This window comes from Moschus berezovskii, chromosome 3 (genome assembly GCF_049115385.1).
Source record: "Moschus berezovskii isolate FMDL1 chromosome 3, NW_MosBer_1.0, whole genome shotgun sequence".
Lineage (NCBI taxonomy): Eukaryota > Metazoa > Chordata > Mammalia > Artiodactyla > Moschidae > Moschus > Moschus berezovskii.
In genome coordinates this window covers 111,627,068-111,699,156 of record NC_142462.1, presented here as the reverse complement: position 1 = coordinate 111,699,156, position 72,089 = coordinate 111,627,068, and the positions used below count along the sequence as shown (strand labels likewise).

The 72,089-nt window shown below is 40.2% G+C and overlaps 1 protein-coding gene across 3 annotated transcripts; it reads right to left on the bottom strand.

Annotated features, from left to right (window-relative positions):
- Positions 1-15,178: 15,178 nt before the first annotated feature.
- On the bottom strand, positions 15,179-68,145 carry AKR1D1 (aldo-keto reductase family 1 member D1). 3 transcript variants are annotated; one of them, XM_055420283.2, is made up of 9 exons: positions 68,053-68,145; positions 46,586-46,753; positions 43,413-43,529; positions 38,537-38,614; positions 35,123-35,245; positions 25,703-25,812; positions 23,454-23,619; positions 17,180-17,262; positions 15,179-15,221 (listed from the first exon to the last, which is right to left on the bottom strand). In XM_055420283.2, the coding sequence occupies exons 1-9, from the start codon at positions 68,143-68,145 to the stop codon at positions 15,179-15,181; spliced, it is 981 nt and encodes a 326-aa protein (XP_055276258.1). The 3 variants fall into 3 exon arrangements, with proteins under 3 accessions (XP_055276258.1, XP_088688786.1, XP_088688788.1); XM_088832660.1 differs by lacking the exon at positions 35,123-35,245; XM_088832662.1 differs by lacking the exon at positions 46,586-46,753.
- Positions 68,146-72,089: the final 3,944 nt, after the last annotated feature.

Sequence of the window (72,089 nt, the reverse complement as noted above, 5' to 3'; positions counted from 1 at the left end):
TAAAAAGCCTGTGAATGGGGGTGATGGAAATTGATGGTATAACAGTTAGGTGCAGTGTGACTGATGACACCCCTGCATAGGGCCGTCCTTTTCATGCCACACACTCTTGAAGAATGTTCCTGGAATTTTGAACGTCAGCAGTGCATTTGGAGCCTTGTAGTTATCTGGTTCTACCTCCTGGACTATTGATTGCTCAAGGTCTTTTTAGCAAAGGCCTGTGGCTATCTTCTTTGCTGATGTAAACTATGCTCTGCTTTTATTTTTCAACTTTTCATGGTTTACCTTGGTGTTTCTCTGTCAGAGGCTTCTTGCCTAGAAGGCAGGTGGAGTTGGCCAGAGGAGACAACTGGTCTGTTCTTGCCTTTGGCTTCTTTACCTCTCTTATTAAAAGGATGCCACCAACTACTACCTGACATAGTCTTATTGTTGTTGTTCAGTTGCTGCTCCGCTGTGTCCGACTCTTTGTGATCCCACTGACTGCAGCACGCCAGGCTTCCCTGTCCTTGACCATCTCCCAAAGTTTGCTCAAACTAATGTCCATTGAGTTGATGATGCCATCCAACCATCTCGTCCTCTGTCATCCCCCTTTCCCTCTGTCTTCAATCTTTCCGAGCATCAGTGTCTTTTCCAATGAGTTGGCTCTTTGTAGGTGACCGAAGGATTGAAGCTTCAACTTCAGTATCAGTCCGTCTAATGAATATTCAGGGTTGATTTCATTTAGGACAGACTGGTTGGACCTCCTCACAGTCCATGGGACTTTCAACAGTCTTCTCCAGCACCACAGTTCAACAGTCTTATAGGCAACGGCAGATTTCTTCCTCTACCCATCTTAGATTCTCCAGCTGGAGTCCTGTAGATTGGACTGACAAGAAGAGAGATTAACAAGAGAAAAACAAACAAGTTTACAAACATGTGTATTTATGCATGTTATACAAGGGAAATGAGTAACTCAAAGGCTTAGTTAGAATTTGGTGTTACCTAACCTCTTTTTTTTCCCCTTGTTGTTCAATCGCTCAGTTGTATCCAACTCTTTGCAACCCCATGGACTGCAGCACACCAGGCCTCCCTGTCCTTCACTATCTCCCAGAGTTTGATTTTTTTTTCCCCTGTTCATTTTTTAAAAATAATTAATTAATTTGGCTGCTGCTGCTGCTACTGCTAAGTCACTTCAGTCGTGTCCGACTCTGTGCGACCCCATAGAGGGCAGCCCACCAGGTTCCCCTGTCCCTGGGATTCTCCAGGCAAGAACACTGGAGTGGGTTTGGCTGCATTAGGTCTTATTGTGGCAGGAGGTGACTTCATTGCAGCACATGGACTCTAGTTGCAGCGTCCATGGGCTCAGTAGTTGCAGCAAGTGGGCTTAATTGCCTGGCCAGGGATCGAATCCATGTCCCCTGCTTTGCAAGGTGTCCTTAACCACTGAACTACCAGAGAAGTCCCCTTACATAGTTTCTTAACCAAGGAATAAGACATTATTAGAGAACTGTCAAGACAAAAGGATTTTGAGTCTCTCAGTTCAGTTCAGTCGTTCAGTCATGTCCGACTCTTTGAGACCCCATGAATCACAGCACGCCAGGCCTCCCTGTCCATCACCAACTCCCGGAGTTCACTCAGATTCACGTCCATCGAGTCGGTGAAACCATCCAGCCATCTCATTCTCTGTCATCCCCGTCTCCTCCCACCCCCAATCCTTCCCAGCATCAGAGTCTTTTCCGGTGAGTCAACTCTTCCCTTGAGTTGGCCAAAATATTGGAGTTTCAGCTTTAGCATCAGTCCTTCCAATGAACACCCAGGATTGATCTCCTTTAGAATGGACTGGTTGGATCTCCTTGCAGTCCAAGGGACTCTCAAGAGTCTTCTCCATCACCACAGTTCAAAAGCATCAATTCTTCGGTGATCAGCTTTCTTCACAGTCCAACTTTCACATCCACAGGTACAGCAAATTGTGGGAAGATAAATATGTGGGAGACTAACAGAAGATAAAGTGTAGTTAGCTAAGTTTGTTGTGTAGATTCCTCTGGTGCCATTTGTTAGTCCCTCAGTCATGTCCAACTCTTTGTGACTCCATGTCTGTAGCCCTGCAGGATCCTTGTCCATGGGATTTTCCAGGCAAGAATATTAGAGTGGGTTGCCATTTCCTATCTCAGGAGATCTTCTAGACCCAGGGCTTGAACCTGGGTCTCCTGCATTCCAGGCAAATTCTTTACCATTTGAGCTACTAAAGAAGCCCTCTGGTGCCATATTCGGATTGATAAAGATTTGGTTTTCCCTAGTGATTAACTTTCATTCTTCCTGGTGGAAGGGGTGGAGGGACACCTTTGTAAGTTCATGTCCTCCTTTTAGGCAAATAAGAGGAGGACAGGACGTTTTTCTTAAGTCTATTGCTTCTCAGTTTCTTTCAGCACAAAATAATTCTTATGACAAAGTGGAATATTTTTGAGGTCCAAGATCTGTTCTGCTTCAGTTATAATACACTGATTCTCATGTAGCCTAAGGTAGCCTTTAATCCTCCCTCTATTGTCACTTCTTTTCCCCATCCCCCATTCCATAGCTTTATCCTAAAAGTAAATGCCAAGATCAGCTTTGCTCTTTTCTTTTTTTAATCCTACCTTTTGTGTGATTTTTGAAGTTTTTCAGGCTGTGATCTGTTTCTCCAGTCTCCATGTTGTGATACCTGCTCTATACTGGAATAGTATTCACTTTTGAGAGTCCCTTGGACTGCAAGGACATCCAACCAGTCCATTCTAGAGGAGATCAATCCTGGGTGTTCATTGGAAGGACTGATGCTAAACCTAAAACTCCAATACTTTGGCCACCTCATGCGACGAGTTGACTCACTGGAAAAGAGTCTGATGCTGGGAGGGATAGGGGGTGGGAGGAGACGGGGATGACAGAGAATGAGATGGCTGGATGGCATCACTGACTCGATGGACATGAGTTTGAGTGAACTCCGGGAGCTGGTGATGGACAGGGAGGCCTGGCGTGCTGTGATTCATGGGGTCGCAAAGAGTCGGACACGACTGAGTGACTGAACTGAACTGATAAAAAGAAGTAGGTTTCTGCCCGAGGAGCACACAAGGCTATTGGGAGTCTCTCAGCACTGTTTATAAGGATGGGAGAGCCCTGTCAGGTGTGAAGTCATGGGAACTTCTATTATTTCTATTTTACTCTAAATTTGAAGCATGTCTAAAATTGCTATTATCTTTGAAGCACTTGTTTCCTGCAAGTACATCCAGCTACAGTTATGTACTCTTACTTCTTTGTCAATCCAATAATCTCAACTTTCTAATCTTAAGGATTTGAGGTTCAGTGATGGCACCCTTTCTTTAGTTTAGAGGTGCTATAGATGTGCCCTATTTAATTGGTTCTCTGCCTAGCTATTTCAAGAAACTTGGGACAAGAAGGAGAGTAGATTACCACCTTAATTTAATCTTTTGGATTACTTCTATCTTTCTCTTTTTTTTTTTAATTTTATTCATTTGTTCCTTTATTAGTTGCAGTACACAGGATTTTTTTTTCCTGATATAAAGCATGTTCTACATTTTATTTTGAAAATTACCATTAGCATCAATTTTTTTTTCTATTTTTTTTGGTAATTAATTTATTTTTTATTGGAGGCAAATTATTTTACAATATTATATTGGTTGGTTTTGCCATATATTGACATGAATTCGCCCCAGGTTTACATAAGTTCCCCCTCCTGAACCCCTCTCCCACCTCCCTCCTCCCTTTATCCTCCCTCTGGGTCATCCCCCCATGCCAGCCCCGAGCATCCTATAACATGCATCGGCCCTGAACTAGTGATTCGTTTCACATATGACAACATACGTGTTTCAATGCCATTCTCCCAAATCATCCCACCCTCACCCTCTCCCACAGAGTCCCAAAGACTGTTCTATACACCTGTGTCTCTTTTGCTGTCTCGTATACAGGGCTATCATTTGCATCTTTTTAAATTCCATATATATGCGTTAGTATACTGTATTGGTGTTTTTCTTTCTGGCTTACTTCACTCTGTATAATAGGCTCCAGTTTCATCCACCTCATTAGAACTGATTCAAATGTATTCTTTTTAATGGCTGAATAATACTCCATTGTGTATATGTACCAAAGCTTTCTTATCCATTCGTCTGCAGATGGACATCTAGGTTGCTTCCATGTCCTGGCTATTATAAACAGTGCTGCGATGAACATTGGAGTACATGTGTCTCTTTCAATTCTGGTTTCCTTGGTGTGTATGCCCAGGAGTGCGATTGCTGGATCATATGGCAGTTCTATTTCCAGTTTTTTGAGGAATCTCCACACTGTTCTCCATAGTGGCTGTACTAATTTGCATTCCCACCAACAGTGTAAGAGGGTTCCCTTTTCTCCACACCCTCTCCAGCATTTATTGCTTGTAGACTTTTGGATAGCAGCCATTCTGACAGGTGTGAAATGGTATCTCATTGTGGTTTTGATTTGCATCTCTCTGATTATGAGGGATGTTGAGCATTTTTTCATGTGTTTGTTAGCCATCTTTATGTCTTCTTTGGAGAAATGTCTGTTTAGTTCTTTGGCCCATTTTTTGATTGGGTCATTTATTTTCCTGGAATTGAGCTGCAGGAGCTGCTTGTATATTTTGGAGATTAATCCTTTATCTGTTGCTTCATTTGCTATTATTTTCTCCCATTCTGAAGGCTGTCTTTTCACCTTACTTATAGTTTCCTTTGCTGTGCAGAAGCTTTTGATTTTAATTAGGTCCCATTTGTTTATTTTTGCTTTTATTTCCAATATTCTGGGAGGTGGGTCATGGAGGATCCTGCTGTGATTTATGCCGGAGAGTGTTTTGCTTACGTTCTCCTCTAGGAGTTTTATAGTTTCTGGTCTTACATTTAGCTCTCTAGTCCATTTTGAGTTTATTTTTGTGTATGGTGTTAGGAAGTATTCTAGTTTCATTCTTTTACAAGTGGCTGACCAGTTTTCCCAGCACCACTTGTTAAAGAGACTGTCTTTTCTCCATTTTATTTTCTTCCCTCCTTTGTCAAAGATAAGGTGTCCATAGGTGCGTGGATTTATCTCTGGGCTTTCTATTTTGTTCCATTGATCTATATTTCTGTCTTTATGCCAATACCATACTGTCCTGATGACTGTGGCTTTGTAGTAGAGCCTGAAGTCTGGCAGGTTAATTCCCCCAGTTCCATTCTTCTTCCTCAAGATTGCTTTCGCTATTCGAGGTTTTTTGTATTTCCATACAAATTGTGAGATTATTTGTTCTAGTTCTGTGAAAAATATCGTTGGTAGCTTGATAGGGATTGCATTGAATGTATAAATTACTTTGGGAAGTATACTCATTTTTACAATATTTATTCTTCCAATCCATGAGCATGGTATATTTCTCCATCTATTAGTGTCCTCTTTGATTACTTTCAGTAGTGTTTTATAGTTTTCTACGTACAAGTCTTTTGTTTCCTTAGGTAGATATATTCTTAAGTATTTAATTCTTTTCGTTCCAACAGTGAATGGAATAGTTTCCTTAATTTCTCTTTCTATTTTCTCATTATTAGTGTATAGGAATGCAAGGGATTTCTGTGTGTTGGTTTTATATCCTGCAACGTTACTGTAATCATTGATTAGCTCTAGTAGTTTTCTGGTAGAGTCTCTAGGGTTTTCTGTGTAGAGGATCATGTCATCAGCGAACAGTGAAACTTTTACTTCTTCTTTTCCAATTTGTATTCCTTTTATGTCTTTTTCTGCTCTGATTGCTGTGGCCAAAACTTCCAGAACTATGTTGAATAGTAGTGGGGAGAGTGGGCACCCTTGTCTTGTTCCTGACTTTAGGGGAAATGCTTTCAGTTTTTCACCATTGAGGATAATGTTTGCTGTGGGTTTGTCATATATAGCTTTTATTATGTTGAGGTATGTCCCTTCTATTCCCACTTTCTGGAGGGTTTTTATCATAAATGGATGTTGAATTTTGTCAAAGGCTTTCTCTGCATCTATTGAGATAATCATATGATTTTTATTTTTCAGTTTGTTAATGTGGTGTATTACGTTGATTGATTTGCGGATATTGAAGAATCCTTGCATTCCTGGGATGAAGCCCACTTGGTCATGATGTATGATCTTCTTAATATATTGTTGGATTCTGATTGCTAGAATTTTGTTAAGGATTTTTGCATCTATGTTCATCAGTGATATTGGCGTGTAGTTTTCTTTTTTTGTGGGGTCTTTACCAGGTTTTGCGATTAGGGTGATGGTGGACTCATAGAATGAGTTTGGAAGTTTCCCTTCCTCAGCAATTTTCTGGAAGAGTTTGAGTAGAATAGGTGTTAGCTCTTCTCTAAATTTTTGGTAGAATTCGGCTGTGAAGCCATCTGGACCTGGGCTTTTGTTTGCTGGAAGATTCCTAATTACAGCCTCTAGTTCCGTGCTTGTGATGGGTCTGTTCAGATTTTCTATTTCTTCTTGGTTCAGTTTTGGAAAGTTGCACTTTTCTAGGAATTTGTCCATTTCTTCCAGGTTATTCATTTTATTGCCGTATATCCTTTGTATTTCTGTGTTGTCGGTTGTGATCTCTCCATTTTCATTTCTAATTTTATTGATTTGGTTCTTCTCCCTTTGTTTCTTGATAAGTCTGGCTAGTGGTTTGTCAATTTTACTTACCTTCTCAAAGAACCAGCTTTTGGCTTTGTTGATTTTTGCTATGGTCTCTTTTGTTTCTTTTGCATTTATCTCTGCCCTAATTTTTACAATTTCTTTCCTTCTACTGACCCTGGGGTTCTTCATTTTTTCCTTTTCTAGTTGCTTTAGATGTAGAGTAAGGTTATTTAGTTGACTTTTTTCTTGTTTCTTGATGTGTGCCTGTATTGCTATGAACTTCCCTCTTAGCACTGCTTTTACAGTGTCCCAGAGGTTTTGGGTTGTTGTGTTTTCATTTTCATTCATTTCTATGCATATTTTGATTTCTCTTTTTATTTCTTCTATGATTTGTTCATTATTCAGCAGCGTGTTGTTCAGCCTCCATATGTTGGCATTTTTAATAGTTTTTCTCCCGTAATTGAGAGCTAATCTTACTGCATTGTGGTCAGAAAAAATGCTTGGAATGATTTCAACTTTATTGAATTTACCAAGGCTAGATTTATGGCCCAGGATGTGATCTATCCTGGAAAAGGTTCCATGTGCGCTTGAGAAAAAGGTGAAATTCATTGTTTTGGGGTGAAATGTTCTATAGATATCTATTAGGTCTAACTGGTCTATTGTATCATTTAAAGTTTGTGTTTCCTTGCTAATTTTCTGTTTAGTTGATCTATCCATAGGTTTGAGTGGGGTATTAAAGTCTCCCACTATTATTGCATTGTTGTTAATTTCCCCTTTCATACTTGTTAGTAATTGTCTTACATATTGTGGTGCTTCTGCATTAACTCATTTTCATTAGAGGCTCCATACTGTTCCCAGTTATGGCTGTACAAATTTACATTCTCACCAACAATGTAGGAGGGTTCCCTTTTCTCCACACCCTCTCCAGAGATTGTTCTTTGTGGATTTTTTGATGATCATTTTGACTGGTATCAAAAGTGATATCTCATTGTAGTTTTGATTTGCATTTCTCTAATAATTAATGATGTTGAACATCTTTTCATGTACTTGTTGGCCTTCTGTGTATCTTCTTTGGAGAAATATCTATTTAGGTCTTCCACTCATTTTCTGATTAGGTTGTTTTGATGATAATAATCCACATGAGCAGTTTATAAATTTTGGAGACAAGTCATTTGTTGGTCATATCATTTGCAAATATTTTCTCCCATTCTGTGGATTGTCTTTTCATTTTTTAAATAGTTTTCTTTGCTGTTCAAGAACTGTTGAGTTTAATTAGCTCCCATTTGTTTATTTTTGTTTTTATGTCCGTTACTTTGAGAGATGGATTGAAAAAGATCTTGTTGGGGTTTATATCAGAGTATTCTGCCTATATTCTCCTCTATGATTTTGTAGTGTTCAGTCTCATATTTAGGTCTTTAGTCCATTTTGGGTTTATTTTTGTGAATGGTATTAAAGAATCTTCTTCTTCTTCTTCTTTTTTTTTTTTTTTTGCATGTAGCTGTCCAGTATTCCCAGTATCATTTATTAAAGAGACTGTCTTTCCTCCTTTGTATAGTTTTGCCTGCTTCATCATAGATTAATTGACCATAAGTGTGTGGGTTTATTTCTGGACTTTCTGTCCTGCCTCAACGATCTATATTTCTATTTTTGTGCTGGTACCATACTGTTTTGATGACTATACCTTTGTATTATGGTCTGAAGTCATGGAGCCTGACTCCTCCAGCTCTGTTTCTCTTTCTCAAGATTGTTTTGATTATTTGGGGTCTCTGGTGTCTCCATACAGAGTTAAAGATTTTTTTGGTTTAGTTCTGAGAAAAATGCCATTGGTAATTTGATAGGGATTGCACTGAATCTGTAGATGGCCTTGGGTAATACAGTCATTTTGACAATATCGTTCTTTCAACCCATGAACATGGTATATCTCTTTATCTGTTTGTGTCATCTTCAATTTCTTTTATCAGCGTCATACAGTTTTTGCAGTACAGATCTTTTGTGTCCTTAGGTAGGTTTATTCCTAGGCATTTTATTCTTTTTGATGCAATGGTAAATGTAATTGCTTTTTGATTTTCTATTTCTGATCTTTCATTGTTAGCATATAGAAATGCAACAGATTTCTGTGTATTAATTTCATAACCTTCAACTTTACCAAATTCATTGATGAGCTCTAGTAGTTTTCTTGAAGTATCTTCAGGATTTTCTTTGTATAGTATCATGTCATCTGCAAACAATGACAGCTTAACTTCTTTTCCAATTTGGATTCCTTTTATTTCTTTCTCTTCTCTAATTGTCATCGCTAAGAATTCCAAAACTATGTTGAATAAAAGGGGCAAGAGTGGATATCCTTGTCTTGTTCCTAATCTTAGCAGAAATGCTTTCAGCTTTTCACCATTGAATATGCTGTAGGTTTGTTGTATATGAGCTTTATTATGTTGAGATAAATTCCTCTATCCCAACTTTCTGGAGAGTTTCTTTTTTTAATCATAAATGGGTGTTGAATTTTGTCTAAAGCTTTTTCTGAATCTATTGTGATAATCATATGGTTTTTATTCTTCAGTTGTTGTTTGTTGATATGATGTATCACACTGATTGGTTTGTGGATATTGAAAAATTCTTGCATCCCCTGGATAAATCCCACTTGATCATGGTGTACGATCTTTTTAATGTATTGTTGGATTCAGACTGCTAGCATTTTGTTGAGGATTTTTGCATCTGTGTCACCGTGATATTGGACTGTTATTTTCTTTTTTTGTGATATCTTTTTTTGTAGTCTGGTTTTGGTATCAGGGTGATGGTGACCTCATAGAATGAGTTTGGGAGCTTTTCTTCCTCTGAAATTTTTTGGATCGGTTTTGGAAGAGTAGATGTTAGCTCTTCTCTAAATGTTAGATAGAATTTACCTGTGACGCGATCAGATCCTGGGCAACTGTTTGTTTGGAGTTTTTAAATCAGTTTCAATTTCAGTGCTTGTGATTGGTCTGTTCATATTTTCTTTTTATTCCTGGTTCAGTCTTGGGAACTTTCCAAGAATTTGACCATTTCTTCCAGGTTGTCCATTTTATTGACATACAGTGGTTTATATTGACATACAGTGGTTTATATTGACATACAGTGGTCTCATACAATCCTTTGTGTTTCTGTGGTGTCAGTTATAGCGTTTCCATTTCTAATTTTATTGATTTGAGTCCTCTCCTCTTTTTTTCTTGATAAGCCTGGTTAAAGGTTTATCAATTTTGTTTATCTTTTCAAAGAACCAGGTTTTAATATCATTGATCTTTGCTATTGTTTCATTTGTCTCTATTTAATTTATTTGTTCTCTGATCCTTATGATTTCTTTCCTTTTGCTAATTTTAAGTTTTGTTTGTTCTTCTTTCTCTAGTTGTTTTAGATGTGAGGTTAGGTTATTTATTTGAGACTTTTCTTGTTTCCTGAGGTAAGATTGTATTGCTATAAACTTCCCTCTTAGGACTGGTTTTGCTGCATCCTATAGGTTTTGGAACATTGTGCTTTCATTCTCATTTGTTTCTAGGTGTTTTTTTAATTTCCTCTTTGATTTCTTCAGTGATCCATTGGTTGTTTAGTGGCATATTGTTTAGCCTCCATGTGTTTGTGTTTTTTACAGTTTCTTATGGTTTATTTCTAATCTCATAGCATTGTGGTCAGGAAAGATGCTTGATATGATTTCAGTTTTCTTAAATTTGCCGAGGCTTAATTTACGACCCAAGATGTGATCTGGCTTGGAGAATGTTCTGTGTGCACTTGGGAAGAAAGTGTATTCTGCTGCTGATTCTATCACAGTGTGCCCCTCCTACCATCTGGTCATGGCTTCCCCTTTGTCCTTGGATGTAGAGTATCTTTTTTGGTAGGTTCCAGTGTTTCTTTGTCAATGGTTGTTCAGTAGTTAATCATGACTCCAGGGTTCTCATAAGAACAGGTGAGCACACATCCTTCTACTCTGCTATCTTGCTATGTAGATCTCTTAGGGACTTTTGTTTACTGAAATATCCCAACTGCCTAGGACAGAGCCTACCAGAGTAGCACACAAAAATAACTTGTTGACTAATTGAACAAATATATCTCCATTTGCTAAATATATGGCATTGATAAATTTTAGTAGAATATAAATTTGCAGACTTGATTTGAGATGATACAGAAAATGTACAGGTTCCCTATTGACAGAGATGCAATTCTCAAGTAAATTCTACCTATACTTTAAGAAACAAATAATTTAAATTTAATTTGTTCTAGAGTGGAGTGCATGAAAGAAAACTCATTCTCTTTTTGACAATGAAAGCAGCCCAATTTGATAATTGTGCTGATTAAAAAGAAACTAATTTTTAAAAGTTATAAAACTAATTAAAAAGTATACACAAAGAAAACTACGAAATAGTCTTATATATGAATGTCAAGACAAAAATGCTCAATAGTACATGTCAAATAGCAACACAGTTTAAAAACATATGTTCAGTTATTTCCACTAGTTGCTCCCCTGTGACCAACATGTGACCAACCTCAGCAGGACTCAAAGTGAGGATTACCCAGCTCCAACTCCTTTGGCAATTTTGTTTCTTCCTGACAACCCCCAAGACAGGATTAAATGGGCCCTCATGCTCTTAAGAATGCCACACGGTATTTGTAGAAAAATTTATCAATAGCCAGATTTAATGGGTGCCCTACAAAGTTCATGTACTTTTGTCAAGACCATGTCTACTCCCTTCTACCATATTCTGCATCTCAGCTCTCAAACCAGCTAAAATGCCTGTGTCCAGAAGAGATAACCAATCACTCCCCAGCCCCCCTTACCCCTTCAAGAGAAGTGAAAACTTGGGGATTTGGTATCTGGAAGTAGAAACATGATGGGTACAGTTCAGATTCAGGAAGGGTTCACATTCAAGACCAGAGATCTACACGGTATTGTGATTTAGTTACTAGTCTGCAATGGTCAGAAATTGAAGTACCCAGGGAGAGCTGAAAATTTTGAGGGAGTTTCAAGGAAATTTGGAATCTGAAAAATATAATGTAGCTCAACCTTCGAATTCCCGTAACTGTGGTCATGAATTGTGCAACACGTCACAGTATTGAAACCTGCAGACTTGGATTTGGTGCCTATGTGCCTCTCGTGTGTTCTTCCACTAACCTCTGTATCATTATCTATGGAAGATAGTGCCTGGGAGAGATGCTCCAGGGAGAACTGTTCAGTTCAGTTCTGTCGCTCAGTCGTGTCCAACTCTTTGCAATCCATGAATCACAGCACTCCAGGCCTCCCTGTCCATCACCAACTCCCAGAGTTCACTCAAACTCAGGTCTGTCGAGTCGGTGATGCCATCCAGCCATCTCATTCTCCGTCGTCCCCTTCTCCTCCTGCCCCCAATCCCTCCCAGCATCAGAGTCTTTTCCAGTGAGTCAACTCGTCGCATGAGGTGGCCAAAGTATTGCAGTTTCAGCTTTAGCATCTGTCCTTCCAATGAACACCCAGGACTGATCTCCTTTAGAATGGACTGGTTGGATCTCCTTGCAGTCCAAGGGACTCTCAAGAGTCTTCTCCAGCACCACAGTTCAAAAGCATCAATTCTTCGGCACTCAGCTTTCTTCACAGTCCAACTCTCACATCCATACATGACCAAGGGAAAAACCATAGCCTTGACTAGATGGACCTTTGTTGGCAAAGTAATGTCTCTGCTTTTTAATATACTGTCTAGGTTGGTCATAACCTTCCTTCCAAGGAGTAAGCGTCTTTTAATTTCATGGCTGCAATCAGCATCTGCAGTGATTTTGGAGCCCCCAAAAATAAAGTCTGACACTGTTTCCACTGTTTCCCCATCTATTTCCCATGGAGAACAGTTAGTCATGGGCAAACAAAAAACTATTAGCAGGCTGGGGCAGAGTGTCCTTGCTGTTCCCGTCCATGTGTTTTTATGAATCAGTGGACATGGTCTTGGCCTCCTTTCCTTTTCCAGTCAGGTTATATAGCTACTGATTTATCTTACTCCAGACTCCATTAGAGACCTCTGATTAGTAAAGAGATTGATTTGGATTAACAAACATCACTGGGGTTGCAAAGGTCCCCAAGAAGGTAAAAAGCATTGGTCATCAATATTTGAGCTCAGTTAAGCATTGACTAAGGTCATTTTTATTGCTGCTGTCAGCTTGAGAGGTTGGAAAACTTGATAGAGGGATGGTATATTTGTTTGCTATGGCTGCTTGAACAAAGTGCCACTAACCAGAGACATTTAATACAAATGTATTGTCTCACAGTTCTAGAGGCCAGAACTTCACCTTCAAGATCAAGGTGTTGGCAGTGCTGGTTCCTTCCGAGGGCTCTGAGGGAGAATCTGGCCCAAGCGTCTCACCTAGCTTCTGGTGGTTTTCTGGACATCTTTGTGAAAACATCACGCTGATCCCTGCCTCTTGTCTGTAGATGGTGCTCTCCCTGTGTGTTGTCTGTTTCCAAATTTCCCCTTTTTATAGGACACCAGTCATATTGGATTAGGGACTTCCCTACTCCAGTATGACCTCATCTTACCTAATCACATATGTAATGATCCTATTTCCAAATAAGGTCACATTCTGAGGTACTGAAGGCTAGGACTTCATATAAATTCTTGGGGGGATGCAATTTATTCCAAAATAGATGGGAAGGATTCAAGTGAATGGAAAAGTGACATGCAGAAACTCATGTAGACCATCACTCTTTCCTGATCTGTTTTCTGTCTCCAACTCTTTTTTCCTCTATTTCTATTTAGACTAAGAGGGGATTCCCTCTTTCAATCTAGAAACATTGGGTTGTCCAAAAAGTTCATTTGGACTTTTCAATTAGATGTTATGGAAAAATATTAACAAAAATTTTGGAAAACCCAATACATTTTCCCAGACAAATAGTGGGGCTCTTTTCCAATACCTATCTTTAAAAATTGGTGTGATAGGTGTGGTTCTTCTTCCACACCAGTCCTCTAAAGTATTTTGAAGAAATTTGACAATAAGGATCAGGAATTGAGTTTCTGTTCTTTCTTTATAGTATTCCCTTTTCTTGCCTATCTTCCCAGTGCTAAATGTAGAGTAGGAATTCAGTCAAAGTCTTTAATTTAAATGAATTTAGATGATCCCCCCCACTTAAAGCAACAAAATAGAGATTCATGTGCTGAATAAATCATCATTTTTATTATTTCTTATTAACAAGCTATTTCCCACAGAACAGCATTGTAAGTATTAATTTTAGAATTAGTGGAAACAGTAAGTAAAGATCATTTTTTAAGTGATAATTCTTCAGAAATGTATGCCTTCAGGTCATAGAAAATTACCTATAAGCAATTGGTCTTGGACAAACATGAGTTTGTCTTGAAGTTTTATTTTATTTTTTTTACAAAGCCTGTGTTTTTGTTTTCTTTTCCTTTCTCTTCAGTAAAATCCTGTAGCTGCTTTTTAAAACAAAAAGCCTCAAACTAAAATAGCCCTGCTTCCAGACCACGGTGCCCTGTCTTGAAGTTTTAAAGAGCTCTTTTGCCCTATGATAATGACTTAATATGAATAAAATACATTGCTCTGGGTGGATTGAAAATAGGTACATCTCTACTATGGAATTCTAATAATCTTTTTATTCACTTAAAAATTTACATACAATAAAATTATCAGTATTCTTTTGAACTTGCTACTTTCTCAAAATTAAGTTTTCCCAATAACTTTCAAAGTCTTAAGTCTAATGAATTTAAAAAGCCTCTTCTTTCAATATGTTTCCTAGCACTTTCTTTTTATATGTCCTATTTTGAAATAATAGTCTATGGACTATTTTATAAAATAGAGTTTTATTTCTTTTGGTTGTCTCAAGTCACTTTGCACAGTGGTGGTTGTATCATGAAAGGGGGCAAGAGGGATAGCCAGTGGTATCATGGATCACTAGCTTGTTGAAACTCAGGTCCTTTAAAGCATACAAGAGAGAACCACCTATTATTCATCTCTCAAGTTGGATGAAGGCTACACAAACACACTGGATGAAAACAGACAACAGCCAAATCAGTATGGCTTTGTTAACTGCTCTGGTGTTAAGTTAGCTCTTTTAATATTTTACTGTGCTTAGCCCTCTCTCTCAGCTCAAGATGAGGTGAATCACTTCCTTGTCAACAGTGCAGGTGTGGATCTTAACTTGACTGGGTCTTTATTAAAGTCAGTGGTCCAAATCATCAGGCCCACTGCCAGCACACTGCCATGGTCTAGCTCTCTATCCTCTTCTTGCCCCATTAACAGCTGAAGAACTCAGACTATCCACGACAGCAGGATCCAAATTCATGAGTTAGTATCCTCATATGTTACTCCTGAAGTCTTTTCTAAAGCCTAATGTTTTCCTGTCTGAAACCCAGAAGACACTGATTTAATAAAACATTAGCTGGTAATTTCCAACAGTTATTTCAATAGATTTAAACCTCTCCCCGCTAGTCGCCCCCCGCCCAGTCCCACATAGTTCAATCAAAGTCACTAACACTACACACAAGTTAAATATCTCTATCACCACTTGATCTGAGGATAGTAAGCCATTTCCATGGCTGGAGCAACCACCAACCCAAAGTCCTAGCACACGCAGAAGGGCAAATATCTGTTGCGGAGTTCTCCGAAGTCAGTATTCATCATGGAATGGGTATTCAGGATGGTCACACCACCTGCCAAAACAATTCCCCCAAAGGGAAAAAGTTCACTTCTAATGTTGCACATCTGTGTGTATTACTAGCATCCTTTGGTAACTTCACCAACCACTCCCTCTTTTCTCTTACTCATTCCATTTTGATTTTGTGCCCAGCTTCTGCCCATGGTTCCTCTCAAGCCAGCACCTTTTACTGAAGCCCCAGATAGCACTCTGGTGTAGGTGTGTGTGTGGAGTGGGTTTGGGTAGAGGAAGGCTGTGTGTGTATGTGTGCTCAGTCATGTCCAAATCTTTGCATCTCTTTGGACTGTAGCCCGCCAGGCTCCTCTGTCCATGGGATTCTTCAGGCAAGAATAATGGTGAAACAGCCTATAAAAGGACTGAAGTGTATGTGCCTGTCCTGAAACATACCTAAGATTTAGTTCTCTGTAAGTATTATGTGCTTTAAATTGTCAATAAAATATTAAATAAAACCAAAAAGGCTCTCAAAGCTCACCCAGATGAAAAATAGAAGAACCGTGACCCAGCATTTCTAAATGATATATTTTTTTATTCAACCTTTGTTTCTCCTTGCTGATTTTTCTAGTTATTTCCTGGTGCAATGAGTTATTTTCACAGTGTTCCTAGAACTAGGTATTAAAAATGTCAAATGTCAAACCAATTAATATCACCAACCAACTGTAAAAATAGCAGCACATTGGTGGATTTGCTGTCTCTTACTATCTCTTTTTAATTTAGATATTTATTCAATAGAAATAGTTTATCTTTGAGACCTGTTAATTAACCTATAAATGTTTGTTAGTTACATGTTTGTGTTTACTTTTTTGTTCTTGAGGCTAGGAGGTGCTTTTTGATGTCAATTAATTTCTTCCCCTGGAAAATTCACATTAGAAAGCTGTTTTATTAATTCAGAAATTGATTTAGAAATTCAGTATCAGCATAGTCAGCAGTTTCTGACTCATGAAAAATAGTGAGACCGGTAAGATAAGTGCCCAAACTATATGAACCATCTTAATTAGCATTTAAAAAATGCTCACTTAAAGAGAAGATTGTAAAAAGAAGATTAGTATCCATGTGATTTCAAGAACTGTAAATATAATGGATAATGATTAAGAAAAAAAGGTATGTGTGTTTACAAATATATACATGTATATATGCATGAACTATATTCTTTTTTAATTTTTAAAGCTATGTAGTATTCAGAGATTAAAGGGTTATTTCTGTTGATAGGTGAACTTGGCAACATCTTGAAGGAATTTTTCTGTGGGAAGTCAGGCAATTTCCCTGGTGGCTCAGACGGTAAAGCATCTGCCCGCAATGCAGAGATCTGGGTTCCATCCCTGGGTCAGGAAGACCCCCTGGGAAGGAAATGGCAACCCACTCCAGTACTCTTGCCTGGAAAATTCCATGGATGGAGGAGCCTGGTGGGCTATAGTCTATGGGGTCACGAAGTGTCGGACATGACTGAGCAACTTCACTTTCACTTTCTTTCAAGTCAGGCAATAGGTAAACCAGATACTCCAACTCTTATAGGCAAACATTTGTCTAAAACTCAAGTTTCTTGCCTCCCAACTTGGTGCTCTTTCTGCTACGCTCTCATGCCTCTTTCCTAAGAATTGTTCTTGCTGGCAGCTTTGCTCTAATTTGTGCCCACTTTGATTTTTAAGGAAGAAATAAATATGTTGTTTGAATATGCCACCGTTGAATTAACATATGAACACAGTGACTTATTTCTCCTCACTGTCTTTAGCCTGTTATGCCTTAACCTAATCAATGGAAATGTCCTAAATGCCAGAAATCTTCTTTTAAATAAAAATGTAGGTTTGTACAAAGTTCCTAATCCAGTACATGGTGCCCACCGGCCTTTACCCTTGTTCCTTCTGTGGACATGGTCCTGATTTCTAAGAGCCTGTTGGGTGACTCTTGACAACCCAGCACCACTGGGCAGAAACTGATTCATGATCCCCCAGAACTCACATGAGCATTTCCACAAAGCGGACGTTTTTATTTAAGGCTTCAATGTCCTTCATTTCTTCTTCAGTGAAAGAAAAGTCAAAGATCTGAAATAACAGAAACAAAAAAAACAGAATTTGGAATAGTAGAAGATGAGTCAAGTTTGGGATCAGGGAGAAGGGCCAGCAGTGGGAGCCCTTCAAAGATTTATGGATATCTCTCGATGGACATGAGTTTGAGTGAACTCCGGGAGTTGGTGATGGACAGGGAGGCCTGGCGTGCTGTGATTTATGGGGTCGCAAAGAGTCGGACATGACTGAGCGACTGAACTGAACTGAACAGCAAATGTCCTAGAGGAGCTAGGCAGGTGCTGGGAGGCCCCCCCACCTACGGGGAGCTGGAATTCTTTCTGCCCTTGGTCTTTAAGACAATCCTGCTGGGGACATCTTGCAATAAATGTCAAGTGTTCTGAAACAATATGCATTCAGAACATTTCCTGAAATTCTAGAAGTAAGGAATTCTTACTACTTTGGTATAAGATGCTGAGCTTTTGATTCTGGACAGTGACCTTCATGCACTTTTTTTTTTTACAAAAATATTCCCTGGTCTCTAAATTTGCTTATGTATTTTTTTAACTTTTAATTTGCTTTATTTCATCCTGTTAATCCTTTCATCATTTTTAACGTCTCTTCATCTACCTTTTAATTCTAATTACATTTTCATTGTTTTATTTTCTTTTTAGCTTATACACTTTATACCTTGGTTTTATGATGGTCCTTTATGAACATTTTAATAGTTTGTTTTAGCTTATTTTTATTTTTAACACTTGGTTTATCTATTTACAATCTATCTTCTATTACCCTTGTATCTTTCTAAAAAGTTTTTATTTTAGTGATTTACATTAATAAATTTTAATTATATAATACATAAATATATGTAAAGAAATGAAAGACTTCTTTGAAAATGAAAGACTATAGAAGTACATCGACATTTATGGAGTAAAAAAACCAAAAGTGCCTCTTGATATCCACCACATCAGGCCTAGCCTCCTTCCTACAGATTCCTTCCAAACATTCAGCACACCAAGAGCAAAATGCAATAGTTGTATCATATTTTTATCATTCTGCAGCTTTATCTCATTCGCATAATATGTCTTGGTGATCTCTTCTGTCAAAATATATAGACTGACGATTTAGCCACTGCATCCATCATATAGATGTATGCACTTCCCCAAGGATCATTTCCAAGTGGTCTCTTCAGAGCATTCTTTCCTTTGATTATTTCTTATCCATATTAGAGTTTATGAGATTGTATAAGGAATTTTATTATAACATGAAACAATCATGAAGAAATCACTTAAAAATAAATCCTTACAAGTTTCCTTTCTCCTTAACACTTTCCCCCACTGAGAGTGGCTATCTGTCACATGACATCACCTCCTTCAGCACAGGAAAACGGATGGCGCTCAGGGGACCAATCAAAGTATCTTGTTCATTGGACACTGATTATTATGAGGGATGAGGGTAGCAATGACCCATAAAGGGACAAGCAGGGATTGATAGAGATAGAAGCCTTTCTCTGTGATTGTCCTTACTAAACATGAGTAATAGATTAACCTGCACTGTGTGTGCCACCATACGGAGAAAGGGGGTGGGGGGAACTCAGTCCTTTTATAAATCATTTGAATAGCTGTGTCCAGTCATGTCTGATATATCCATGAATTTTCCAGTTATGAGAGTCAGTAAATTGTATCTTTTTTTGTTTGGTAAGTTTGAATTGTATTCCTTCCTGTGGTAGCAAAAAAGCCCTGAAGATAATTATCTGATATGTATGTCTTCCCACATCAGTATTTATATTTTCACTTTAGTATTTAAAAATGGATATAAAGGCACATATACTATGTAAATTCATTTATATGACATTCTAGGAAATGCAAACTAGTCCTTAGGGATAGAAAGCAAATCAGTGCTTGGCTTGGGCTTGGGGACCAGGAGGGATAGATTCTAAAGGGGCCTAAAGAGACTGTTGGAGATACTAGAGATGTTTATTTCTCTGATTGTGGAGATTTCATGGGTGTGTACATATGTCAAAACTTTTCCAATTTTACATTTTATGTTCAGCTCATTGCAATTCAATTTCACCTCAATAGAGTTCTTTTAAAAAGAAAAATACATAAAAATGGCTATATAATCTTTCATTGCACAAATAAATCACAATTTGTTTTCTAAGATCCTACTGAAAACTGTTTCCAGTTTTATTTTTAGCTGATAAAGTATGTTGTAATAAACATCTGTATACATGCACATAAACATGCAAATGCATCTATAGGAAAAGATTGTTGGGTCAGTGGATATATATATATATATTTGAATTTTGATGGGACTGGAAAAAGATCTTTCTCCAAATCTTCCATCAATTAGTATTTCTAACAGCATTATATGAAAGTGTCTGTTTTCCCACATATTGTAAGCATTTTGATTATTTCCCTATCTGAGGGGGGAAATACTGTCCTATTGTTATCTTTATGAGTAAGACAAAAAACAACTTACTTTTGAGATTTTAATTATCAACTGATGGGTAATGATTAACTTTACATGGTACTTTTCTATAGCTGCATTTACTAATACCTAGCAGTTATTCTTTGCAAGTAGCACGGTAAACTACTCCATTGTCTAGTGACATGTTTCTTATCTATAATTTATAATGATGGTTACAGATTACTTATAGAGGAAATAAAGGAAGTTGGCATTCATGGCAAGAGTGAGCATTGACATTCTAGGAATCAGCGAACTAAGAGGGAGTAAATGGGTGAATTTAACTCAGATGACCATTATATCTACTACTGTGGGAAGAAATCACTTAGAAGAAATGGAGTAGCCATTATAGTCAACAAAAGAGTCCAAAAGCAGTACTTGGATGCAATCTCAAAAACGACAGAATGATCTCTGTTCGTTTCCAAGGCAAACCATTCAATATCACAGTAATCCAAGTCTGTGCCCCGACCAGTAACACTGAAGAAGCTGAAGTTGAATGGTCCTATGAAAACCTACGGGCTTCCCTGGTGGCTCAGAGGTTAAAGCTTCTGCCTCCAATGCAGGAGACCCGGGTTCGATCCCTGGGTCGGGAAGATCCCCTGGAGAAGGAAACGGTAACCCACTCCAGTATTCTTGCCTGGAGAATCCCATGGATGGAGAAGCCTGGTAGGCTACAGTCCACGGGGTCGCATAGAGTCGGACACGACTGAGTGACGGAACAGAACAGAATGAAGACCTACAAGACCTTCTAGAACTAATACCCAAAGAAGATGTCCTTTTAATTATAAGGGACTGGGATGCAAAAGTAAGAAGTCAAGAAACACCTGGAATAACAGGCATATTTGGCCTTGGAGTACAGAATGAAGCAAGGCAAAGGCTAATAGAGTTTTGCCAAGAGAACACACTGGTCATATACCCTCTTCCAACAACACAAGAGAACACTCTACACGTGGACATCACCAGATGGTCAATGCTAAAATCAGATTTATTATATTCTTTGTAGCCAAAGATGGAGAAGCTCTATACAGTCAGCAAAAACAAGACCAGGAGTTGACTGTGGCTCAGATCATGAAATTCTTATTGCCAAATTCAGACTTAAATTGAAGTAAGTGGAGAAAACCACTAGACCATTCAGGTATGACCTAAATCAAATCCCTTATGACTATACAGTGGAAGTGAGAAATAGATTTAAGGGACTAGATCTGATAGACAGAGTGCCTGAAGAACTATGGATGGAGGTTCATGACATTGTACAGGAGACAGGGATCAAGACCATCCCCAAGAAAAAGAAATGCAAAAAAGCAAAATGGTTGTCTGAGGAGGCCTTACAAATAGCTGTGAAAAGAAGAGAAGCCAAACGCAAAGGAGAAAAGGTAAGATATACACATTTGAAATCAGAGTTCCAAAGAATAGCAAGGTGAGAGAAGAAAGCCTTCCTCAACAATCAGTGCAAAGAAATAGAGGAAAACAGTAGAATGGGAAAGACTAGAGATCTCTTCAAGAAAATTAGAGATACCAAGGGAACATTTCATGCAAAGATTGGCTCAGGTTGTGGTTCCATGGTGTAATGGTGAGCACTCTGGACTCTGAATCCACCAAAGATGGGCTCGATAAAGGACAGAATTGGTATGGACCTAACAGAAGCAGAAGATATTAAGAAGAGGTGGCAAGAATACACAGCAGAACTGTACAAAAAAGATCTTCACGACCCAGATAATCACGGTGGTATGATCACTCAACTAGAGCCAGACGTCCTGGAATGTGAAGTCAAGTGGGCCTTAGGAAGCATCACTATGAACAAAGCTAGTGGAGGGGATGGAATTCCAGGTGAGCTATTTCAAATCTGGAAAGATGATGCTGTGAAAGTGCTGCACTCAATATGCCAGCAAATTTGGAAAACTTAGCAGTGGCCACAGGACTGGAAAAGGTCAGTTTTCATTCCAATCTCCATGAAAGACAAGGCCAAAGAACACTCAAACTACTGCACAATTGCACTCATCTCACACGCTAGTGAAGTAATGCTCAAAATTCTCCAAGCCAGGCTTCAGCAATACATGAACCGTGAACTTCCAGATGTTCAAGCTGGTTTTAGAAAAGGCAGAGGAACCAGAGATCAAATTGCCAACATCCTCTGGATCATGGAAAAAGCAAGAGAGTTCCAGAAAAACATCTATTTCTGCTTCATTGACTATGCCAAAGTCTTTGACTGTGTGGATCACAATAAACTGTAGAGCATTCTGAAAGAGATGGGAATCCCAGACCACCTGACCTGCCTCTTGGGAAACCTGTATGCAGGTCAGGAAGCAATAGTTAGAACTGGACGTGGAACAACAGACTGGTTCCAAATAGGAAAAGGAGTATGTCAAGGCTGTATATTGTCACCCTGCTTATTTAACTTATATGCAGAGTACATCACGAGAAATGCTGGGCTGGATGAAGCACAAGCTGGAATCAAGATTGCTGGGAGAAATATCAGTAACCTCAGATATGCAGATGACACCACCCTTATGGCAGAAAGTGAAGAAGAAGTAAAGGGTCTCTTGATGAACATGAAAAAGGAGAGTGAAAAGTTGGCTTAAAGCTCAACATTCAGAAAACTAAGATCATGGCATCCAGTCCCATTACTTCATGGCAAATAGATGGAGAAACAGTGGAAACAATGGCTGACTTTATTTTTCTGGGCTCCAAAATCACTGCAGATGCTGATTGCAGCCGTGAAACTAAAAGACACTTACTCCTTGGAAGGAAAGTTATGACCAAACTAGACAGCATATTAAAAAGCAGAGACATCACTTTGTCAACACAGGTCCGTCTAGTCAAGGCTATGGTTTTTCCAGTAGTGATGTATGGATGTGAGAGTTGGACTATAAAGAAAGATGAGTACAGAAGAATTAATGGTTTTGAATTGTGGTGTTGGAGAAGACTCTTGAGAGTCCCTTGGACTGCAAGGAGACCCAACCAGTCCATGCTAAAGGAGATCAGCCCTGGGTATTCATTGGAAGGACTGATGTGGAAGCTGAAACTCCAATCCTTTGGCCACCTGATGCAAAGAACTGTCTCATTTGAAAAGGCCCTGATGCTGGGAAAGATTGACGACATGAGGAGAAGGGGACAACAGAGGATGAGATGGTTGGATGGCATCACTGGCTCAATGGACATGGGTTTGGGTCAACTCCAGGAGTTGGTGATGGACAGGGAGGCCTGGCATGTTGCTGTTCATGGGGTAGCAAAGAGTTGGACACAACTTCTACAGGTGGACCCGGCTTATCAGAGCAGATATGTCTGACATCCCAGCTAAAAAAAAAAAAAAAAGAGTCGGACACAACTGAGTGACTGAACTGAACTGAACTGGGATTCATGAAGTCTAAATGATCCTCTTCAATAATTTCCGAATTTGTCCCCAACTTTATCTAGAGCAATTAAGAAAGTGGAAAATTGACTACTATGAATTTCAAATTTTATACTTTCTATTCCTGCTGTGCTGACAGAGAAGGGAGAAGGTTTTGTCCAGAGTCAATAGGTAAGGAAACAGAAGAAATAAAGAAGCTAGATCACATAGAAGCAGCAAAGCAATCACTGAATTACTAGGAACTATCACAAATTCAGCTAAAATTCAATCCAGACATGGGTAGAATGGGTTGAGGAGTTAGTATAAAATAGCATATGAAGTCATTGCAGCTTTCTTATTGATCTGAACAGAAAATTCTCTTTAAAAAAACAAAACAAAACACTGCTTTTTACATTTCTGGAAGCAGTTCTCTTACTTGAAAGTTTTCTTTGATCCTTTCAGGGTTAAAGCTTTTTGGGATTACAACCACTCCTCGCTGGATGTTGAAACGCAGAACAACTTGAGCTGCTGTTTTATTGTACTTTTTCCCCAGTGCGTTTAGAAATGGATCCTTTAGCAATGGTGGGGAAGAGACATTCACCCTTTAAAAAAATTAAAAAAGAAATCAAGACATGTATCATATTTATGCCAAGTAATGAAATTAAAAGACGCATACTTCTTGGATGGAAAGTTATGACCAAAAGCAGAGACATCATTTAATAAACAAAGGTCCGTCTAGTCAAGGCTATGGTTTTTCCAGTGGTCATGTACGGATGTGAGAGCTGGACTATAAAGAAAGCTGAGTGCAGAAGAATTGATGCTTTTGAACTGTGGTGTTGGAGAAGAGTCTTGAGAGTCCCTTGTCAGAGACATCACTTTGTCAACAAAGGTCCGTCTAGTCAAGGCTGTGGTTTTTCCAGTGGTCATGTATGGGTGTGAGAGTTGGACTATAAAGAAAGCTGAGTGCAGAAGAATTGATGCTTTTGAACTGTGGTGTTGGAGAAGACTCTTGAGAGTCCCTTGGACTGCAAGGAGATCCAACCAGTCCATGCTAAAGGAGATCACTCCTGGGTGTTCATTGGTAGGGCTGATGTTGAAGCTGAAACTCCAATCCTTTGGCCACCTTATGCGAAGAGCTGACTAACTTGAAAAGACCCTGATGTTGGGAAAGATTGAAGGCAGGAGGAGAAGGGGACAATAGAGTATGAGTTGGTTAGATGGCATCACCGACTCAATGGACATGAGTTTGAGTGAACTCTGGGAGTTGGTGATGGACAAAGAGGCCTGGCATGCTGCGGTTCATGGGGTCACAAAGAGTCGGACACAATTGAGCGACTGAGATGAACTGAATGAGAACCAGTGGTAACCAATCACCTTCCTCCTCTGACACACCCTCCCCACCTTCACCTGGTAACCTATTCAAAGCACTCAGGTCACCTGTAACCAAGTTCTCTGAATGCAGAGTATTCAGAAGAGTAGTGCTTAGTATGGGAAGATCAAGACAGGCAGATTCATAGACCGGCCTCTTCCAGAGTGCTCAGTCATGTCCGACTTTTTGAGGCCCCTTAGACTGTAGCCTACTAGGCTCCTCTGTCCATGGAATTTCCCAGGTCAGAATACTGGAGTAGGTTGCCATTTCCTCCTCCAGGGGATCTTCCTGACCCAAGGACTGAATCCACATCTCATGCATCTTCTGCTTTAGCAGGCAGTTCTTTACTACTAGCACCACCTGGGAAGCCCACTCTTCCAGAGGGTAAATATTACTAATATTTCTTTGGTGGATCTTATAGAAAGAATGGGGTTGGAAGAAGGCACACAGGGAAAGGCAAGAAGATTGAAGGAGAAGCAGAGGCACAACTCTTGAGATCAGAGTGGAAAATTTCCTCCTTAAGTCTGTGGAAGAGATCACAGTAGAAGTATTGCCACTGAATACAGAGATTTTAAAAATGCAAAAATTTCAGAATGTGGCTGAATATTACTTTGGCAGGTAATAATCAAGGTACTGGTAGGCAATTTCATAGTAGAGTCTAAGTGATTATTACAGCATCTCAATGAGGAAGGTTTTGTTTAGCTGTAATTTGCATATGTGAAGAATGACTTGAAGAGATTGTTACTTCCTTAAGATCACACAGATGAATAGTCATTTCAGTCAAGCAATTTACATAACCAAGGTCCGTCTAGTCAAGGCTATGGTTTTTCCAGTGATCATGTATGGATGTGAGAATCGGACTGTGAAGAAAGCTGAGTGCCAAAGAATTGATGCTTTTGAACTGTGGTGCTGGAGAAGACTCTTGAGAGTCCCTTGGACTGCAAGGAGATCCAACCAGTCCATTCTAAAGGAGATCAATCCTGGGTGTTCATTGGAAGGACTGATGCTAAAGCTGAAACTTCAATACTTTGGCCACCTCATGCGACGAGTTGACTCACTGGAAAAGACTCTGATGCTGGGAGGGATTGGGGGCAGGAGGAGACGGGGACGACAGAGAATGAGATGGCTGGATGGCATCACCGACTTGATGGACATGAGTTTGAGTGAACTCTGGGAGTTGGTGATGGACAGGGAGGCCTGGTGTGCTGTGATTCATGGGGTCGCAAAGAGTCGGACACGACTGAGCGACTGAACTGAACTGAACTGAATACTCCAAAGGAAATATACTTACTGAGGAGACAGACTGCATTACTTACCAGGATGGATTTCTAGAGGTTCCCAAAGGGCTGTATGCGACAATGACAATGTCGTGTTGTTGGCAAAATTTCAAGAGTTTTGGCTGGGTGAAATATGGATGGCACTCGACCTATGTGGTTGGAGAGCAGGGCACAAAATTAAGGACTTGTGGATGAATGTAATTTTATATAGATTTTAATAATTCAACAAAATCTATTGCAAAGTAGTATGGATAGCAAGGCAAATCTTAAATATTTTTCCCAAAAAAGAAGTTTACAATGTTTATATATGAGTGAGGTCTAGTAAAACAAGATTAGTGAGGTCACTATCTAGGGGTCAATCCTAAAATAACTGGGAAACAAATTCAGTTTTTACAGCTATCATACTTTAAAGCTATAAGTGAACAGACTTGGTTATTTATAGTAAATATTCTAGCAAATACAATTTTCCATAACAGACACATAGTCTCAAGTTCACATTACAGTCTTGGTAAATAGAAGTGACATGTTGCAAAAGCCCTCTATCCCTCACTATCAAACATTTAAGAATATTTTCACAAGAGATAGAGTGTGTGTAAAAGTAAATTTAGAGATGCATTTTGTCTTCTTGGTGGAGACTTCTTTACAGCACTAAATATAGGCTTACTTTCATTTTCTGTATCTTACTGACAACACTCCTGCACTAAAAACACTTGTATCAACAAAAGTTCTTCTCTAAGTTTCTTCTTAAACACTATGGTAGTTTTTGACCTATGTGTTTCTTTTCTTTTTAATTAAAATCAGCCAAGGCTTAATTAAAATATTTTAAGTGTATAATTATGATTTTCACTACCTGGAATATTAAATACTTGACAAGTTACATTTCTAGAAGGCACAAGAAAATACTATTGATAAAGTAGAAAGGTGAACCAGAGGTCTTAGATGTGAGTCTTCTTTCCTTTATCTAATTTGACAACCTTTTTTTTTTACCCCCTATCAGTTTCTCCTATTTCTTCTCTTTCCCCTTTGTTCTTGTTCAGTCACTAAGTTGTATCCAACTCTTCGTGCAGACCCCATGGACTGCAGCATGCCAAGCTTCCCTGTCCTTCATTATCTACCAGAGTTTGCTCAAATTCATGTCCATTGAATCGGTGATGCTGTCTAACCATCTCATCCCCTGTTAACCATCATCCCCTGTCTAACCATCTCATCTTCCTCCTGCCCTTAATCTTTCCCAGAATCATGGTCTTTTCCAATGAGTCAGCTCTTCCCAGTGGGTGGCCAAAGTATTGGAGCTTCATCTTCAGCATCAGTCCTTCCAATGAATATTCAGGGTTGATTTCCTTTAGGATTGGCTGGTTTCATCTCTTTGCTGTTGTCACGACTCTCAAGAGTCTTCTCCAGCACCACAATTCAAAGGCATCAATTCTTTGGCACTCACCATCTTTATGGTCCAACTCTCACATCCATGCATGACTACTGGAAAAACCATAGCTTTGACTACACAGATCTTTATCAGCAGTGATGTCTCTGCTTTTAAATATGCTATGTAAGTTTGTCATAACTTTCTCTCCAAAATGCAAGCTTCCTTTAATTTCATGGCTGTAGTCACTGTCCACAGTGATTTTGGAGCCCAAGAAAACTGCTTCAACTTTTTCCCCTTCTATTTGTCAGGAAGTGATGGGATTGGATTGCATGACCTTGGTTTTACTAGTGTTGAGTTTGTCCCCTCATTATTTTGAGCTCTCCTTTTCCCTAAGACACTCCCCTCTCCCCATTTGGGAATATTTCTTCATTCTAAAAAGTGACACATAGTGTCCATAGTACAGTAGACCCTAGGTATCTGTATAGGATTGGTTCCAGAACACCCCCCAGCAAACACCAAAATCCTCAGATTCTCAAGTCCATCCTCCATATTTACATCCAGGGATATGAATGGTGGTCTGTTTCTTTCCCTTAACCTCTTCCACTCCCAGCATCACTCTCCTCCTTTAATATCTTTCCCATTTTTCATCTTATTGGCAAGCTAATGATTCCAAACACATTTTAAATCATGTCACTCCATTGCTCAAAGACTAAGTATGAATTTCTTAACTTCATGCCTGCCTGCTTGTTCCAAACACATTTAGTTTTCCCCACAGAGACTCCTTTCTAATCAGGTTGGAGTCCTGTTACCTGTCTTTGGCCTTAATATGTATATTCACATGGGTATATAGCATATGTATTTACAACAGTCTTTGGAAATGCTGTAGTTTTAGATAGATATCAGAATCTCGCAAGGTAAAGATAAGAAGCTGGACAGAATCCATGAAGGAAAATAGCAAAAGTCATTTCATTAATTAATTAACCCCAACCTTTTCTGTCTTTCCATGAAAAACTGCACTGAATTTTCTCTTCATTGTGGAAGACACTCAACAAATATTTATTAATTTCTGTGTCAGGATATCTGTGACTTAGGTACAGTGAATAAGATCAGGAAGAATGGAAGAATTTGGAAATTTTCCTTACTCCTTCCTTTCTCCTTTCCTTCCCTCTGTCCCTCCTTACCTCCCTTCTTTCCTTTGTTCCTAGAGTTATGTGTTGGAACTGTGTATGAAATGAAACCACTTTAGAGAGATCCACAGTTCCCTTTGAATTGGTCTGGGAGAGCACCACTTGACACTAGGAAGACTTTCAGACTGTCAAAGCCAGAGGCGGAGCCCAGAGGGATGTTACTCCAGATGAATGCCACAAGGAGTACTAAGGAAACTTGGATTGCTCAGGCTCTGAGAATAAGTACAGAGTGAGCTTATATTCTGTGTCAGTTTGTTCATGAAGTCAATGAAAAGTACATTTGCAAACTTTATGTTAGATTTGGACTGGTGGGAAAATTCTCTGGAGGAGGAAACAGCAACAGATTCCAGTATTCTTGCTGGGATAATCCCATGAATAGAGGAGCCTGGCAGGCTACAGTCAGGGGGTCTCAAAAGAGTTGAAGGCAACTCAGCGACTCAACAGTAACAATATCGGGACAGTTAGTTTTGAAATATGTTAATTTTGAATTATGCAAGACGTTTGGATATGTATCCCTTGTATATGAAATGTGTCCACTCTGTCCCCACGGACTATAGCCCATCAGGCTCCTCTTTCTATGGAATTTTCCAGGCAAGAATACTGGAGTGCATTGCCATTTCTCTTAATTTTCTTGGAGAAGATTCCTTCTCCAAGGGATCTTCCCAACCCAGGGATCAAACTTGTGTCTTCTATAGCTCTGCATTGGTAGGAAGATTCTTTACCATTGAGCCAGTTGGGAAGCCCAAGGCCTGCATTATGCACGTCGTATCCTGGGTTGAAAGCTGCTCATTTTGTATCTCTGGAGAAGAGACGGTCCTACAAGGGCACAGGGTGATGTTGGTGGCTAGGGGACCTGCACTCCGATTTGTGCCAGCTCTATTCATATGTTCTGTGCCAATATTTGACATATTCAAACAGTACAGAATACATGAATAGGTTCAGGCTATGAGCTTCCTACACACCTTGCTTCTCTTTCAGGAAACATTTGTGAAGTTAAATCAACAGTCTCATGCCGACAGATCAATGTATTTCCTGCTTGGCATGAGCAAACACACTGTCAAATTTTCATTCTTTTCCATTCTCAGGTCAAAAGTCACCACCTGTCTCCCTGCATTTGTCAGAAGAAAGCTGCTTGTCATTTCAACATTTTTATAACAAAATATTGTTCTTAGGGATGCAGGAAGAATATGCTGCAGAGGAGATTGGTTAGAAATAAAGGATTGGATTGAGATCAGTGAGGGAGGCAACGTTTGTTGCTCTCTGTTCCTGACAGCTTCTGATACAGCACTAGCTGAAGTGTCACTTTGGAAGTGGTACTTCTAAATATGGCAACACGTCTATTTAGCTGTGGGTTACTGTCATGATGTAGGTGATAATTCATTTTTCTGTTATGAACTATTTTGAGTTTCTAAAAACAATGAATTCAACCATCAAGTCCACCATCATCCCAATATGTGAATATTTACCATATTCAAGAACATTTTTCAGTGCAGCTTCTTAAGGTTTTATGAGGTAGAGGGAAGAGGATATCATTTCCCCAAATAATAAGATAGATTATAGTATTTTGTTCTGATTATAAGAGTAATATATGCTCACTGCAGAAGACTTGAAAAATACAGAAAAGCATAAAGAGGAGAACAGAATTTACTTGTAAAATTCACAGCCAGAGATAGACACAGTTAGCACTTGAATATATTTCTTTCCAATATTTGCACTGTTTAAATAATCTAATCACCTTCATACTGTAATAAATTTTGTATCCTGGTCTTTCCAGTTAGTATCATGGCCATGTCTCTTTTCCTCAAAAGTGATTCAACAACATCTTTTGTTGAGAGTTTACATATTATGAATGTTTTTAAATTTATTTAAACATTCCTTGAATTTTTCATATTTATGTTGTTTCCCTTTTATTTTTTCTTGCCATGATAAACAGTACTGTGATAAACAGACATAAGGGTGTTCTGGCTCCCCCCTCCCCACAGGGATAGATTCTTGGAAATTGAAAACTGAACATTTTTTAAGGCTCCTGCTACTTATTGCAAAATTGCTTTTCAGTAAAGTTGAATCAGTTTATCAGTATTCCATCACTTGCTTACATGGAACATAATACTAAAAAATAAAACAAAAACTTTGTGAATTTGATACATAATACAAAATTTCACTTAAATTTAAATTTCTGTAATTACTAGTGCAGCTAAACATTCTTCATGTTTACCAGTCTTGCAATTTGTCAACTATGAATTTCTGTTCATTTCTTTTGAGCCATAGTATTTTTTCTCATTGATTTTTTCATTGATATTTTTTAGGTTTTTAACTCATATGGATATGACCTCCTCTTACTATTATTTATTTTTTTCAGTTCTCAAACAATTAATTTTCAGCAAGAATACTTTAAAAAAATTTTTTTTAATTGAAGGACAATTGCTTTACAGAATTTTGTTGTTTTCTGTCAAACCTCAACATGAATCAGGCATAGGTATACATATATCCCCTCCCTGTTGAAACTCTCTCCCATCTTCCTCCCATCCCACCCCTCCAGATTGATACAGAGCCCCTGCTTGAATTTCCTGAATCATACAGAAATTCCCATTGGCTATCTATTTTACATATAGGAATGTAAGTTTCCATGTTACTCTCTCCACACATCTCACCCTCTCCTCCCCTCTCCCCATGTCTGTGTGTCTATTCTCTATGTCTGCTTCTCTATTGCTGCCCTGCAAATAAATTCTTCGGTGCCATCTTTCTAGTTTCTGTATATATGTGTTGCTGCTGCTGCTGTTGCTGCTAAGTCACTTCAGTCGTGTCCGACTCTGTGTGACCCCATAGATGGAAGCCCACCAGGTTCCCCCGTCCCTGGGATTCTCCAGGCAAGAACATTGGAGTGGGTTGCCATTTCCTTCTCCAATGTGTGAAAGTGAAAAGTGAAAGTGAAGTCGCTCAGTCATGTCAGACTCTTTGCCACCCCATGGACTGCAGCCTACCAGGCTCCTCCGTCCATGGGATTTTCTAGGCAAGAGTACTGGAGTGGCTTGCCATTGCCTTCTCCGCGTTAGTATACGATATTTATCTTTCTCTTTTTGACTTACTTCACTCTGTATAATAGGCTCGAGGTTCATCCACCTCATTAGAACTGACTCAAATGCGTTCCTTTTTATGGCTGAGTAATATTCCATTGTGTGTGTGTACCACAACTTCTTTATCCATTCATCTGTCGATGGACACCTAGGTTGCTTCCATGTTCTAGCTATTGTAAATAGTGCTGCAATGAACACTGGGGTACATGTATCTTTTTCAATTTTGGTTTCCTCAGGATATATGCCTGGGAGTGGGATTGTTGGGTCATATTGTGGTTTTATTCCTAAATTTTTAAGGATTCTCCATACCATCTTCCATAGTGGCTATTTCAATTTACATTCCCACCAACAGTGCAAGAGCATTCCCTTTTCTCCACAGTCTCTCCAGCATTTATTGTTTGTAGACTTTTTGATGATGGCCATTCTGACTGGTGGCGGTTGATAGCTCATTGTAGTTTTGATATGCATTTCTCTAATAATGATCGATGTTGATCATCTTTTCATGTGTTTGTTTGCCATCTGTATGTCTTCTTTGGAGAAATGTATGTTTAGGTCGTTTTCCCACTTTTTTATTAGGTTATTTGTCTTTCTGGTATTGAGTTGTGTATGAGCTGCTTGTGTATTTTGAAAATTAATCCTTTGCCAGTTGTTTCATTTGTTATTATTTTCTTCCATTCTGTGTGTTGTCTTTTCACTTTGTTTATAGTTTCCTTTGCTGTGCAAAAGCTTTTAAGTTTAATCAGATTCCACTTGTTTACTTTTGCTTTTATTTCCATTACTCTAGGAGATAGGTCATCGGAGAAGGCAATGGCACTCCACTCCAATACTCTTGCCTGGAAAATCCCATGGACGGAGAAGCCTGGTAGGCTGCAGTCCATGGGGTCGCTAAGAGTCTGACACGACTGAGCGACTTCACTTTCACTTTTCACTTTCCTACATTGGAGAAGGAAATGGCAACCCACTCCAGTGTTCTTGCCTGGAGAATCCCAGGGATGAGGGAGCCTGGTGGGCTGCCGTCTATGGGGTCTCACAGAGTCAGACACGACTGAAGTAACTTAGCAGTAGCAGGAGATGGGTCATAGAGGATCTTGCTTTGATTTATGTCATCCAATGTTCTGCCTATGTTTTCCTCTAAGAGTTTTCTAGTTTCTGGTCTTACATTTAGGTCTTTAATCCATTTTAGTTTATCTTTGTGTATGGTGTTGGGAAGTGCTCCTAATTTCATTCTTTTACATGTAGCTGTCCAGTTTTCCCAGAACCACTTATTGAAGAGGCTGTTTTTGTATATTTTTCCCCACTGTATATTCTTGCCTCCTTTGTAAAAAATAAGGTACCCCTAGGTGCGTGGGTTTATTTCTGGGCTTTCTATAGTGTTCCATTGGTCTATATTTCTGTTTTTGTGTCAGTACCATACTGTCTTGATGACTGTAGCTTTGTAGTATAATCTGAAATCAAGAAGGTTGATTCCTCCAGCTCCATTATTCTTTCTCAAGACTGCTTTGGCTATTCGGGGTCTTTTGTGTTTCCATATGAATTTTGAATTTTTTTGTTCTAGTTCTCTGAAAAATGCCATTGGTAATTTGATAGGGATTGCATTGAATCTGTAGATTGCACTTAGTAGTATACTCATTTTCACAATATTGATTCTTCCTACACAGGAACATGGACTGTCTCTCCACCCTTTTATGTCATCTTTAATTTCTTTCATCAGTGTCTTACAGTTTTCTGTATACAGTTCTTTGGTCTCCTTAGGTTTATTCCTAGATTTTATTCTTTTTGTTGCAATGGGGAATGGGATTGTTTCCTTAATTTCTCTTTCTGGTTTTTCATTGTTAGTATATGGGAATGCAAATGATTTCAGTGTATTGATTTTGTATCCTGTGAGTTTGCTAAGTTCATTGATTAGCTTTAGTAATTTTCTGATAGTATCTTTAGGGTTTTCTATGTGTAGTATCATGTCATCTGCAAACAGTGAAAGCTTTACTTCTTTTCTGATCTGTATTCCTTTTATTTCTTTTTCTTTTCTGATTGTTGTAACTAGGACTTCCAAAACTATGTTGAATAATAGTGGTGAGAGTGGACACCCTTGCCTTGTTTCTGATCTTAGCTTTTCACCATTGAGAATAATTTTTGCTGTGGGCTTATCATATATGGCCTTTACTATATTGAGGTAGGTTCCTCTGTGCCCATTTTTTGGGAAGAGTTTTAATCATAAATGGGTACTGAATTTTGTCAAAGGCTTTTCCTGCGTCTATTGAGATTATCATATGGTTTTTAGCTTTTAGTTTGTTAATATAGTATATCACATTGATTTGTATATATTGAAGAATCTTTATTATATTTTTAAAATATAATCATATAATTTTCTTTGCTCTTTGCTTTTAATATTTTTAGTATTTAACACTTTTATACTATTACATGTATTGGTATTCTTTATAATTTTCCCATGACTTCCCTTTCTATCCATAGCTCCAGATAACTAAAATTCTTTTGTAGTATTCACAAATAATTTCTTACTTTGTCTCTAGCTCCTTTTCAAAGGGACACTTTGAAGTATAACATGAGGCAAAGATCTATATTTGTTATTATACGACTATCAATTTTCCCCACACTATTTACTGAAAAATAAATTCCTTTGTCATTAGTTTACATTAGGCTTTTATTTTATTTGAGATTGTTTCTAAGATGTTTCATATTTATTTTATTTTTGACTGTTCTAGGTCTCCATTGCTGCACAGGCTTTCCTTATTTGGGGTGAATGGGAGCTACTCTTTGTTGCAGTGCACAGGTTTCTCATTGCAGTGGCTTCTCTTGTTGCAGAGCAGGGGCTGTAGGTGCGAGGGATTCAGTAGTTAGGGGGCATAGGCTTAGTTGTTCCAAGGCATGTGGAATCTTTCCAGACCAGGGATTAAACCCATGAACCCTGCATTGGCAGGTGAATTATTAACCACTGAACAACCAGGGAAGCCCGATATCTCTTATTTTCCATTTATTTGTAGGTTTTCCTTGGGTTAATCTTGCATGTGTACATACTCAGTTGCTCAGTCATGTCCAACTCTTTGCAACCCAATGGACTGTAGTCCACCAGGCTCCTCTGTCCATGAAAACTTTCCAGGTAAGAACACTGGAGTGGGTTTCCATTTACTTCTCCCAGGGATCTTCCCCACCCAGGGATCAAACCCAAATCTCTTGCATTGGCAGGTGGATTCTTTACCACTGTGCCATTTGTGCTTATCTTCAGTTGAGTTCAGTTCAGTTCAGTTGCTCAGTTGTGTCCAACTCTTTGTGACCCCATGAATCACAGCACACCAGGCCTCCCTGTCCATCACCAACTCCTGGAGTTCACTCAAACTCACGTCCATCGAGTCGGTGATGCCATCCAGCCATCTCATTCTCTGTCGTCCCCGTCTCCTCCCACCCCCAATCCCTCGCAGCATCAGAGTCTTTTCCAGTGAGTCAACTCGCCGCATGAGGCGGCCAAAGTATTGGAGTTTCAGCTTTAGCATCAGTCCTTCCAATGAACACCCAGGATTGATCTCCTTATCTTACATTATTTTAAATATTGTGGATGTCAATATCTGGTAGGTTTTGTTCCCCCTCAATAGTTTTCTTCAGAAAATTTTGGGTTACTTTTCCCTGGACTTGAAGTTTCTAATTTTGCTTCTTAAGAGACATAAATTGACTTGCCCAGGACCTAATGATGAGATATGTATGATGTAAAGCGACCACAAGGCTTTCTGACTCCTAATCCGGGATTCCGCTGTTAAGTAATGGATTCTCTCACATTCCCAACCCCCACACCCCCCTCACCTCCCTCCCCTTGTCAGTGCCGTACCTGGTTGCTGACTGGCTTATGCTTAAGTCCTGGTTTGTTCAGAATGAGCTCCAGTTGCCTACGGTTAAAATTGGATACTCCAAGGGATTTCACCAAGCCAGCATCTTTGCAAGCTTCCAAAGCCTGTAGGATAAAAGCCAGTGAGTAAGAAAAAAGCCTCAACACAAGCAAGAATAAACATTTATAAGGGTGAGTGTGAATTCTTTAAAAAGGAAAGTCCCTGGGTATGTTAATAAGCATTCTGTGAACTTAAGAAAAGCGGAGGAAATAGGAATTCTATAAATGAATGATTTGGGGGAAGTGTTTATCATACCTTCCCCTTGTATTTTCATAATGTGTGAACATGAAAGTGATAGTTTCTCAGTATCTGACTCTTTGTGACCCCATGGACTATAGTTCACCAGGCTCCTCTGTTACTGGAATTCTCTAGGCAAGAATACTAGAGTGGGTTGCCATTCCTTCTCCAGGGGATCTTCCCAACCCAGGGATCAAACCCATGTCTCCTGTATTGCAGGCAGATTCTTTACCATCTGAGTCACCAGGGAAACCCTTCTTAACATATACCAGTACAATAATAATAATCTTATTTCTTAAAATATGTTGAGGTTTTCTTTTCGGTATAGTACCTGAAAATTTTATGTGTCTGGTGTGTGTGGAAAATGTATTTTCTCCTATTTTTGGATACAGGTCTTGTTTGTCTCTCTCACATACATACATCATTTAGAAGATTAAAAGTCAAGCTTTTCCTGTCTTTTCAATAATTTAAAGGAATATATCAGAAATCTCCCATTGTAACAGTAAATTTACCAATGTCTTTCTGTATTCTATCAGTTTTTGCTGTTTATATTTTGAATATGTTTTATTTGATACATATGTGTTTAAAATTGTATATCTTCTTAGGAAATTAAATCATTTTTATTATGATTTTTGCACTTCCCTATACAATTTTTTTTTAATTTGGCTGCACCAGGTCTTAATTGTGGCACATAGCCTCTTTGGTCTTCCTTGCAGCATGTGGGATTTTTTCCAGCTGTGGCATGTAAACTCTTCAGTTGCCAAATGTGGAATCTCGTTTCCAGATCAGGGATCAAATCCAGGGGGTGCTGAGTCTTAGTCACTGGCCCACCAGGGAAGTACCCCCCCTATACATTTTAGAGTCAGCTTTTAAATTTCTTTTGGGATTTTGATTGGGATTGCATTGAATCTATCCATGAATTTGGAGAGAATTAACAACTTATCTGTATTCAGTCTTTCCATCAAAGAACATGATATAGCTCTCCTTTTATTTAGATTTAAAAAATTGTCTCAGTAAAATACTGTAATTTTGACTGTATAAGACTTGCACAGATTGTGTTAAATTTATCTCTGAATATTTAATATTGTTTTTTTGCAAATTCCACCTCCCCATGGTACATATATACAATGGAATATTACTCAGCCATAAAAAGGAACACATTTGAGTCAGTGCTAATGAGGTGGATGAACGTAGAGACTATTATACAGAGTGAAATAAGTCAGAAAGAGAAAATAATTATCATATACTAACGCATTTATGGAAGCTAGAAAGAGGATACTGATGAACCTATTTGCAGAGCAGCAATGGAAACACAGACATTGAGAACAGACTTATGGACGTTGCTTGGGTGGAAGAAAGAAGGAGAGGGTGGAGGGTATGGAGAGAGTAACATGGAAAATGCATTACTACATGTAAAATAAACAGCCAGTGGGAATTTGCTGTATGACTCAGGGAACTCAGACCAGGACTTGGTAACAACCTAGAGGGGTGGGATGGGGAGGGAGGTGGGAGGGAGGTTCAAGTGGGAAGGGACATGGGTAAACCTATGGCTGATTCATGTTGATGTTTGGTAGAAAACAATGTAATTCTGTAAAGCAATTATCCTTCAATTAAAAATAATTTTTTTTAAAAAGGAGTAAATCTGCTTTCAATTGTGCATTGGTAGCATATGGATTGAGTAAATGTTTTTCAGGTGGAGAGGCCCAGACAGCAGAAAACATAGTCAGTGCCTCCTCAACCCTCAAAACAATCCACAGTTCAGAGCTTTAAGCTGTTACCAACATGTGGGGAAGTCTATTAGAAAGAGATAATCATTCGATTATAATTTCCAGCCTTCGGAGGAAATTATATGTGAGGGGGAAGTTTATTGCATGCATGTGTGCTCAGTCATGTTCAACTCTTGGAATGAGATAATTGTTAGATTATAATTTCCAGCCTTTGGAGCTTGAATTGAGAGAGGCAGGAAAACAACTGCCAGAGGTCAGGCAGAGACTTAGGTTTTCCCTAGCTTCCCACAAGTGCGAGATTTCAGTTCTGCTCTGACTTGATTCCTGAAGATGTCTGAACATGAGTCCTAAGTGTCTACATGTGTGGAGTGAACAAGGCTATGTTGTTGTTTTACAGTTGCTAAGTCATGTTTGACTCTTTTGTGACCCCATGGACTAGAGCCCTCCAGGCTTCTCTGTCCGTGGGATTTTCCAGGCAAGAACACTGGAGTGGGTTGCCATTCCCTTCTCCAGGGGATCTTCCCAACCCAGGGATCGAACTTGGGTCTCCTGAATTGCAGGTGGATTCTTTACTGCTGAGCCACCAGGGAAGCCCCTCCCGAGCCTAACATGGCCCCTTTTACCCAGAGTAAAATGCAGCTCAGCAACCAGTAAGATAATATAAGAGAGGAACTATTGGGATTATTTTTGCTTTTATTTATCCCAAAGCTATAGCAAGAGAGAAATAAGAACAAAAATAACCCCAGTAGTTCCTCTCCTAAATTATCTTACTGGTTGCTTCACTGCCTCTTACTCTAGGTAGAAGCTTCCATGTTACCACATAACAAACCAGTTCATAATATCTGTACCCGCCTCCCCGCAACACATAAATCCATAAGGGTTTTCTCATTATCTCCCCCTACTTTCTCACTCTTATAATCTTCGGGAAGGAACCAGCAGATTGCTCAGAAATGGAACCTGAATCATTTTTCAGTTTTTCATTTATTATTTTACATTTGTTTCTTTTATTACTGATTTTTAAAAATTCAGTTTGAGAAATGGTTAAAGATAAACTAAAGAATCGTTAAAGATAAACTAAAGAATCATTAGTTTATCTCATTTATATATTTTTATTTACTGTTATAGTAAAGCTTATTTCCTTTACTTTCTTTTGCCTCCCACTTGTCTCTCCTCCTTATCTTTGGCATTCTTCTCTTCAATCAAAGCAAAATCAAACACTTTTCAGTGTCCAGAAATGGAGATTTTATGCCTCTTTGCTCATGGTTAGAGATACCTGACTATTTCTTTTCTTTGGAAGTAAAGGTTGCAACTCTCCATAAAGCTAACAGGAATAAACCAGATCACAATTTAAAAATGTAATCTTTTAAGGTTAAGAAGCCCATTTTAACTTACCTCCCAAGTGGCACATAGATTTGACTTGTGATATAACCATTTGCCATTTTCATCTTTAGGATATAAATCATCTCCAGGCTGTTAAAAAAAAAAAAAGAGCAAGTATATCTGAGGATTAAAATGATGGAATTTGAGTTGTCGATATTTCAATATACCCTGACCCTGGAAACCAATTTAAGATATACATAAAAATTTGTTTTCTCCCCTTTGTGGAGCTATCCAGAAATTCACTCGTCCAACATATATGACACATTAGTCTTATTCTCTCACCCTGGCATTTATTATTCCTTTATTTATTGACAGATTATTGTTGTTAAGTCATGAAGTTCTCTCTTAATGATAACATTTTTCATTAGAAAAAAATAAAAGTCGAGAATTACGACGTTTAGACTCAGTGTTTGGATAGTATATCCTTGCCAAAGTTGAAGGCAGCAAATTTCTTACTCTTATGAAAAACCAAATGTCATCACTAAGGCTGAGAAGGAATTCTTCAGCTAAGAAAACCATAGTTGATGAATGGAATGCTCCTTAAGTATAAGGGAAATGGACAGCTCATCACTTCTCAGATCTGGCTAATCACCCTGTGGTTCTTTTCTTTCCCTTTTTAGCAGCCTCTAGGAGTTCAGCATTCTTTTTTCTACCTCACACACTAACTGTCGAACCTCCTTTTCTAGCTTTTTGGTGACACTTTTTCAATGAAGATTGACTGTTGTTCAGTCGCTAAGTCGTGTCCAACTCTTTGCAACCCCATACTGCAGCATGCCGAGCTTCCCTGTCCTTTCACCATCTCCCAGAGTGTGATCAAACTCATGTCCATTGAGTCAGTGAGGCCATCCAACCATTACATCCTCTGTCGTTCCCTTCTCCTCCTGCCCTCAATCCTTCCCAGCATCAGGGTCTTTTCCAATGAGTCAGTTCTGCGCATCAGTTGGCCAAAGTATGGGAGCTTCAGCCTCAGTCCTTCCAATGAATATTCAAGGTTGATTTTCTTTAGGATTGACTGGTTTGATCTCTTTGCTGTCCAAGAGACCCTCAAGAGTGTTCTCTAACACCATAGATCAAAAGCATCAATTGTTCAGCACTCAGCCTTCTTCATGGTCCAACTCTTGCATCCATACATGACTACAGGAAAAACCATAGCTTTGACTATATGGATCTTTGTTGGCAAAGTGATGTCTCTGCTTTTTGATACACTGTGTAGGTTTATCTATTGACTATGGTGTGGAAATTGTCTTTCATATTTCTTCTATTTTTTCCTATATGTAAAATGGGACCCATCTCCTATGGGTTTGGAAATGGGATAGAGAGACATAAAAGATGATTTCTAGGTTCCTTGAATGAATGGTGGTAACCATTTCCTGAGGCTGGACAACGAATCGAGAGTTTTATTTTGGATATTTTGAGTTTGAAATGACTGTTAGACATTCAAGTGGATATTTGAAGAGAACAGAGAGGTCTCAGAGGGTGGCTCAGAGAGAGATTGTGGGCACAGGTAAAATGTGGGAATTCCTCAGCATATTAAACGGTATTCAATCCATGCAATTGGGTGAAACCACCTACAGAAAGAGTGTGGCTCAGTCAGGCAAAAATATTGACGAAAGAGACTGGGCAAAACATTTGGAGTTTAGTGGGGAAGGAGCTGCCAAAGAATCATCAGAGGATGACATCTTCAAAGCCACAAGGTGAAAATGTACAAAGAAAGAGGCAGTGATCAATTGCATTGAACGAAGTCAAATAGAATATGAGGACAGACTGTCTATTGGATATGGTTGGTGGCATAGAAGTCTTTGTAGATCTTGATAATAAGAATTTTTTGTTATTAAAAAGGAGCAAGGAATTGAATAAAATCCATTATATTAAAAAAAAATATTTCCTGAATTTTTCCCTCTGCCATCTTACCTGAATGAAACTTTTACCTGGTGATCACACTTTCTCCATGCCCTCTTTAACAAAGAGGGCATCTAAATTTCATCTAAAATTTTCATCTAAACTTTCTTATGTTACATTGAAAGTGGAAAAATGACTCCTTTCTCCTCAAAGCCATGTAATCATTCATATTAACTACTCTGTGTATCTCTGATTTCTAAGTCTTTTGACCTTCTTAACACTTATGTTTATTTCCATTCTATTCTCCCTCCATATTTCTTATCTTTCAGTTCAGTTCAGTTCAGTCACTCAGTCCTGTCCGACTCTTTGCCACCCCATGAATCACAGCACGCCAGGCCTCCCTGTCCATCACCAACTCCCGGAGTTCACTCAAACTCATGTCCACTGAGTTGGTGATGCCATCCAGCCGTCTCATTCTCTGTCGTCCCCTTCTCCTCTTGCCCCCAATCCCTCCCAGCATCAGAGTCTTTTCCAGTGAGTCAACTCTTCGCATGAGGTGGCCAAAGTATTGGAGTTTCAGCTTTAGCATCAGTCCTTCCAATGAACACCCAGGACTGATCTCCTCTAGAATGGACTGGTTGGATCTCCTTGCAGTCCAAGGGACTCTCAAGAGTCTTCTCCAGCACCACAGTTCAAAAGCATCAATTCTTTGGTGCTCAGCTTTCTTCATGGTCCAACTCTCACATCCATACATACTTCTGATCTGAAATGGCTTTATGCCTCCATCATGAACCCTGTTAATATTAATAGTTTTTACTCTCCCAAAATTTAATTCTTTATCATGTCTGAACCCACGTTAGATATTTCTATGATGTCTCCTTAAGCTTCCACTGTGCTAAATTTAATAATCCCTTCATCTGGACAAGCCCATTGTCTTTTTCCTCCTTTCTTGCTCCTGACTATAAAGCATTATTAGAAGAATAATTCAATCTTCTAAAAATCCACCCTGTTCACTCTCATTCCTGTTTAGCAATAACTTTGTCCTTTTAAAATGTCTTATGCCTTTTTGTATTTTGTTCTGAAATTGTGTCCGCTTGTTAACTTGACATTAAAAAACAACCAAGTGCTAAAACATTTTAGCAAGAAAGGTATTTGTTTTGTAAAAATCATGAGATTCAAAAAGCATGTGATATTTTGACTTCAAAGATTGATTTCTCAATTACAAGAAGTACAGGTTCAGTTGAGAAGTAATGTCACTATATTGTGAAATTTGTCACTGTTAAAAGTTTTACCTTCTGTGTGTCCTTGAGCTCTGATCCTATTTAAAAATAGAAATAGAATTTCTCTATTTACCTTCTGCAAAAGATTTTACAAGTCATTAGTCAGCTACAGAGAAGTAAATTTCATTTTCTCACTTTTAAATATAGCTTCTTTCCAAATGTGTAAGACTCAGTTTAGAACTCTGCCATTTGAAAAAGAATCAAAGTTAGCTGAATGAAGAGAAGGGTTGAGGTCAAAATCCAAAGAGCCTGAAATCAAAACATTACTGTAGTCCACAGGACACTGGGATCATTAAGCTCATGAGGATAAGAGAGAGGGTAGTATTATATAAGGGAACAAGATTGGGATTGGCATTAAGGGACCAGGATCTGGTCCCAGTTCTGATGGACTTTAAGCCTGACCAAGTAGTTCACTGGTTGTGGTCTAAGTTTTCTCTTTGGTGAAATGAGGTTATTGGGATATATAATTGCTAAGACTGATGCTAAAGATGAAGCTCCAATACGTTGGCCACCTCATGTGAAGAGTTGACTCACTGGAAAAGACTCTGATGCTGGGAGGGATTGGGGGCAAGAGGAGAAGGGGACGGCAGAGAATGAGATGGCTGGATGGCATCACCGACTCGATGGACATGAGTTTGAGTGAACTCCGGGAGTTGGTGATGGACAGGGAGGCCTGGCGTGCTGTGATTCATGGGGTCGCAAAGAGTTGGACACGACTGAGTGACTAAACTGAACTGAACTGAACTGAAGGTGGCTCAGTCACTAAAGAATCTGCCTGCAATGCAGGAGACCCAGGTTCGATCCCTGGGTTGGGAAGATCCTCTGGAGAAGGAAATGGCAACCCACTCCAGTATTTTTGCCTGGAGAATCCCATAGACAGAGGAGCCTGTCAGGCTATAGTCCATGGGGTCACAAGAGCTGAACACAACTTAGCAACTAAACCACCACCACCAGGTCACATCTTGGATGTGACCACAGAGGAAAGTCAATAAGGAAGGTGCTTCTAGAGAACAGAGCAGGGGCAGCCAGGTTGGCTGTGTAAAGAAATTCTGGTCACTGCAATGGCAGAGAGCCCTTGTTTTTCCTTTCCAGCAGGGCCTCATATACCTCATGGATAAGTGGTCAACTTTTTCAACTTTTTCAGTCTTTCCTTCCCTCAATGAAATTTTAAAGCTGTTGCTGATCTTCAGAAGTGTATAGTGGGTGTGTTGGTGGTGGTTAAATTAACAGTGAACCCATAGATTGAGAAAGTTCAAGGAAGGAGTGATTTGAACTAAAGGAATATATATCACACAAAAGTCCTGATCTTGGAGCTGACTTCAAAAACCTGACTATTCTCTCCAAAGAAAGAAAACCCGAAGGGTGGAGTGTAAGTTTTCAGTTGTACCTATTACTTTACATTATGTTGTGCAGAGATGTTTTCGTGACTGTGTGAATGGGAAGAAGGGTGTGCTGGATGCTGGGTAACTACAGTAGGGACTACAGTTAGTAGATTACATGTTGGTTTAACAAAGAAAGGTCAAAGTATAACTGTAAAGACATGATAGAACATGCATTGGATTATGAATCAAGAAACTTGGGATCCAGGCCTGAGAAGGATATACAGAATCGTTCTTGGCATTTGTTGGGCTAGGTCAGTACTATCTCATTTATGGTAACAAAACATCATTATATTTCGTGGTGCTAAGTAATGAGTGAACTTCCTGCACAGAGCTCTTTTCTCATGGTTGCCGAAGAGTGAAGCATAATCTTTCGACATCTGAACCTACCTTAAAAGCCATGGGTATTTCAATGATGTAAAGATCTACATAATCTAGCTGCAGGTCCTTGAGCGTCCTCTCCAGAGTTGGGCGGACCATCTCTGGGTCAAGATTTGTAGCCCACAGCTGAAAGAAAACGAGGGGGATAGTTAACATCCATGGTATTTTTTAAAATAATAATGCACCCCTTTAAAAATATTTTTAACTTTTTTTTTTTAACTGCATTGCACAGCACACAGGATCTCAGTTCCCTGACCAGGAATGGAATCCATGCTCCCTGCAGTCGAAGCATGGAGTTCTAACTATAGGACAGACAGGGAATTCCCCACCCCGGTAGTCTTTACACTCATATACATTGTATTCACTCATTTCATTTCACAGAAATATGTTTAAAATGCAGTGTCATCTGAGTATAGGATGAACTGATATAAGTCTTGATACCCAGAGTATAACTTGATCCAAATATAGTTCCAGAGATTTAAAGATCCACCTGAACCACAGAGAACTTAATTCAGCAATAAAGTCTTCCTCTGCCCTGTGCTAATTGCCAAACCCACCCTTAGCACTTTCATTTTTCCTCATTGTGTAATTAGGGAACATGTATCCAACTAGTGGTGCTGCCCTGGCCTGGTGCTTTATTTTCATTTCATTGATAGAAGGTATGACTCATCTGAGTAAGAAAGGTGGTTGTGTACGTGACTTCACCAAGGCTTCACACTGTGATGGGTGGTGTAGATGCTGGTGAAATTTTAAATTCTTGTAAAGGTTTAGATCCCTTTTGATAGCTCTTTTGTTCCCATTTGGTCCACTTCCTTATTTCCCCAGGAAAATTCTGCCAATCCCTAACAAGAAATTACTCAATATAAACTGGTGATGTCACCAAAATGGTGGCATGGGAGACTCCTTTGTTGGAGATCTTTGTCCTCCAAAATGATCATCAGTTAAACAGCTATTCATGAATTAAAAATCAATAAAAATGTTGGTCAAAGATGCCAACTCCCTGTTACAAGTGAGTTCTGGGGATCTAATGAATAGCATGGTGATTATAGTTAGTAATACTTTTGCTAAGAGAATAAATCTTCAATGTTTTAATCACAAAAAATAATGGTAATTATGTAATGTGATAGAGGTGTTAGCTAATTTACAATGGTGGTAACCATCTTGCAGTATGTAATTGTATCAAATCAATGTGTTGTACACTTACACTTATATAGTGTCATACATCAGTTATATTTCAATAAAGCTGAAAAGGTAGATAAAAGGCAAGTAGACAGTTTAACATGTATAAGAAAAAAGAAAAATTACTCAGTCTCTAAAGTGCTAAGTAATGAAAAATTAGGCCTTGGGTTATCAGAACTGAGCATGTATACCCTTGAGGTCTGTGAAACTTAGGGTACTGAGGGGTACTCAGAACCTCAGGATAAATGAGTATATTTTCTTGGAGCATCAAATTTGCTCACATTTTTTTTTTGGATAAAAATAAACTTTTGAATTTCTGTACACGTTTGCCACAAGTAAGGGCAAGCAAAATTGGTAAAAATTTTTTCCTTTGTTGAACAATAATTTTTTTCTTGCAGTCAAAGCACAGAAAAGAGAAAACAATGCAAGAGTAGTGAAAAATGTCTTTTTGTTTTTAATGTGGGTCTTTTTTGTATATTATTGACATCCCATCTAATTGAAAAGTCTGTTTTATATATTTTAATCTATCTTTATTCAACAGTTCCAGATACTCTTTAAGTGCTTTGTTAATGTTAACTCATAGCAACCTTATGAAATGGGCAATTTAATTCAGTTCTTTTTCAGTGTGATAGGTATTGCAATGACTTTAACTGTTTACCAGGGAGATAAAAAGGAAAGTGTTTTTTGTTTTTCATTTGTAACTTGAAAAATATTTCCATCTTTGGCTCATGGCCTTAGGATATGAGTTCATGTTTATTATTCCCCAGAAACTCTTGGTGAGTTCTCATGAGAGACTCTGTAATAACAAAATCTTTAGGAATCAGATTGTAAAGCTGTAATAAAGTGAAAAGCTTCAGGCTGGTATTTTGGGACAGTGGTTCTACATGGCCCCTTGAAGTCATAGCCCGTAAGTGGCTGGTGACTTGGGGAACTGCAGGCTCCCAGAGAGCTTGGAAAGGAGTTGGGAGAAGGGGTTCTGGGCAGTGAGTGAAGTCTGAAGCACCATTTTGTTCTCTTTAGAAAACTTAGGAGAATTGTATTATAAGTTCTCTAAAGTTATTAAGTTTCATTCCTTCAAGGCTGCCTGGAAATATGTATTCAATATTTCCACTGGCTCTCATCATGGTACTTTATATTTCTGATTGCTGTTTGACGGATAGTGATTTCTAACTATCATCAGTTGGAGATTTCAATTTCTCAAAATATGGTATATCCGTTCAATGGAATATTATTTGGCTATAAAAAGAAATGAAATACTGATAAATGTTACAACGTAGATGAAAGTAGAAAACATAATAAGAGAAAGGAGCTACACAGAAAAGAATACATATTGCACAAATCCTTTTGTATGAAATGTCAAGAATAGGAAAACTAGAGAGAAATAAAGTAGATCAGTGTTGCCAGTGACTAGGGGAGAGGGATAAATGGGAAGTGATTACTAGTAGGTGAGGGGTTTCTTTTTGGAGTGATAAAAATATTCTGGAAAAAGTATTGGTCATGGTTGTACAACTCTGTGAATATACTAAAAAGCACTGATTTTACATGGTGAGCTTTATGGTACATGAATTATATCTCAAAAAATTAGTGATCTATGGACGAACAGGCATATACAGAAGAAAAAGACTACCTATTTTAAAGAAAGAAGTTGTGACAAATGCTTATTGTAATATGAACCACTTCCTCATGTCCCTTTACTCCTCAAATCTACTTTCGTTGTAGGTATGGCTCTTCCATATTGTCTTAAATCAATGCCCAAGTGTGAAGAAAGAACTTTGCCCTAACTTTAAGGGACTATTTAGTCCCTAAATTCTTGGCAAGATTGAGGGATTTGCCAGTTCAGAATTCATTCTTTGGGACACCCCTGATGGTCCAGTAGTTAGGACTCTGTACTTCCATTGCAAGGGGTGTGGGAAACTAAGATCCCACAAGCTGGTAGCTTGGTGAGTTTCTCCAGCAGGGAAAAGTGACATCAGGCCCAGCATGTAGGTGAAGGGAAGTCTCACCTTTCCGCAGTAGAAGATATCCTCTCTCCGCACTTTTCCTTCTGCTATCTTCTCCCTGATGGCCTCCCCCACTTCATGCTCGTTCTGGTAGAGGTAGGCCCCATCAATGTGCCGGTACCCCGTGTCGATGGCAATCTTCACTGATGTTGCACAGGACCCCTTAGGAGTCTAAAATGACAGGGAATTGGGATGGGGCAGAAGAGAAATACGTCTTTCATTTAATCATTCTTAATCTTGCTCCTTAGAAGAAAAGTTATGACCAACCTAGATAGCATATTAAAAAGCAGAGACATTATTTTGCCTGCAAAGGTCCGTCTGGTCAAAGCTATGGTTTTTCCAGTAGTCATGTACAGATGTGAGAGTTGGACTATAAATAAAGCTGAGCGCTGAAGAATTGATGGTTTTGAACTGTGGTGTCGGAGAAAACTCTTTGAGAGTCCTTTGGACTGCAAGGAGATCCAACCAGTCACTCCTAAAGGAAATCAGTCCTGAATATTCACTGGAAGGACTGATGCTGAAGCTGAAACTCCAAAACTTTGGCCACTTGATGTGAAGAACTGACTCATTGGAAAAGACTCTGATACACGGAAAGATTGAAGGCAAGAGAAGGGGATGACAGAGGATGAGATGGTTGGATGGCATCACTGACTCAATGGACATGAATTTGAGTAAGCTCTGGGAGTTGGTGATGGACAGGGAGGCCTGGCATGCTGCTGTCCATGGGGTCACAAACAGTCGGACATGACTGAGCGACTGAACGGAACTGAACTGAATCAGGACACTTGGCACATACATTGTTTTATAGCAAACATGACAAATTGCCAATTCTATGCTGTCGTGACTAGAAGATGGAGTCTGAAAACTGGAGAAATTCACCTATCAGGTTGCTTCCAACCCTTAATGGAAGATTCATCCATCCCAGGGCTGCCCTTAGCTTTGCAGCTTCAGAAATGTAACTTGACCAATTGTTTCCAAAGACAAGAGATTTCACAGTAGTCCTGTTGTGAGTGTGTGTGTATTAGCTGCTAAGCTGTGTTTGAATCTTTGCAACCCATGGACTATAGACCACCAGCTATTCTTGTCCAAGGGATTCTCCAGGCAAGAATACTGGAGTAGGTTGCCATTTCCTTCTCCAGGAGATCTTCCTAACCCAGGGATCAAACCTGAGTCTCCTGCATTAACCATTTGAGCCACCAGGGAAGCCCAGTCCTGTTATAGGAGGGCACAAGTTCATTGAAGAAGGCTCGATTATAAGTTAAAGTCATGGGTAAAAAAAACTGAGATACATCCACGGACAGGAATACCACTCAGTAAAAAGAAGGAATGAACTATTGTTACACATAACAACATGGATGAATATCAAAATAATTATACCAGAAGTCAGACAAAAAAAGAATAAATACTTCCTGATTCTATTTATTAAAATACTAGAAAATGAAAACTAACTTATAGTAACAGTCACAGGTCAGCAATTGCCTATGGTAGTGGGTAGGGTCTGTGGGCATGAATCAATCATAGGGAGGGAAAACAAGGGAGCTCAAAGAAGCTTGCAGTGATGATATGTTTACTGTCTTGATTATGGTGGTGGCTTCACAAATATATACATGTGTCAAACTCATCAAACTGTACACTTTAAATATGTGTGGTTTATTATATGTCAATTATACCTCAGTAGAGCTGGGATAAAAAGATTGTCAGGGGCGTGTTAAACATTTTTCAAGACACATTTTCATCAAATTTGGCAGCCAAAGCTTTGTTCATTTCATAAAACTGCATGAAGAATAAGACAGGATATTCAGGACCCCCTAACCTGACATATTCTTAGCACTTGATGTGTAAGTTATTTATTTTTCAAATCACATTTAAATATACAAGAGTGTGCTTCATTTACATTTTTTCTTAATGAGAAATGAAGGACTTGATGGAGACTTTGCTTAAGACAAACAACTAATCTCATCAAGTTAAAATTACAAGTCCTATTTTAGGTTTTGTATAGGGGAGAGGCGTAATGCTATTTGTAGATTTTTATTGAGATATTCAGATGATAGTCAGAGTTTATCATCATATTCAGATGATGATCATTCACATCTCATTCACAAATGTTGAAGACTACTTGTGCTTGTGTCTGTATTTTCAGGGTTCTAGCCAAATGCTTGATAATGTCATATCAGACAACTGTTGATTTGTTGTACAATGAATGAGACCAGGAATCTCTTGTATATCTAGTGACTTTATAGTTCTGCGCTGGAAACAGAAAGCGTTGGGAGCATAAACTATTTTCTTCCCCTGTTTCAGTTAAAAGCCATTACTACTAACGTAAGAGGATATGAAAAATGAACCAGTTGGCTACACAGATGGTATTAGGAAAAAAGAATTCATAGTCACAAATGTAAAATAGTTGGGAAAGGGAGACACTTTTCAGGAATGTTAGAAACACATCTTGGGTGACTTAACAACATGATCAATACAACTTGAACAGAAATTAAGCCCAAACCCCCCAAGCTGTAAAACGAGGTGTCATGGATGACAACTGTGACAACAAAAGCACGGTGGGAAGGGGAGGGCCCAGGTGGAATCAGAAATTTACTGGGAAAAAAGTAAAAATACTGCTCTCTTTCTTGGGTGTATATGTAGTACTAACAAAAAAGGCTAAAGTTCAATATGAAAGAGTAAGTTATCTCAGACATATATCACTGAGATTCTGTGTGTTAGAACTGATAGTTTAAGTATGAAAAGTGAAAGTGAAAAGCGTTAGTCGCTCAGTTGTGGCTGACTCTATGTGACCCCATGGACTGTAGCCCACCAGGCTCCTCGGTCCATGGAATTCTCCAGGCAAGAATACTGGAGTAGGTTTCCATTCCCTTCTCCAGGGCATCTTCCCGGCTCGGGTATTGAACCCAAGTTTCCTGCATTGTCAAGCAGATTCTTTACCACTGAGCCACCAAGTATACAGCTAAACTAAATTTAATACAAGGGGAAAAGCCCAAAACAATGCATATTGAAATATATGGTTGTATTTTCTTTAAAACATTTTAAAAAATTTATTTGGCTGTGCTAGATCTTAGTCACAACACGTGTGATCTTAGATCTTCATTGTGGCATGTAGGATGCTTGGTTGCGGGATGCTTGGTTGTGGCATGCAGACCCTTAGTTGCAGCATGTGGGACCTAGTTCCCTAACCAGGTACCGAACCCAGGCCCCCTGCATTGGGAGCACAGACTCTTAGCCACTGAACCACCAGGGAAGTCACTGTATGATTGTGTTTTCAAAGATTAACCCAAGAAAAGAAACATTTAGAATAAAGAAAGGGTAAATGACAAGGGCTAAGGTAGGAGTGTGGAACTGATTCAGCCTGAGTAATATATGGCTGGTGCTTTTTAAAAATAAAGATATGGCACAGCAGCAGGTTACAGTAGTGAAAAGTTTGATTATTCAGGTATCATTAAAGAGCCTTTTCTAAAATATCTTTACTTGCTAAAAATATTTTGTTAGATGGCAGAAGCAGCAGTGAGGTGAATTACTATTTTGGACTTAATTCTAATCAACATGAAGGAAATGTTTGGAAATGTGGATGTGATAAAAGTATTAATACTTCTCTGTAGGTCTTAAATGTAGCATAAGAGAATTCCATGTAAATTAAGACAGATTCTCTGGGAGAAATTAATTTTAGGGAAAAATAAGAAAGCTCAAATAGAATACAATGTTTGTAGACTCAAATAAGTGATAAGATCAAAGAATTTAAAATACAAAAAAACTGACTCCATACATAAGAACACTCCTAGTAAAATAAGAAATCTGTTTTCTGAAACGGACAGCAGCACCTTTTATCGACTTAAGAAAGCGGGCAGTCCAGTAAGGATGATGTGTGACATACCCTAGGTCAACGTCCATCATCCGGTGTGGTGTGACCCACAAGTAGAATACAGGAGTCTGAAAATCCAACAGGCTTAGCATCACTCCCTTTGATGCCATTTAGAAAATGTGTGATTCCTATCCCTGAGTTTTAGGCTATGTGGATCCTAGTTTCCAGGGGCAAACCAGGCTCCTTATTTCTAGAGTTTAGCATTCAAGGTGAAAAGCTGCCATTCTGGCAGGGATGAGTGAGTTTTAAAATCGAAGGCAGTAGGGCTCCTCCATATTTACCCAGTGGGACAGGGAAAAAAGTGTTCAGCACCCAGGTCAATGATACCAGTTCAGTTCAGTCGCTCAGTTGTGTCCGACTCTTTGCGACCCCATGAACCACAGCACGCCAGGCCTCCCTGTCCATCACCAACTCCCAGAGTTCACTCAAACTCATGTCCATCAAGTCGGTGATGCCATCCAGCCACCTCATTCTCTGTCGTCCCCGTCTCCTCCTACACCCAATCGCTCCCAGCATCAGAGTCTTTTCCAGTGAATCAACTCGTCGCATGAGGTGGCCAAAGTATTGCAGTTTCAGCTTTAGCATCAGTCCTTCCAAAGAACACCCAGGATCGATCTCCCCTAGAATGGACTGGTTGGATCTCCTTGCAGTCCAAGGGACTCTCAAGAGTCTTCTCCAGCACCACAGTTCAAAAGCATCAATTCTTCGGCGATCAGCTTTCTTCACAGTCCAACTCTCACATCCATACATGACCACTGGAAAAACCATAGCCTTGACTAGACGGACCTTGGTTGGCAAAGTAATGTCTCTGCTTTTTAATACGCTATCTAGGCTGGTCATAACTTTCCTTCCAAGGAGTAAGTGTCTTTTAATTTCCTGGCTGCAATCAGCATCTGCAGTGATTTTGGAGCCCAAAAAAATAAAGTCTGACACTGTTTCCACTGTTTCCCCATCTATTTCCCAAGAAGTGATATACCCTTTCCCAATTTTGATAGTTAATGGACAATGACCTGAGTAAATGAGAAGGATAAGTTGACAAGAGACTCACACAATTCAGAGATGAGAATCTGGGTCATAATACCACATAAGCCACCTAGACCAGCAGAGATGTAGGCTAAGGGTGCAGAAATCTAGAATTGGGAGTCTCAGAGGGAGACAATAAGTATCAGTTGCAGCTTGAAGACAGCTTTAATTTTTTTTTTTTTTTAGCTGCACTGGGTCTTTTGTGGTGCACGGGCTTAGTTGCCCCATGGCATGTGGGATCTTCCCGACCCAGGGATTGAATCCGTGTCCCCTGCATTGACAGGTGGATTCTTAACCACCAGACCACCAGGGGAGTTCTGAAGACCGTCTTAGTGGCAGGAGTTGTAGTCAACTGATAACTTACCTCTTTAAAATTTTTTCCAGGAAAGAAACCAAACAATCCTGGAAGGGTTTTTCCCAGGGATGACCTTAGCACACAAAGCCAATAGGTTGTTGGCACCAGGGGTAGACTAGCGGTTGGCATGGGGTAGCCCCCAGAACAGAGGCACTCATTTCCTCGGCTGTTGGGAGTTCTGGCTGCTAATCATACATACCGATGCCCTCTATGGATGGTGCAAGTGTGTAAAAGCCTTGTCCCCTTGACTTAGTACAACTCTCTGGCACCATTCCCATTCCAGAGCTCTCTGTGGGGTTGATGAGCCACTGTATCACAGTTCAGCCCTCCCTTCTTCACAGACCTGCTTTTCTCACCCTTTTGCAGATCTGGTTCCTGAGACTACGCCCCAGTAAGCCTCCTGCATGCAAATTTCCTTCACCCAGAGGCTGTTTCCCAGAGTACCCAAACTAATACACTTGGGTAAAGGAGGATTTCTTAAACAAGCTAAAGAAAGTGCTAATAATAAATTAGAAGAGTGATAAATGTGACAGTATTAAAATTGAGAAACTCTGATCATCAAAGTCAAAATGAATTTGCTCAGTCGTGTGCGACTCTTTGCAATCCCATGGATCACCTGTCCATGGAATTTTCCAGGCAAGAGTACTGGAGTGGGTTGTCATTTCCTTCTCCAGGGTATCTTCCTGACCCAGGGATCAATACCAGGTCTCCCACATTGCATCGACGTCTGATCATCAAAAGACACTATTTAAAAAGGCAATTCAAAAGAAGTAGTTTTACATGACATAATTGATAAAGAACTCATATCTAGATATTTTAAAAATTCACCATATAAATAAAAAGAGAAAAATCCAATAGAGAATAATGCATAAAAGACATAACCACTTTGCAAAAAACATACAAATGGCTAATAAAATATGAAAAAATATGAAAAATTGACCATTTTTATGTACATAAGAAGATGCAAATTAAAACCACAATGAAAGATGATTTTACTCTTACTAAAGTTGCATAAATTAAAAAGACACCAAGTATTGGTGACAATGTGGAGCAAGAAGTTCACCCATGAATTCTTAGAGGGAATGTAAATTACTTATAACCACTTTGGAAATTGTCTATATTGATATTATCTACTAACACTGAAGATACTGATAGTCATACGGTGCATATCTTAGAGAAACTCATGTAGTTGTCCAATAAGATGTGTGTGAGACTCTTTGTAGCAATATTGTCTGTGAAAGCCTAAACTGGGAGCAATACAAATGCCCACCAATAGAATGCAGATACTGATATATTTTTTTAATTAAATATTATACAGCAATAAAAATGGCTGACGAAGCAATAACATGGTGAATCTTACAACATAATATTAGGAAAAAGAGGCAAATCAAAAAATAGTGCATTCAGTATGTTTCCATTTATAAGAAATCCAAAAACTGTCAAAATTTGAAAAGATATATGCACCCCTATCACCGACTCTGTGGACATGAGTTTGAGTGAACTCCGGGAGTTGGTGATGGACAGGGAGGCCTGGCATGCTGTGCTTCATGGGGTCACGGAGAGTCGGACATGACTGAGCGACTGAACTGAACTGATGTTCATCGAAGCATTTGTTACAATAGCCAAGATATGGAAACAACTTAAGTGCCCATCAACAGATGAATGGATAAAGATGTGGAAATATATATGTACAATGGAGTATTTCTCAGTAATAAACAAGGAATGAAATAATGCCATCTGCAGCAACATGCGTGGACCCAGAGATTACATGCTAAGTGAAGTAACTCAGACAAAGATATCTTATAATATCATGTATATGTAGAATCTAAAAAAATGACGCAAATGAACTTATTTACAAAACAGAAGTAGACTCACATACATAGAAAACAAAATTATGGCTACCAAAGGGAAAAGGGTTACCAAAGGGGAAAGGGGAGGTGGGATAAACTAGGAGTTTGAGATTAACATATAATAGTAGCAGTATAAAACAGATAACCAAAAAGGACCCACTGTATAGCACAGGAAACCATACTCAAGATCTTGTATATAATCTATATGAGAAAAGAATGGGAAAAAGAATGTATATCTTTATGTAAACTTTACTTTACACTTGAAACTAATGCAACATTGCAAATCAACTGTACTTCAATTAAAAAAATTTTTTTTCTGTTGTATGACCTTTAGAGAGAGTGAAGATGGCAGAGGAGTAGGAGGACGTAGAGTTCATCTCTCCCTACAAGGGCATCAAGAATACATCTACAAATTGAACAGTCCTCACAGAGCACCTGCTGAACACTCACAGAGGACCTCAGACACCTAAAGGGACAAGAAAGATCCCTAAATAACCAGGTAGGATGAAAGAAAGAAGGGAAAAGGGAAAGGAGAGGGGACGGGTTGGGAAGCTGCACCCCTGGGGGGAGCTGAAGGACAAGAGAAGTTCCCACACCTAGAGAAGCCCCCTCACTGGTGGGGAGATCAGTTGGGATGGAAGGGGAGCTTTGGGGGCTACCAGAGGAGAACACAGCAAATGATCTGTGGCAGACATTACTCTACCAACAAAGGTCTGTCTAGTCAAGGCTATGGTTTTTCCAGTAGTCATGTATGAATGTGAGAGTTGGACTATAAAGAAAGCTGAGCACTGAAGAACTGATGCTTTTGAACTGTGGTGCTTGAGAAGACTCTTGAGAGTCCCCTGGACTGCAAGGAGATCTAACCAGTCCATCCTAAAGGAAATCAGTCCTGAATATTCATTGGAAGGACTGATGCTGAAGCTGAAACTCCAAACCTTTGGCCGCCTGATGCAAAGAACTGACTCATTTGAAAAGACCCTGATGCTGGGAAAGATTGAAGGCAGGAATAGAAGGGGACAACAGAGGATGATATGATTGATGGCATCACCAATGCGATGGACATGAGTTTGAGTAAACTCCAGGAGTTAGTGATGGACAGAAAAGCCTGGCGTGCTGCAGTCCATGGGGTCGCAAAGAGTCGGACACGACTGAGCGACTGAACTGACGGAGGCAGGACAGGCTGAGACCTGCAGGTGGCCGGTGCCGCAGCCCTGCGTGCCCCAGCCTGAGAGATGTGTTGCCAGCGCACATGAGGGCTGGTACTAAACGGGGGTTTGGTGAGCAGACCTGGGGAGAGCACTGCTCTTGGCTGTGAGGAGACAGCCTAAGGGGATGGGAGTGAAAACGCTTGTGGAGGAAACGCAGACCACTGTAGAAGTGAAGCACCGTTGTTAAGTGACACGCAAGAGGTGGGACCACCACTGCAGCCTCTCTCCCCACACGTGGCCCTTGCCTCCCTGGGCACTAAGAAAGGCTTCCTTCCTGTGACCCTGGCCACCACTGCATCTGCACTCCCCTCCTCACCAAGGCTGACTTATGTGCACCAGGACAGCCTCGGGAGCGTACCCCTTGGGTGGTTCACATGTGGGGATGGTGCTCAAACTATAGCTGAGCCCCAAGGGCTATGCAACTAAGGAAGAAAAGCTGAAATCTCTTCTCACAACTGCAGAAACTGCAAATTGACACCCCTGAGACCAGCTTTGTAGGTTCAGTGCCTGCAGAACTTCTAAACAGACAACGAAGGCTCCTGTGTCCAAGAAGGGCCTAGGTTTAGCAGCTGTAGACTTTGTGGGCACTTTAGCAGGGGGCTTGGGCCAGGCCAGAGTCTGAGCTGCCTCCATAGTGCCCACAGAGGGCCAAATCCATGATTACTGCAACCTGGGAGCTGACTTCAGAGGATCTGGGCTGGCGGAACAACATCTGAGAGACACAAGGCCAACTGCTGGCATAGCCATGGTTAAGGTGGGGCTGAAAGCAGTACCAAGTGTGTAATCTGAGAGCTTGCACAACAGGTGAAAGGTGACACAGCAGAGCACACCCATATGTGGCCAGCTCCAGAGGAGGCATACTCAGTGACTTCTCTCCCACTGGGAGTGCTCCACTTCTGCCTCCCTCACACTGCAGATCAGAAATACAACCAAGAAACAGATCTGGGGGGAGTGGCCTCTACTACAACAACTAGGGAGCAGACCCCACCTTGACAGAGGAGGGACAACCACAGAGCAAAGGGGAGGCCCTGATCGATACCCAGTATAGCTCTGGTCACCACAACATCAGACACACGCAGATATCTATACTAAAAACAACCCTCTCACCAAAAAGTATTAAACCCTTGCAGGCTGCACATGGATGCTGCCACATAAAAATAGCCCTCCGTGACAGTCAGAGAGTTTAGTATTAGGAGAAAGAACCCCATGAGTGTTTAGCTGTGAAGGCCAGTGAGACTTGAATTCAAGAGCTCCAAGGGGCTAGGGAAACAGAAACTCCACTCTTGGAGGGCAAGAAACAGTGACAGACTTTATTTTCTTGGGCTCCAAAATCACTGCAGATGGTGACCGCAGCCATGAAATTAAAAGACACTTGCTCTTTGGAAGGAAAGTTATGACCAACCTAGCAGAGACATTACTTTGCCAACCAAGGTCCGTCTAGTCAAGGCTATGGTTTTTCCCGTGGTCATGTATGGCTGTGAGAGTTGGACTGTGAAGAAAGCTGAGCACCAAAGAATTGATGCTTTTGAACTGTGGTGCTGGAGAAGACTCTTGAGAGTCCCTTGGACTGCAAGGAGATCCAACCAATCCATTCTAAAGGAGATCGATCCTGGGTGTTCATTGGAAGGACTGATGCTAAAGCTAAAACTCCAATACTTTGGCCACCTCATGCAAAGAGTTGATTCACTGGAAAAGACTCTGATGCTGGGAGGGATTGGGGGCGGGAGGAGAAGGGGATGACAGAGAATGAGGTGGCTGGATGGCATCACCGACTCGATGGACATGAGTTTGAGTGAACTCCGGGAGTTGGTGGACAGGGAGGCCTGGCGTGCTGTGATTCATGGCGTCGCAAAGAGTCGGATACTACTGAGCGACTGAACTGAACTGAACTGCACTGCACTGAGACAGTATATCAAAAAGCAGAGACATTACTTTGTTGACTTAAGTCCAAATAGTAAAAGCTATGATTTTTCCAGTAGTCATGTCTGGATGTGAAAGTTGGCCCATAGGAAGGCTGAGCACCAAAGAAATGATGCTTTTGAACTGTGGTGTTGGAGAAGACTCTTGAGAGTCCCTTGGACAGCAAGAAGATCAAACCAGTCAATCCTAAAGAAAATCAGTCCTGAATATTCATTGGAAGGTCTGATGCTGAGGCTGAAACTCCAATACTTTGGCCACCTGATGTGAAGATATGATTCATTTGAAAAGACCCTGATGCTGGGAAAGATTGAAGGCAGGAAGAGAAGCGGACGACAGAGGATGAGATAGTTGGATGGCATCACTGACTGATGGACATGAGTTTGAGCAAGCTCTAGGGTGTGGTGAAGGACAAGGAAGCCTGGCATGCTGCAGTTCATGGGGCCACAGAGTTGGTAACTGAACAACAACCACTCTTGGAGGGCACACACAAGGCCTGACGTGCACTGGGACCCAGTACAAAGCAGCACCCCCATGAGAACCTGGGCAGACCTACACAGGGGTCTTGGAGGGTCTCTTGGGGAGATGAAGGTAGACTATAACTCACTGCTGGGGCAAGGACACTGGTAACAGAAGCCCCAGGGAATACTGATTGGGGTGAGCTCTCCTGAAATGTCTACATTTCAGCACCAAGACCCAGCCCCATCCATCAACCTGCATGCTCCAGTGCTGGAAAGCCTCAGGCCAAACAACCAACCAGGTAGGAACACAGCTCCACCCATTAGAAGACAGGCTGTACTGTCTTTTGAGTACTGAGCTCAGAGCCACCTCAAAACACACCCATTGACAAGTCCCTGCCCATCAGAAGAACAAGACCCAGTTCCACCAGCAGAGGGCAGGCACCTGGCCCTTCTACCAGGAAGCCTGCACAAGCCCCTAGACCAACCTGCTGCACCAGTGGGCAGTGGGACAGAAGCAAGAGGAACTAAGATCCTGCAGTCTATGGAAAGGAGACCAGAAACACAGGAAATTAGACAAAACAAGATGACAAATAAATATGTCGCAAGTGAAGGAATAAGATGACAACCCACAAGAACAACTAAATGAAGAGGAACCAGGCAATCTACCAGAAAAAAGTTGAATGACCTTTAGAAAGAAGCAAGAAAATAGTTGCCATTAGAGTTAGAAGACCAATTACCTCTTGAGGAAAGGAGGGCTCTGGACTGGAAAGGGCACTCAGAGGGTTTCTTTGGGTGGGTATATCTAATTTTGGATCTGTGTGGTGGTTACTCAGATGTTGGCTTTAAAAGTATTCCCCTATTTTAAAAAAATCTATGATAAACCATAATGGGAAAAAAATATTTAAAAGAATGTATATACATATATAACCAAATCACTTTGCTGTACAACAGAAATTGACACATTGTAAAACAACTATACTTCAATAAAAATAAATAACGAAGAAGTACTCACCCCTCTGTATATTTCAGATTTTTAAATGTTAAAATAAATAAGGAAGTAGGTCAGAAATAAAAGGTAAGTCACTCAGATAAACTCAAAACTTTAGATCCAAAGAATGTAGTAACCTGGGCATGGAACATTCATTTTTGTCCTTGGATCTACTTTTCATTCTCCTTTGTTTGGACCCAATTGGTAGCTGGAGCTTTGTAGAATCTACTCCATGATTTGTATCCTTCAGCCAGGTTATTTCTTTTCTAGGCTCCAGCCAAATTATTTTCTGCACAGCCACCAACCAAGTTCAATTTCTTATTACTTTTTGCCTGATTTATTATGGAAGCCTTCTCACTTGATCTCTGTATATTTCATCTCTGCTCATTTTAATCCATTTTAGCTTTGGCAGGTTAATAGCTTTGAAATATGAATCTACGTTTTTCTCCCTGGTATTTTTTTTTATTACCATCTACCTCAACCACCAAACCTTTTTTTTCTTTTTTTGTAGTTTGATGCTCAGTATTCATTGCCTCTGGAGAGGAATGACATAAAATGCAGAAGTTGGTTCTTAGTATTTGATTTCTAAGAGCCAGGGCTTCTGTGGCGGGAGTGAGTGTGAAGGGGTCACAAGTGCTACATGGAACTCAGGATATACACTCTACTAAAAGTAAAAACAAACCCCAGCTGAATTACTTTCTTTGACCCTTAAAATGCTAGCCCACATAGTGTTTTACAATAATATAAATGAGTTGCCATTACTTGAAAAATGTTAATTACTTTACAAAATTCTCTGAAAAATGTGAGAAGATCAGGCCACACTGAACTTTTGTGTATGAATGACAACTGGCTGTAGTGGAGAAATTGCCATGTTCGTTTAGAACAATGCATGAAATCCCTGGTACTTTATTTTGTCTTGTACCAACAGTCATCTCCTGAGAGATACGGGCATGTGTTTTTATTTGTTTTTTGTGTGTTTTGATTTTGTTTTGTTGCGAAGAAGAGAGGATTTCTTGCACTCATACATATACGTGTGCATGCGCAATCATCTCTGAATCTTTGCAACCCCCTGGACTGTAGCCCACCAGGCTCTTCTGTCTCTGGGATTCTCCAGGCAAGAATACGGAAGTAGGTTGCCATGCCCTTCTCCAGGGGACTTCCTGACTCTGGGACTGAAATCAAGCCTCCTGCATCTCCTGTATTGGCAAACAGATTCCTTACCACTGCTTGCACTCATATCTATTATCAAAATGGGAAAGCAGAACAAAGCTGAGAAACAGACTTGGATCTCCAAGACCATTTACTTATGGGTCCTGCCTCGTCCCTGGTCCCTTTAGGTAGAGATTGTGAAAACGGCCTCAACCCTGGCAAGGATTCTTTCATGGACCAACCTCTAATCAGGCTCCTTTGAACTCTTTTCCAACATGGACTTTCATACTTATTTCTGCTCTGTCCAAGTATAGCAAAAATTCTGCTGCGTCAGTTTAACCACACCGTTTCACCCTCTATATCTATTCACTCTTGATATGAAATCATATTTCTCATACTCCACTGTGCCCCAAGAAACACCTGGAATAACAGGCAAATTTGGCTTGCAGCGCGGGCTTCCCTGGTGGCTCAGAGGTTAATGCGTCTGCCTCCAATACGGGAGACCCGGGTTCGATCCCTGGGTCAGGAAGGTCCCCTGGAAAAGGAAACGGTAATCCATTCCAGTATTCTTGCCTGGAGAATCCCATGGATGGAGAAGCCTGGTTAGGCTACAGTCCACGGGGTCGCAAAGAGTCAGACACGACTGAGCGACGGAAAGGGATGGGAACGGAACAAAGCAGGGCAAAGGCTAATAGAGTTCTGCCAAGAGAACTCACTGGTCATAACAAACACCCTCTTCTTTGACCCTTAAAATACTAGCCCACAACAATGCCAACAACACAAGAGAAGACTGTACACATGGACATCACCAGATGGTCAACACTGAAATCAGATTTATTATATTCTTTGCAGCCAAAGATGGAGAAGCTCTATACAGTCAGCAAAAACAAGACCGGGAGCTGACTGTGGCTCAGTTCATGAACTCCTTATTGCCAAATTCAGACTTGAAGAAAGTGGAGAAAACCACTAGACCATTCAGGTATGACCTAAATCAAATCCCTTATGACTATACAGTGGAAGTGTGAAATAGATTTAAGGGTCTAGATCTGATAGACAGAGTGCCTGATGAACTATGGACAGAGGTTCATGACATTGTACAGGAGACAGGAATCAAGACCATCCCCAAGAAAAAGAAATGCAAAAAGCAAAATGGCTGTCTGAGGAGGCCTTACAAATAGCTGTGAAATGAAGAGAAGCCAAAAAGAAAGGAGAAAAGGAAAGATATACACATTTGAATGCAGAGTTCCAAAGAACAGCAAGGAGAGATAAGAAAGCCTTCTTTAGCAATCAGTGAAAAGAAATAGAGGAAAACAATAGAATGGGAAAGACTAGAGATCTCTTCAAGAAAATTAGAGATACCAAGGGAACATTTCATGCAAAGATGGGCTCAATAAAGGACAGAAATTGTATGGACCTAACAGAAGCAGAAGATATTAAGAAGAGGTGGCAAGAATACACAGCAGAACTGTACAAAAAAGATCTTCACGACCCAGATAATCATGGTGGTGTGATCCCTCAGCTAGAGCCAGACATCCTGGAATGTGAAGTTAAGTGGGCCTTAGGAAGCATCACTATGAACAAAGCTAGTGGAGGTGATGGAATTCCAGTTGAGCTATCTCAAATCCTGAAAGATGATGCTATGAAAGTGCTGCACTCAATATGCCAGCAAATTTGGAAAACTCAGCAGTGGCCACAGGACTGGAAAAGGTCAGTTTTCATTCCAATCCCAAAGAAAGGCAATGCCAAAGAATGCTCAAACTACTGCACAATTGCACTCATCTCACACGCTAGTAAAGTAATGCTCAAAATTCTCCAAGTCAGGTTTCAGCAATACATGAACCATGAACTTCCAGATGTTCAACCTGGTTTTAGAAAAGGCAGATGAACCATAGATCAAATTGTCAACATCCACTGGATCATGGAAAAAGCAAGAGAGTTCCAGAAAAAACATCTATTTCTGTTTTATTGACTATGCCAAAGTCTTTGGCTGTGTGGATCACAATAAACTGTGGAACATTCTGAAAGAGAAGGGAATACCAGATCACCTGACCTGCCTCTTGAGAAACCTGTATGCAGGTCAGGAAGCAACAGTTAGACCTGGACATGGAACAACAGACTGGTTCCAAATCGGGAAAGGAGTACGTCAAGGTTGTATATTGTCATCCTGCTTATTTAATTTATATGCAGAGTACATCATGAGGAACGCTGGGCTGGAAGAAGCATAAGCTGGAATCAAGATTGCCGGGACAAATATCAATAACCTCAGATATGCAGATGACACCACCCCTATGGCAGAAAGTGAAGAGGAAGTAAAGAGCCTCTTGATGAACATGAAAGAGGAGAGTGAAAAAGTTGGCTTAAAGATCAACATTCAGAAAACTAAGATCATGGCATATGGTCCCATCACTTCATGGCAAATAGAGAAACAGTGGAAACAATGGCTGACTTTATTTTTCTGGGCTCCAAAATTACTACAGATAGTGATTGCAGCCATGAAATTAAAAGATGCTTACTCCTTGGAAGGAAAGTTATGACCAACCTAGACAGCATATTAAAAAGCAGAGACATCACTTTGTCAGCTAAAGTCCATCTAGTCAAGGCTATGGTTTTTCCGGTGGTCATGTATGGACGTGAGAGTTGGACTATAAAGAAAGTTGAGTGCTGAAGAATTAATGCTTTTGAACTGTGGTGTTGGAGAAGACTCTTGAGAGTTCCTTGGACAGCAAGGAGATTCAACCAGTCCATCCTAAAGGAAATCAGTCCTGGGTGTTCATTGGAAGGACTGATGTTGAAGCTGAAACTCCAGTCCTTTGGTCACCTGATGGGAAGAGCTGACTCATTTGAGAAGACCCTGATGCCGGGAAAGATTGAGGGCAGGAGGAGAAGGGGATGACAGAGGATGAGATGGTTGGATGGCATCACCGACTCAATGGACATGGGTTTGGGTGGACTCAGGGAGTTGGTAATGGACAGGGAGGCCTGGCATGCTGTGGTTCATGGGGTTGCGAAGAGTTGGACACAATTGAGTGACTGAACTGAACTGAACTGTGTCCTAGGAGATGTCTAGTCACTCCCTCTTTTCAGCAAGAATCCTGTTAGGTTGGTTTAGCAAGAGTTGTTCCTTATTCCCCAGAGAAGGCAATGGCAACCCACTGCAGTATTCTTGCCTTGAAAATCCCATGGATGGTGGAGCCTGGTAGGCTGTAGTCTATTGGGTCACGAAGAGTTGGACATGACTGAGTGACTTCACGTTTGCTTTTCACTTTCCTACATAGGAGAAGGAAATTTCAACCCACTGCAGTGTTCTTGCCTGGAGAATCCCAGGGACGGGGGAGCCTGGTGAGTTGCTGTCTATGGGGTCACACAGAGTCAGACATGACTGAAGCGACTTAAGAGCAACAGCAGCAGTCCCTTATTCCCAAAGTTTCCTTTTAGTAATTTTGTACTCATGGACCCAGAGCCTACTCCTTGGTTATAAATTCTCACTTGCCCATGTATTCAGGGTTGACACCAATCTCTTCCTCACTGCAGAATTCTATCACAGCGTACCTGTGATGTTTTAGGCTCTTCCTTGTTTGGGGCTTCCCTGGTGGCTCAGGTGGTAAAGCGTCTGCCTGCAATGCAGGAGACCTGGGTTCGATCCCTGGGTTGGGAAGATCCCCTGGAGAAGGAAATGGCAACCCACTCCAGTACTCTTGCCTAGAAAATTCCATGGACTAAGGAGCCTGGTGGGCTACAGTCCGTGGGGTCGCAAAGAGTCAGACACGACTGAGCAAATTCACTTTCACTTTTCTTGGTTGGTACTTAAGGGCTTGGACTTCCCTGTCTCTGCCCTATGTGCAAAGCCTTTGACTCACTCTTCAGAGTGTGAAAATTGTTTGTAGCGACAGAAGTCTTAACCAGAGCCACCCAGGAAGGGGTACTGCCTCAGTTACAACCCTGTAACTGTTGTTACTTTCATCTTCAAACAAGTGCTGTCTCTCTAAAGCACTTCTGCTTTTCCTTATGTTTTATTTTTATGTGTATTTCCTTTTTCTGTCTTAAGTCACCCACAGACTTTAAATCCCTGTTTCTAACCCATAGCTTTCATCCCTGTGTTACTTAGAAAAATGTCTCGTACATTTGTTGCTCAGTCACTAAGTCAGTTTGTAAAGAATCCCCCTGCAATGCAGGAGACACCAGTTCGATTCCTACGTTGGGAAGATCCACTGGAGAAGGGATAGGCTACCCACTTCAGTATTCTTGGGCTTCCCTTGTGGCTCAGCTGGTAAAGAATCTGCCTTCAATGTGGGAGACCTGAGTTTGATCCTTGGGTTGGGAAGATCCCAGGGAGAAGGGAAAGGCTACCCACTCCAGTATTCTGGCCTAGAGTATTCAATGGGATGTATAGTCCATGTGGTTGCAAAGAGTCAGACATGACTGAGGGACTTTCACTAAGTTGTGTCCAACTCTTTGTGATCCTATGGATTGTAGCCCACCAGGCTCTTCTGTCCATGGTATTCCCCAGGCAAGAATACTGGTGTGGGTTGCCATTTCCTTCTCCAGGGGATCTTCCCAACCCAGGGATTGAACCTGTGTCTCTTGTTTGGCAGGAGGATTCTTTACCACTGAGCCACCTGGGAAGCCACTCATACATGGTTAGGCACACAAAAATCTTTACTGAATTATTGCCCATTTTCCGAAATACTTGCAGTTGGTCCTGGATTTGTGTCATTTACATACTTGGTAACATTCTTGAGTTTTATTTAAAGTTTTTGAAACACATTGGTTATTAACTCATGGGCCGATATGCATTAGAAAATCAAATTAATTTCTATCAAAACAGAAAAAAGAACAGGATTCAAAACTCTTGCCTATCAGACTTTCTCCAACGGAGATGTATAGAGAGAAGAAGAAGAGTGATCTATTGGGAGGCTATTATAGATGATCTCATCCCTGTATGAAAACATTCTGGGAGGCTGTCTTAGGGAAACAGTACAGAGATGATGTGTACATTTCAGTTTTCATTAGTGATCATCCAGTGAGGAAGTGCATAGAGAACTTGGTGCTACTAAATGTTCATTCCGTCTCAAATCCCCTGACTCTACAGGTATGAACAATCTTTATAAAAATTTGGGCATATTAAGAGAGAGAGAGAGAAAAAAAAGAGTCTTTGTAAATCAGGAGAAGCTGGGCTGGTTGGCCTCACACAACTGCATGGTAATGTTCCTCTGGACTGCTGCACTATACAGTTCCTACTGCCCGTGCAACAGTGCAGTCCCCTCTGGGCAGACGCCGGAGGAGAGCTTGCTGTTAAATCTTCTTTATCTCTGCCTTTCACCCCTGCGCCCACCCAGCCTTCCCTCAAGATAAGCTTAGATCTTTCCCTGGTGCCTGCTGCTCTCTAACTTCTGTATCAAAATGGAACAGGATCCCAGGACAAATATTGACTGAGTTGATTGCTAAGTCACTTCAGTTGTGTCTGACTCTGTGTGACCCCATAGACAGAAGCCCACCAGGCTCCCCCATCCCTGGGTTTCTCCAGGCAAGAACATCGGAGTGGGTTGCCATTTCCTTCTCCAATGTGTGAAAGTGAAAAGTGAAAGTGAAGTCGCTCAATCGTGTCCGACCCTTAGCGACCCCATGGACTGCAGCCTACCAGGCTCCTCTACCCATGGAATTTTCTAGGCAAGAGTACTGGAGTGGCTTGCCATTGCCTTCTCCGACTTGATTATATATACACAAATTGTAAAGGATTTCAGTTAACAGGTTACTTCAGCCTGTCATTCTCCTTCCATCTCTTGAGGGATGAAAGGTTTTGTAAAGAACCTCAGGCCCAATAAGGGGAGAAGACTGAATCTGGGCCTCAGATTGCAGCCCTTAGACTAAGAGTCTGACATTAAATCTAATACGATACTTTGATTTCCTGGGGACTGACTTGGGCACAGGTACCCCTATGTCTGCCTCATCAGTCCTGGGTTGGTGGTGAGGGAATTGTCAGTTGTGTGGCTTTGAACAGAATGTAAGGCGTGCTCTGGCTAAGAGATACCCTGCTCCCTGTCTCCTCCTCCCCCAAATCTTCCATGGTGGGTTGTGTTCTTCACCTATGAATTTTGTGAGACATAGGATTAGCTCTGTATTTCTGATCACAAATGTGGCTGGTGCATCACAGTATAGTATGCCACTAATGCCATATTCTCTAACTGCAGTATGGTTTTATCTTCTGAAGTCAGTTACAGCCCTCTTGGGGATGACACACAACTGCTTTTGAATGTCTCTAACCTGTAGCATTTAATATTACTAGACACATAGTAGGCACTTAATAATTTTTGTTGGTAAATGCAACACTTGAAGCCCCACTGAGTTTTAGGAGATAGGTAGAAAGATAGAATGATAGATGCACAAGTAAGGAGTCACATAATCGATAGGGGGTCATTGAAATGATTAAACAGAGGAGTTAAATAATCAGATTCATATCCTAGATCTATCATTCTACCCATCTGCCTAACTATCTATCTATCCATGTATTCATCCTAAGTACTTTCTGGATATATAGACCTACATACTTTCATATATAGAAATACACATAGAAAGTCATAAAAATATGCAGCCTTATTGATGTAACACATAACAGGCAATATAATATAGAGATTCAGAAGGTACAATCTGGGACCAAACTACATAGGTTCACAGTCTAGTTCTCTTCTTTAGGTTTGGGGGATTTTATTTTATATCTCAATGCCTCTGTTTTCTCATCTATAAAACAGGATAAAATAGTATTTCATAACGTTGTGAGGATTAAACCAGAAAACGCATGTACTCTAAAGTACTAGTTCCTGGCACATGGTTAGGTATTAAGAAAATTTAAGCTATTATTATTGTAAGCCTTTACATCTCCATGGTCTCTGATGCACACACACACACACAGGTGCACAGGCACACTCAGTTGTGTCCAACTCTGTAACCTTTTGGACTTGTAGCCTGCCAGGTTCCTCTGTCCATGGAATTTTCCGGGCAAGGTTACTGGAGTGGGTTGCCATTTCTTCTCTAAGGGATCTTCCGGACTCAGAGATCAAACTCGAGTCTCCTACATTGTAGGCGGATTCTTTACCACTGTGCCACCTGGGAAGCCATATATATATATATATATATATGCATCTCCTTTCACAAATTCATTCACTTAACAAGCATTAGCTGAACACCCAGCACATGCCAGACACTATACTGGGAGTATAGAGCTGAACAAGAAATGGTCTCTTTCCTAATGGATTTTACATTTTGTGGGGAAGATTGCAGAGAAGCAATGGTTACAATATAGTGTGATAACTGCTTCAATAGAGTTGAGCACAAAAAGGTTCCTGAACACACAGGAGGGGCAAGTTGTGGTGGCTGGGAGGTGGGTTTCTAAGAAGAGGAATCCTTCAGCTGAGTCTTGCAGGTTTAGTAAAAATTAACCAGCTCAGGAGAAAGGATGTTCCAGGTGGAAAGCGGCATGTTCAAGGTCATGGAGATAGGTGAGTTATTCAAGGAGCTATGTTTCACACGTGGGGAGAGGTGGAAGAGTGGTGGTAGATGCTGCTGAACTGACAGGTCTTGCTGCTGCTGCTAAGTCACTCCAGTCGTGTCTGCCTCTGTGTGACCCCATAAACGGCAGCCCACCAGGCTCCCCCATCCCTGGGATTCTCCAGGCAAGAACACTGGAGTGGGTTGCCATTTCCTTCTCCAATGTGTGAAAGTGAGAGTGAAGTCGCTCGGTCCTGTCCGACCCTTAGCGACCCTATGTATAGGTCTTGACTGAACCGTAAAGTCCAAGGTGCGAATAAGGAGTGTGTCCTCTACCCTGTAATTGATAGGGAGCCATACTGAGTGACTGAGCATGCACGCACACACGCACGCACATTGAAAAATTAAGCAGAGGCATGACGTAAGTAGATTGATAACCTTGTGCTTCTATGCTTCCCTCTCTATCTACAATGTCCTGCCTCAACTCTGCTTAACTTATACTTAGCTTAACAGAATTCATTCACTCAGGATCATTCAAATTTCAGTAGCATTTCTAGACATACTGCTCTTTATTCTGGTTCAGTTCAAGTCGGTTGCTCGGTCATGTCCAACTCTTTGTGATCCCATGGGCTGTAGCCTGCCAGGCTCCTCTGTCCATGGGATTTTCCAGGCAAGAATACTGAAATAGATAGCTGTTTCCTTTTCCAGGCGACCGTCCCAATCCAGGGATCGAACCTGCTTCTCTTATGTCTCCTGTATTGGCAGGTGGGTTCTTTACCACTGTGCCACCTGAGAAGCCCCTAGTGCTTCATATATGGTAGGTTTTCACTCTAAAAGTTTTGTTAGACTGAACTAAAAATTCTCAAATATGAACTTAAAGAAAATCATAAACCAAAAACTCAGAAATTTTATGTGCTTCAGTTCAATCTAATAATCAGTATTCAGGCTGAATTTTAGTAAAAGAAGCAGAAAGGTCCCATTCGTTAAGTCAAGATACTTTTAAATCATAAACCGGTTTAACCTCTGGCTCAGTACTCATTCAACCAAATAGCGTCCTTCAAGGTTCCATTCATTACTACAAAAATTAAATCAGTGAAGTCCATTCAAAATGAATGACAGATTATCCTTCAGGAAAGCGTTCATTTAAAAAAAAGAGGGAGAGAGGAGCTTACCGACGTAGGTTCCGAGTAGGTCCCAAGTCCGATGATAGGAATGCTGTTCCCATCACTTAGAGGTATGCGGTGATACACAGCGCTGAGGTGCATCTGGGAGAGTCTGAGGTTTCAAATTTGCAGAGATGATAGTGAACACCACAGAGCAGTCTTTTTGAGAAGGTGTGCTAATGCCTATTTAATCAAAGAAAGGAGAGCCGGAGGGAGGAGCGTGGGAGGGAAGAGATTTCTCAACCTGTTTAGTTTTTTTTTTTTTCAAGTTGTTCTGGAAATCCTAACTAAGGTTGTCCTTTGAACTTTTGAAAGGTATGTAGATAACAACCCATTGAGGTCTTATGCTTACGTCTCTACAAATAGTTGATTTTAAAGATGAAAGGAAGCAATCTCACTTCTGACAGTTAGGATGCTTCTGACAGTTAGGATGCTTTTGTTGGCAAGTAACAGACCTATCACAAATTCTTTTTAAAAAATTTATGGGCCTTAAGGCTAGCTCCAGGTGAGACTGCTGCTGCTGCTAAGTCGCTTCAGTCATGTCCGACTCTGTGTGACCCCATAGACAGCAGCCCACCAGGCTCCGCCATCCCTGGGATTCTCCAGGCAAGAACACTGGAGTGGGTTGCCATTTCCTTCTCCAATACAGGAAAGTGAAAAGTGAAAGTGAAGTTGCTCAGTCGTGTCTGACTCTTAGCGACCCCATGGACTGCAGCCTACCAGGCTCCTCCGTCCATGGGATTTTCCAGGCAAGAGTATTGGAGTGGGTTGTCGTTGCCTTCTCCACCAGGTGATACTAGAATAAGTTTTCCAGGACTTCCCTAGAGGTTCAAGCTAGCAGGACTGGGAAGGGGTTTGGAAATTTTATTACCTAGTTAAGTAGGAGGGCTTCCCAGGTGACTCAGTGGTAAGGAATCCGCCTGCCAATGCAGGAGACACGAGAGATATGAGTTTGGTCCCTGGGTTGGAAGGACCCCCTGGAGCTGGAGGTGGCAACCCACTCCAGTACTCTTGCCTGGGAAATTCCATGGACAGAGGAGCCAGCCTGGCAGGTTATAGTCCATGGGGTCACAAAGAGTTGGCCATGACTGAGCACATACACAAGGAAGGAAGTTAAGTGGGAAACTGGACTGGAGGGAAAAATGATTTGACCAGGAACCAAATTCTCATTCTCCAATTCATTTCTGTCTCCTTACTCTCTCAGCAGACTTTTCCTTCATCACTGAAAGATGGTAGCCAATCCTTAGAGTGATGTGATTCTAAGTTCAAACCTAACAAAAAAAGGGACTTTGCATCATAGCTCAGGTGGTAATCCAGAAATAGGGTTCAGTTGGCCTCAGTTGCCTCTTTTAGTTCACAGAACCAACCACTAAGTCAATCATAGGGGTCAGAGAAAATAAAAGACTGATTGCTTTAAATAAATAGAAGTCATTTCTAAATTTGGAGTTGGGCTTAATCCCACTTGGGGAGATTCTGAAACTGTTAAAAATGGAAAGAAGGAGCAGTTAGCAAAGCAATTAACACAAGCTTATTATAGTCTTCTTCCAAAGGATTGTGCTGTGTATAAGAGTTTGGACCTGGTGATCTTAAAGGTAACTGTGTCCATGTTAGTTAAGTAGCTCGAAGTTTGTCTCTAACACTCTTGTCTTCTCTCTCGGACAACCTAATTCTTGCTTATATACACATGATCAGCCAGCGGACACAGTAAATTCAAGTAGGTTGGGGCAGGGTAGAATATGGTTGGTAGTGGCCTTCAATAATTATTTGTAATTTAATCCAACAAACATTTATGGTGCACCTTGTGTGCTGAGATGTTGACTACATGTTTCTTTTGTAAAAATGGTTTCTTTGATTTTTGGTTGTGCTGGGTCTTCGTTGCTGCGTGCAGGGTTTCTCTTGTCGCAGTGGATGGGGGCTACTCTTTGCTGCGGTGCAAGGTCTTCTCATTGTGGTGGCTTCTCTTATTGCGGAGCACAGGCTGTAGGTACCAGGGCTCAGTAGTGGTGGCACATGGGCTTAATTGCTTTGAAGCATGTGGAGTCTTCCTGGACCAGGGATCAAACCAGTGTCCCCTGCGTTAGCAGGCGATCCTTATCCACTGTACCACCAGGGAAGTCCCCTATATATATATCTTTATTTATTTTTCTAATTTTTGACTTTTTTGGTGTTTAGCTCAATGAATTTTGGCATATATACCAATTTTTGTAACCACCATCACAACTGGGATACTGAAAAAGTTCTATAACCCAAAGAACTCCTCATGCTATTTATTTGTAATCATACTCTCCCCTACCCCCAATCCCTAAAAATCACTGTCTTCCATTGCTATAGTTTCATCTTTTGCAGAAAGGGCAATGACAACCCACTCCAGTACTCTTGCCTGGAGAATCCCAGGGACAGAGGAGCCTGGTGGGCTACCGTCTATGGGGTCATACAGAGTCAGACACGACTGAAGCGACTTAGCAGCAGCAGCAGCATCTTTTGAGAATATCATGTCAATTGATCATATATAAACAGTATATATATATTAAATTGTGGGTCATCTCGCACGTGGCAATGTGGGATCTTAGTCAGGGAAGTTCCAGTATGTGATCTTTTGAGATTGGCTTCTTTCACTTAGCATAATGCCTTTGAGATTCATCCAGGTTGTTGCTGGTATCAATAGTTTATTTGTTTTTATTGCTGCGTAGTAATTTATATATGCAGTACCTATATGTGTGACAGTTTGTTTCTCTATTTGAAATACATTGGTTTGTTGTGAATAGTGCTGCAGTAAATATTTGTGTACAGACTTTTGTATGAACACTAGTTTTCATTTCTCTTGGCTAAATACCCAGGAGTGGGATTGCTGGGTCATGTGGTATGTTTAACTATGTAGGAAGCTGCCAAACTGCTTTTCAGAACAACTATATCCTCTTGCATCCCCATTAGCAATGCATAAGAATTGCTATTTTTCCATATCTTTGATAGCATTTAAGATTGTCAGTGTTTTTAAACCATTCTGATAGCTTTGTCATGGTATCTCATTGTTAATGATGTTGAACACTTTTTCATATACTTATTTTCCATCTACATATCCTCATAGTGAAGTGCCTGTTCAAACATGGGTTCAGTGCCCATTTTTTAATGGAGTTGTTTGTCCTTGTAGTCTTGAGTTTTAAGATTTCTTGGTAAAGTCTTGAAGCATGTTCTTTACTGAATACATGGTTTACAAATATTTTTTTCTCAATATGTAGCTTGTCTTTTCATTCTCTTGACTGTGCCTTTCATGCAGCAAAAGATTTTAATTTGATAATGTTCGGTATTTTTACATTGTATTTTGAATTTCATATAAAAGAACTCTTTGAATTCTAGGTCACAAAAGGTTTATTCTATTTTATCCCTAAAAGTTTTAGATAGTTTCATCTTCTCCATTTAGACCAATAATCCATTTTGAGTAAATTTTTGTATAACTTAGCATATTTAAGTAGAAGTATTTTGTTTTACATAAGGGAATCCTATTGGTCCAATTCCATTAGTTGAAAATATTATGCTCTCTTCACTGAATTTCTTTTGCACAATCCTGGGTGTTCATTGGAAGGACTGATGCTGAAGCTGAAACTCCAATACTTTGGCTACCTCATGCAAAGAGTTGACTCACCGGAAAAGACTCTGATGCTGGGAGGGATTGGGGGCGAGAGGAGAAGGGGACGACAGAGAATGAGATGGCTGGATGGCATCACCAACTCGATGGACATGAGTTTGAGTGAACTTCGGGAGTTGGTGATGGACAGGGAAGCCTGGCGTGCTGCGATTCTTGGGGTCGCAAAGAGTTGGAAAAGACTGAGCGACTGGACTGAACTGAACTGAACTGAACTGAACTGTTAAAAATCAAGGGTCATATTTGGGTAAATCTACTTTTGGACTTTCTACTTTGTTTCATTGATTTATGTATCTTTTCCTTCACTGACACCACATTGTCTAAATACTTTTAACTTTATAAAAGGCCTTAAAATCGTATGGTATAATTTCTCCAACCTTATTCTTTTCCAAAAGTGCCTTAGCTA

Excerpts from the sequence above, each read along its gene's own strand:
- AKR1D1 (XM_055420283.2), bottom strand. The coding sequence starts at position 68,145 with ATGCACCTCAGCGCTGTGTATCACCGCATACCTCTAAGTGATGGGAAC. Across the intron at positions 25,813-35,122 it reads ATAAGCCAGTCAGCAACCAG|GTCGAGTGCCATCCATATTT; the intron begins GTACGGCACTGA and ends CCAACCACATAG. Across the intron at positions 15,222-17,179 it reads CGCTTTGTGGAAATGCTCAT|GTGGTGTGACCATCCTGAAT; the intron begins GTGAGTTCTGGG and ends TTGTTTTGGCAG.